The sequence below is a fragment of the Solanum dulcamara genome, chromosome 2 (assembly GCF_947179165.1).
Source record: "Solanum dulcamara chromosome 2, daSolDulc1.2, whole genome shotgun sequence".
Lineage (NCBI taxonomy): Eukaryota > Viridiplantae > Streptophyta > Magnoliopsida > Solanales > Solanaceae > Solanum > Solanum dulcamara.
The window spans coordinates 78,145,163-78,217,251 of NC_077238.1; the positions used below are offsets into that span (position 1 = coordinate 78,145,163).

At 35.5% G+C, this 72,089-nt stretch overlaps 5 protein-coding genes, 1 long non-coding RNA gene and 1 pseudogene across 10 annotated transcripts; 5 read left to right on the plus strand and 2 right to left on the minus strand.

The window, feature by feature from the left end:
• Positions 1-311: 311 nt before the first annotated feature.
• On the plus strand, positions 312-2,596 carry LOC129877736 (expansin-A8-like). Its single transcript, XM_055953265.1, has 3 exons — positions 312-503; positions 1,135-1,441; positions 2,173-2,596. The coding sequence occupies exons 1-3, from the start codon at positions 350-352 to the stop codon at positions 2,474-2,476; spliced, it is 765 nt and encodes a 254-aa protein (XP_055809240.1). The 5' UTR covers positions 312-349; the 3' UTR covers positions 2,477-2,596.
• Positions 2,597-4,886: 2,290 nt separating this feature from the next.
• On the plus strand, positions 4,887-20,378 carry LOC129880851 (uncharacterized). 4 transcript variants are annotated; one of them, XM_055955079.1, is made up of 8 exons: positions 4,887-5,269; positions 15,351-15,399; positions 15,480-15,582; positions 15,670-15,765; positions 15,853-15,927; positions 16,858-16,927; positions 19,080-19,187; positions 20,079-20,378. In XM_055955079.1, exons 1-8 carry the CDS (start codon positions 4,919-4,921, stop codon positions 20,151-20,153), a joined length of 927 nt encoding a protein of 308 aa, XP_055811054.1. In that variant the 5' UTR covers positions 4,887-4,918; the 3' UTR covers positions 20,154-20,378. The 4 variants fall into 4 exon arrangements, with proteins under 4 accessions (XP_055811054.1, XP_055811053.1, XP_055811055.1 ...); XM_055955078.1 differs by lacking the exon at positions 20,079-20,378 and adding an exon at positions 19,349-20,054; XM_055955080.1 differs by lacking the exon at positions 19,080-19,187.
• A 510-nt stretch (positions 20,379-20,888) lies between these two features.
• Positions 20,889-24,893, plus strand: LOC129880852 (superoxide dismutase [Mn], mitochondrial-like; annotated as a pseudogene). The gene is made up of 6 exons (XR_008765505.1): positions 20,889-21,347; positions 22,599-22,645; positions 22,725-22,852; positions 23,019-23,075; positions 24,063-24,140; positions 24,496-24,893. The product of XR_008765505.1 is annotated as a superoxide dismutase [Mn], mitochondrial-like (transcript).
• A 1,844-nt stretch (positions 24,894-26,737) lies between these two features.
• Positions 26,738-27,970, plus strand: LOC129877745 (extensin-2-like). The gene has a single exon (XM_055953276.1). It carries the CDS (start codon positions 26,738-26,740, stop codon positions 27,968-27,970), a length of 1,233 nt encoding a protein of 410 aa, XP_055809251.1.
• A 2,233-nt stretch (positions 27,971-30,203) lies between these two features.
• Positions 30,204-33,783, minus strand: LOC129880853 (CBL-interacting protein kinase 18-like). Its single transcript, XM_055955082.1, has 2 exons — positions 33,676-33,783; positions 30,204-32,037 (listed from the first exon to the last, which is right to left on the minus strand). Exon 2 carries the CDS (start codon positions 31,717-31,719, stop codon positions 30,382-30,384), a length of 1,338 nt encoding a protein of 445 aa, XP_055811057.1. The 5' UTR covers positions 31,720-32,037; positions 33,676-33,783; the 3' UTR covers positions 30,204-30,381.
• A 2,024-nt stretch (positions 33,784-35,807) lies between these two features.
• Positions 35,808-37,789, minus strand: LOC129877755 (uncharacterized). Its single transcript, XR_008763602.1, has 3 exons — positions 37,712-37,789; positions 37,581-37,624; positions 35,808-36,106 (listed from the first exon to the last, which is right to left on the minus strand). It is a non-coding gene; the product is annotated as an uncharacterized LOC129877755 (long non-coding RNA).
• Positions 37,790-69,844: 32,055 nt separating this feature from the next.
• Positions 69,845-70,706, plus strand: LOC129877763 (uncharacterized). Its single transcript, XM_055953293.1, has one exon. The coding sequence runs from the start codon at positions 69,987-69,989 to the stop codon at positions 70,638-70,640; it is 654 nt and encodes a 217-aa protein (XP_055809268.1). The 5' UTR covers positions 69,845-69,986; the 3' UTR covers positions 70,641-70,706.
• Positions 70,707-72,089: the final 1,383 nt, after the last annotated feature.

Genomic DNA, 72,089 nt, shown 5'->3' on the forward strand with positions numbered 1-72,089 from the left:
ACTCTTCGTCTCAAAATATTTATCACACTTTGCTTCTCGAGATTCAAATTACATTATATTTTTTTTCAATATATAATTAATATAAGTATATACGCAATTTATAGCACCTTTTCGACTATTTAAATTTAAAATAGTAAATTAATTTAATTCTATTTATAATTAAAGATTAATTAATTAAATTAATTCTCGAGAAATGAAAAATATTATATATTTGAGATGGAGAAATATATATTATTATTGTATATAACTCAACCCTCAACTATATATAATAGCTAGCTGTTGCCACTTAATTAATTGGTACTCTCTAACATTAATAATTACTTTGAAAACTTCTTCTTCATCAATAATAATGGCATTTTATTATCCTCTCTCAACATATTCCATTTTTTCTCTTCTTCTCATCTTCAAAAGCTTGTGCTTCAATGGGAGTTTTGGTGATAATGGAGGGTGGCAAAGTGCTCATGCTACTCTCTATGGAGGGGGTGATGCATCTGGTACAATGGGTATGTCTAGACTACTTTAATTTAAACATCTAATGATTTGTCATAAGTTTTTATTTTTTAAATTGCGTGTCAAGTCAAATAATGTCACATAAATTAGAACAAAGGAATTACTTATTATGCAATAAAGATTGTAGGCGAAGTGGTAAGTACACCTCTACTCTTAATCAGAACTCGCAGGTCCGAATCCTCAAAATAAAAAAAGCACATCTGATAGGAAGTGGTTTACCTCCAAAGTAGATCTTTTTTTTCAGTCTCTCAACTAAACAATGAGTACTCCTGATTACGAATTTGCAACAATTATTATGGTAGAATAATAAATATTTTTACATTTTTAATCAGACGTATTGCATTCCACTTCTGAATATAAAGTCGTATCTGATAAGAAACACACTTTACTTTTAAAGTGTGAATTTTTGACTCAAATCAGGGTTAGTCGGACTTAAAATTAACCGAGGATTTATTAGAAACAGATAGAGAGGTAGAAGTAAGTTCTACATATTTCCTAGACCTTATTAATGAAAACACACTGAACATGTTATTATTGTGGTGTATAACTAGTGACTCATGACTATCAAAGTATAATACTCAAAAAAGTCTTTTAAAATAGTACTAATGGTTCAAAAAATTGTAGGGGGTGCTTGTGGTTATGGTAATTTGAACAGACAAGGTTATGGTACAAACACTGCAGCATTAAGTACATCCTTATTCAACAATGGCTTGACATGTGGTGCTTGCTACCAGCTTAAATGCAACAATAATGATGCCAAATTGTGCCTTGGAGGAACCATAACTGTCACTGCAACAAATTTTTGTCCTCCAAATCCTAGCAATAATGATGGTTGGTGCAATCCTCCTTTGCAACATTTTGATTTGGCACAGCCTGCCTTTTTGAAAATTGCACAATATAAAGCTGGTATTGTCCCAGTATCTTTTAGAAGGTAAACTTAACTTCCTTATTACTATATGACAGTATTTGACTAACTACAATTTAACTTAAATATATTGAGATGTGCATATCTCACTTTTTATAAGAAGATATGATATAATCTAGTCATACACCATAACCTTGGGACGGAGGAAATAAAATTAAATAATATTCAAATATAAAAATTTAATATTCTCATTGAGACATGCTATAAAGAAAATAATATCACCTTATGATGAAGTGACAATTATATTTGTGCCTAATCTAATAGCTAAGATCGAAAAATCTGTACAGGATATCCTATGTAAAGTCCTTCTCTTTCAATTTTGGTTTAAAATTGGCCATGTATTAGCATATGATATATACATGGGTTTGCGATGTATTCCACTAAAAACCAAGCCATTGGCATTGACCCAGAGAAAGGTGATAAGGATCCAGGAAATGGTGAAGTATGTGAATTGACTCCCTTTATTATTCCATCCGTACGTTTTTGGTAAACGTCCTGGGAATATCATTTTGGTAGGAATTAGGAAACACTCCCCCAATGAGTAGCGTTCTGGTGCGACTTTGAATTAGTTGAACATCAAAAAAGGATATCAAACATCAGATGAAAAACCAAAAAAATATCACATAAGATAGGAGAGAAGTAATACAAATTAAAGACTCTTCTTGCTTAAGGTAGTGCATATAACTATAAGTAATTTCTATTGGTTGATATGTGGATTTTGTTTAATTTTTTGACAGGGTACCCTGCATGAAGAAGGGAGGAATAAGGTTTACAATAAATGGACACTCCTATTACAACTTGGTTTTGGTGACTAATGTTGGTGGTGCTGGGGATGTTCATTCAGTTTCCATTAAAGGTTCTAAAAATGGATGGCAATTAATGTCAAGAAATTGGGGCCAAAATTGGCAAAGCAATTCATATCTCAATGGCCAAAGTCTTTCATTTCAAGTGACCACAAGTGATGGAAGAACTATCACAAGCAACAATGTTGCACCACCTAATTGGCAATTTGGACAAACTTTTGAAGGGGCTCAATTTTAGTTTTCCGCCATCTGAATAGCGCCTATCGTCCACTTTCGATCTTATTTTTAAAAAATAGTCATTATAATGGAGTTTCAAATTTTACAAGCTAAACTCTATGATAATATTATAAACCTGGAGTTTCACCCGTAGAATTTGAAACTTACATAACCGTTATTTTTCTACTATAGAAAAAATGGTTATTTGTGAATTTTATCTCTTTTCACCACTTAAAAAAAGAGCCCACGAAAAAAAGAGAAGGCATCAAGTTTTTACATACTGATAGTGTACAAAATTGTATTGCTCCTATTAAGAAATAAATACTTATAGTGAGTGCGGTTTAGTAACCTAAAAATAAGACAAATAATCTATTGTACTTCTAATAGACTACAAGTTGCATTTATTCTATAAAATTATTTTATATTATCTCTGTATATCATTTAAATCAATATGTACGTGGCACAAAACGAAATACATTTAAGAGAGTTGATATTATGTATCGTTAAATCAATAATTCAGAATAACAATTAAATTTGTATTCAAGAATCAAACACATATTCTCTTAACTTGACTAAAATATTATATTCATGGTGTTAGATGATTTGGTAACAAGAATAATTGAAATAATAAATAAAAAAAAATGAATTACAAACAATAATCAGAAGTGGATCTTATTGAGTTATCTTTGATAATTGTAGGTTGAAAGATTGTGTGTAGTGCATGTGATGAGAATTAGGGCTGTTCAAAATCGTCCGCTATCGATAATCCAACCGCAAAATTGGCTTATTGATATTGGATTATCGGATTAGCGGATGGAGAATGACTTTAAATTTTATAATTAATGGCTTATCGGTGCGGAGGATGGATTACTCAATTTTGTTGTTGGGTAAACCGTTAACCCATTAAGAATTTATTATAGTTTATTATAATTTATAAACCTAAAAATAAACCTTAATAGGTCAAGCCCATTTAGTTAAATAGGCCAAGCCCAAGACATTAGAGTTTAGACAGCAAGTCAGGTCACTATATTACTATTACTATACCCTAATTTTATTTACCTAAACGGTTAAACCTAAATAAGAGTATAAGGTCTCTTATGTCTCTGTCTCATCTTCCATTCTCTCATTCTCTCATCTACTGTCTCCGGTGAAATTTCGCCGTGGAGACAAGCAAGATCACAACGCCACCTCCACCTCTTCTCGTTCCATCCTCCTCTACTCGCAACGTTTCGTTAAGCAAAACTCCGGTGAGCCAACATTGATAGCAGCAATCAACTTTGATTATTTCTGTTAATATTATGTCAGTTATACATTTGGAAATTCTCTGTGAAGTTTTCTACTGATGGGCGAGAACTTGTTGCTGGCAGCAGCGACAGTTCAATATATGTTTATGATTTTGAAGCAAAAAGGCTAAGTCTCCAAATTCCAGCTCATACGGTATTGTAATATTCTTCTAGTGATAGCAGATATGGCTAACAATCCATTTTGGTATCATCTTCATATAATGTTATTTTTCCATGTTTATCTTCTCATGAAATCTAAAAAGAATTTGGATGTTCCACTGAATTAGGTACCTTGAAATAATGTTACTGTCATCAGGTGATTTAAATATTATGTGTGCTATATCTAATTAGATAGGAAAGGGGGTGTGGAGGACACGTATTAGGATAATATGTTAGTAGATAGTGTAGGGTTGTCTTGCTGGGTATGTTGTTGTTGTGCTTCCACAAGAAAAGAAAGATGAGCAGAAAGCTGTGGACACTGCATTGCTCAAGGCCATTGAAGGAATTCATGAATTGAAGGCGTATTTGTCTACAAGGTTTTCATTAAAGTCAGGCATGAAACCATATGAGCTTGTCTTTTAAAGGAAGAACATGAGCTTGTCTGTTGAAACTGATTTTTGGTAGTACTATTTTTCTGTTTTTCTGTTTTCTACGGTTTAAAGGAAGAACATGAGATTGTCTGTTTTCATTTCTGTTTTCATCTCTATATTGAAGCTACATGTTACCAAGATGAGTGTTAAGTTGTGTTTACTCTTCTAATCTTCTTGACTGCCATGGTGGCTAACTGGCTGTAGCTATATATGTATAAACTGTGAGGTTTAAGTGGCGGGTTGTTGACTTGTTGTTAATCTGTTCACATATTGCTTACCTGAAGTAAATGGCAGAAATTTTACATGTTACCACCGATACACCGTCCGATAATTCCTAATTCGATACCAAACCAACCGATATTTTATAAGTTGGCTAACAGATTAGTACTTTTAAAAGTCGATAACCGTTAAGTCAAACCGTTAAGCATAATAATCCATCCGATCCGCCTGATAAGCAACCCTAATGAGAATCTCGTGGATTTAAAAGTATTTTCTTCAATTTCACATAATTTAACGATATTTTTGACCATTAATTTCTTCAAATGTTCCCACTATAGACTCCAAAGTCCAAAGTGGCAATCAAGTAGACAAATGAGTCACAAACTCTGTTCAACGCTCTTTCGAATACGATTTCTCTCTACCCATAATACCATTCGAAACTTCCAAATCTCACGCCTTCAAACTTCCAGATATTTCTACACACTGAACCCTACTACTGCCATTCACACTCTCATCAGGCCTATTTCCGTCATTTCGATCAATCCGCAGTTTATCGCCGTCGGACGAAGCAGACGATCGACTATCGCCGGCGTTTCAACCATGGCCAGCCGCGGTGGAAACGGAGGAGATTCAGTTACGTTTCAGTTAACTCCGTCGAGCTTGTTGAAGATTCAGAAGGGTGATATTACTCGGTGGTTCATAGACCGATCCTCTGACGCTATTGTAAGTATCAAGTGTCTCATTGAGGTGAATCATTTCTAATTTGAATTTTTCAATGTGTATTGCTATCTGTTACTGTGCTTGTTTTGTATTTTGCTGTTTTATTTTCTCTCAATACTGCTGTGGATACTTTCTTTTGAGCCGAGAGTATAGCAGAATCAGCCTCTCTACCTCCACAAAGGTAGGCTTAAGGTCTGCGCACATCCTACTATGATATATACATCCTATTTTGCTGTCTTATTTTCTCACAATCCCGGGGTAAATACTTTTCTTTTGAGTCGAGGTATCCGAAACAACCTCTCTACCCCACATAAGCCGGGCTAAGGTCTGCATACATCCTACTCTCTCCATACGCCACTTATGTTGTGATTTCTAGTTTATATTTAGCTGAATCATTTCTAACTCTAAAATGTTCTAACTAAATTTTTTGATTGATGTTATGAACCCACATATGCTGTCTGATTCAAATCTAAATGAGTATCTTATTAATATTCAATCAAAGTGCAAACTTAGGTGGATTTAGTTTTTCAGCTTTTCAAAATTTTGTTTGATTGTAGAGTTTCTTTGAAAAAGGAACTTCCTTGGTTTCAATTTATGTGAAAGAAATACTTTTGAATTTCGCGATCTTAAACATAATGAAACATAACATTTATGTAGCTATAAGACTTTTGAATCTTGTTGTCTTAAATATATCATAACTAGAGGTGGAGCTAGGATTTTTAGTTTTTGGGTTCCGGAATACAATTCTTTTTGATTATTGGGTTTTGAATAGATTATTTATACACATTAAATGAAATTTTAGAATAATTAAGTTCAACTTGCTGCGTATCAGCTCCGGTATTCTTCAAGTTCATCAATCTATGACAAAATACGATTGCTGCAATCTTTGTTCTTCTTCCTAAGCGTCTTTGAAGGCGCCGGCCATAGTCACCGGTTGCTTTGCTAAATTTCTGGTGATCACTTTTAGATCTCCTCTCACTTCCCGATCATACTGTGGCTAGTCAATCCAGCAAACCTCAATCTGTTTATGATTTCACTGTCAAGAAATTTTTCACCATCCGCTCGATTTGAGAAGGGAGATCTGCAATTTCAGATCTGAAATTTCAAAACTTGTAAGCAAATCTGCAATTTCAACATTACTGTGTGCAAGATTCTTCTTAGAAGGGAAAGATGAAAAAGTTTTTCTGGCGTGAATAGTGTTTTCCGGCGGCAACCAGGTTCATTACAACTTGAGTTGGTACCTCCGGTTTTCATATCTATTCTTTGTTCATACACTTGTAGTTACATTTTGCTGACTTTAGACCTTTGAATGATTTATTAGTTCATACGCGTTTTTGTGGCTTTGGATTGTGATGGTAGACTAGGGTCATGTTCTCGTTTAGGAACGGGGACGGGGACGAGGGTAAGGAGAGGTAAGTGGGTTAAAGGAGCGTCTAGACTGAGAGTAGGTTCTTGGAACATTGGGACGTTAACGGAAAAGTCCATAGAGCTAGTTAAGATTCTAAAGAAGAGGAAGATTAATATAGCTTGTGTCCAAGAGACCAAATGGGTAGGTCCTAAAGCTAAGGAGATAGACGGGTATAAGCTTTGGTTCTCTGGTAGATCTAAATATAGGAATAGGGTAGGCATTTTAGTAGACAGTGATTTAAGGTATCAGGTGGTGGAGGTTAGGAGAGTCACTGGTAGGATGATGTCGATTAAGGTGGTCGTTGAATGAATTACGTTAAACATTATTAATGCTTATGCGCTGCAAGCGGGCTTAGGTGAGAAAGATAAGAGGCATTTTTGGGAGGATCTGGACGAGTTAGTGGGGGGCATATACCGCCTAGTGAGAAGCTTTTCGTGGGAGGAGATTTCAATGGGCACATTGGGTCTATTTCGGGAGGGTATGATGATGTGCATGGAGGCTTTGGCTTCGGGGACAGAAATGGAGGAGGAGTTTCACTTTTGGATTTCACAAGAGCTTTTGGGTTGGTGAAAGCCAATTCAACAACAACAATAACAAGCCTAGTATAATCCCACCATGTGGGGTCTGGGAGGGTAGAGTGTACGCAGACCTAACCCCCACCTAAAAAGGTAGGGCGGCTATTTTCGAAAGACCCTCGGCTTAAGAGAGAAGAACAAGAGAGGAACAACAAGGAAACAAGACAAAGGTCAGATAGAACCAAACATATCGAAAACAATATAAAAATATGAATAATGAGAGCGAGAAAGTCAGGGTAGGACAGACCGGAAAGAGAGGAGCATTAACTACTATAGATAAATAGGATACTAAAGTATACCGGACCAACAAATGTAAGCAGTAATCAAATGCTGAAATCAAATGTTAATAAACAAATGAGCAAAACTACGACTACTATGGTGAAAAGATAAGCCACCTAGCCTACTATCTTAATTCTAGTCCTCCAAAACCTCCTATTTAAGGTCATGTCCTCGGTGATCTGCAACTGTGCCATATCATGTCTAATCACCTCTTCCCAATACTTCTTCGGCCTCCCTTTGCCCCTCCTAAAACCGTCCATAGCCAACCTCTCGCACCTCCGCACTGGAGCATCTGTGTCTCTCCTTTTCACATGCCCAAACCATCTCAGTCTCGCTTCCTGCATCTTGTCCTTCACCGATGCCACTCCCACCTTGTCTCGGATATCTTCATTCCTAATTCTATCCATCCTAGTGTGCCCACACATCCACTGCAGCATTCGCAATTCCGCGACTTTCATCTTCTGAACATGAAGTTTCTTGATTGGCCAACACTCCGCCCCATACAGTAAATTCGGTCTAAACACTACTTTGTAGAACTTGCCTTTGAGTTTTGGTAGAACTTTCTTGTCACACAGCACTCCAGAGGCGAACCTCCATTTCATCCACCCTGCACCAATACGATGTGAAACATCGTCGTCGATATTCCCATCTTTCTGTAAAATAGACCCAAGATACTTGAAGCTTTTTTTCTTTTGAATGGTCTAGGTACCAAGCCTCACTTCTCCGTCAACCTCACGCGGCAGGCCACTGAACCTGCACTCCAAGTATTCTGTCTTGGTCCTACTCAATTTAAATCCTTTAGACTCCAACGTCTGTCTCCAGCCCTCCAGCTTATCGTTAACTCCGTTGCGAGTCTCGTCAATCAAGACTATGTCATCCGCGAACAACATACACCAAGGCACCTCACCTTATATTTGTCTCGTCAATTGATCCATCACCAGGGCAAATAGAAACGGGCTAAGAGCTAATCCCTGGTGCAACCCCATCGTAATAGAAAAGTGCTCCGAGTCTCCTCCTACCGTATATGTCTTTAATCGCTCTAATGTTCGCCTCCAAGCATCTCCATAGGACCTTTTTTGGCACTTTGTCGTAGGCCTTTTCTAGGTCAATGAATATCATGTGTAAGTCCCTCTTTCGCTCCCTATACTGCTCCACCAAATTTCCTTACAATATGAATGGCTTCTGTAGTCGAGCGCCTCGGCATGAATCCAAACTGGTTCTCTGAAATAGACACACTTCTCCTCACTCTCGTTTTCATCACCCTTTCCCACACTTTCATAGTGTGACTTAACAGCTTGATACCTCTATAGTTGTTGCAGGTTTGAATGTCTCCCTTGTTCTTGTACACGGGAATCATTGTACTCCACCTCCATTCTTCCGGCATCTTTGATGTCTTGAAAATGACATTAAACAACGCAGTCAGCCACTCCAATCCTACCCTACCTGCATTCTTCCAAAATTTCCCAAGGATCTCGTCAGGTCTGGTCGCTCTTCCCCTGCACATCCTACGAATAGCTCCCTTAACCTCCTTAACCTTTATACTCCTACAATACCCAAAGTCACGACGCTTATCCAAGTGCTCCAAGTCTCCCAACACAAAGTCTCTGTCCCCTCCTTCGTTCAGGAGTTCGTGAAAGTATGACTGCCATCTCTGTCTAATGCAGGATTCCTGTACCAACACTTGACCATCGTCGTCCTTGATGTACTTCACTTGATCCAAGTCGCGTGCCTTTCTCTCTCTCTCGCCTTGGCGAGCTTAAATAGCTTCTTATCCCCACCTCTGTCCTCTAGTTCTGCATAAAGGCGTTCAAAGGCTGCTGTTTTAGCCGTCGAAACTGCCATCTTATACTTTTCCCTGTTCGTCCACTTCTCTTCATCATCCTTGCTATCTACCAACTTCATATATGCCTGCTTCTTTGCTTCTACCTTTCCCTGGACTTCTCCATTCCACCACCAATTCCCTCGGTGCCCACCACGGCGGCCTCGTGAGACCCCCAATACCTCTCTAGCTGCTTCCCTAATGCGGCTGGCCGTCCTATCCCAAATACTGCTCGCATCCCCCCTACTATCCCACGCCCCCATAGCCATCAGCTTCTCCCCCATCTCTAGGGCACTAGACGGAGTCAAACGACCCCACTTAATCCTCGGTCGGTCATCCACAACCCTCTTCTTCTTCTTCTTTCTTATCTCTAAATCCATGACCAATAGCTTATGTTGGGTTGTAAGATTCTCACTTGGTATGACCTTGTAGTCCTTACAGAGGCTTTTATCCTCTTTTCTAAGGAGCAAAAATTTTATTTGCGTCACTGCCCTCGAGCTACAGAAGGTTACTAAGTGCTCCTCCTTCTTCGGGAAACTCGAGTTGGCCACCATTAATCCAAAAGCTTTTGCGAAATCCAGGAGTGAGGCTTCTCCACCATTCCTGCACCCGAAGCCAAATCCTCCATGCACCTCGTCATAGCCCGTCGAAACAGACCCAATGTGCCAATTGAAATCTCCTCCTATGAATAGCTTCTCAGTAGGCGGTATACTGCCCACCACTTCATCCAAGTCCTCCTAAAAGCGCCTTTTTATCTCCTCGTCCAACCCTACTTGTGGCGCATAGGCACTAATAATGTTCAAGATGAGCCCTCCAACGACTAACTTAATCGTCATCATCCTATCATTGATCCTTCTAACCTCTACCACCTGATCTCTAAGCTCGCTATCTACTAAGATCCCTACCCCATTCCTATACCTCGACTTGCCCGAGAACCAAAGTTTGTACCCGTCCACTTCCTTAGCTTTAGGTCGTACCCATTTAGTCTCTTGGACGCAAGCTATATTAATCTTCCTTTTATTAAGAATCTTAACTAACTCTATGGACTTTCCCGATAAAGTCTCAATATTCCAAGACCCTACTCTCAATTTAGAAGCTCCCTCAGCCCTCTTAGCCCCCTAACCCTGGCCCTCGATCTCAACCGAGAACATGACCCCAGTCTACCATTCGCTCACTAAAGCCAGAATGCAGATATACGCTAGTGAAAGGATAATCTAAGATAAATGAAGGATCAATAGTAGAGCACAAGTTAGCAATAGTCTAATAGCAGTGAGATAGGTAATTAATTAGGCGGAGCAAGCAAAATTTATAAGTCTAAAATACAGAAAATGGGCTTTTGGAGGTACCAACTCCAAGTAAATAAAACCTGTTCACTCGCCGAAAACATTGTTCACCTCCAGAAACTGCCGAAATACCTGTGCAGAAACTGCTCGAAAACCTACTGGTGGGGGATTTCTGATCGCAGGCAAAGAGGAAAGAAAAAAGAAAAAGAAAAAAAACATACAGAAAGAAGGAAAGAAGAGAAGAAGAGGGAGAACAGAAGGGAAAGAGAGAGATCTGGTCGGAAATACTCTTCGCCAGAGATACTGATCGTCGGTGACCGTTTGGGGAGATGGTGGCCTGGGGGTGGAGGGGTGGGAGGTGGGAGGTGGGGTGGGGGCACTTACCATTGGTAGAAGATGAGAGGAGAGAGAAGTAGCGAAAAGTAGGAGACTTGCATTAAATATAATAATAATAATAATTCAAGAAACTAAAAAGCCAATTCGAGTTTTCTAAAGAATGAGGACCACTTGGTAACCTTTCTTAGTTCGGTGGCTAAGATTCAGATAAATTGTTTTACTCCTTAGGAAGGATGATAAAGGTCTGTGCAAAGACTGTAAGGTCATGCCAAGAGACAACCTTACAACACGACATAAGCTCTTGGTGATGGATTTAGGGATCAAGATGACGAGGAAGAAGAGGATCGGGGATGATCGACCTAGGATCAGATGGGGGAGTTTGACTATGACTAGTGCCCTGGAGATGGGAGAGAAATTGAAGGATATGGGGGCCTGAGATAGTAGTGGGGATATGACCAGTATTGTGGGATAGGACGACTAGTTTTATTAGGGTTGTAGCAAGGGAAGTGTTGGGAGTTTCGACAGGTAGTCGTTGTCGGCATTGAGGGGACTGGTGGTGGAATGGAGAAGTGCAAGGAAAGGTGGAAGCAAAGAAGATGGCGTATGTGAAGTTGATAGAAAGCAAGGATGAGGTGGAGAAGTGGACGAACATGGAACTTTATAAGATAGCGAGGAAGGAGGCGAAGTCGATGGTTTCGACGGCAAAAACGGCAGCCTTTGAACGCCTTTATGCTGAACTAGAAGAGAAAGGCGGGGATAGGAAATTGTTCAGGCTAGCCAGGGCGCGGGAGAGAAGGGCACACGATGTGGATCAAGTGAAGTGCATTAAAGACGAGCATGAAAAAGTATTGATAGAGGAGACCCTCATTAAACAGAGATGGCAGTGATACTTCCATAAACTCTTGAATGAAGAAGGGGACAGAGACATTGTGTTGAGAGATTTGGAACATACAAGGAGGCGTCATGATTTTGGGTATTGCAGGAGTATTGAGGTCGAGGAGGTTAAGGGTGCTGTTCGTAGAATGCGCTGAGGAAGAGCGATTGGACCTAACGAGATTCCTGGGGAATTTTGGAAGAGCGAGAGCTTGGTAGGTTTGGAGTGGCTGATTAGGTTATTTAATGTCATCTTTAAGACGACAACGATGCCCGAAGAATGGAGGTCGAGCGTAATGATCTCCCTATACAAAAACAAGGGGGGGATATCCAGAACTGCAACAACTATAGAGGTATCAAGCTTCTAAGTCATATTATGAAAGTGTGGGAAAGAGTGGTGGAGATGAGAGTGAGGAGAGGCGTGTCTATTTCAGAGAACCAGTTCGAATTTATGCTGGGTTGCTCAATTACAGAAGCCATCCATCTTATGAGGAGACTAGTGGAGCAGTATAGGGAGAGGAAGAGGAAGAGGGACTTGCATATGGTTTTCATCGATCTTAAAAAGGCTTACGATAAAGTTCCAAGAGAGATACTATGGAGATGTTTGGAGGCTAAAGATGTACCTGTGGCATACATTAGGGTGATCAAGGACATGCATGAGGGTGCCAAAATCAGGGTACGGACAGTAGGAGGGGACTCAAGAGCACTTCCCAGTTGTGATGGGGTTGCATCAAGGATCAACTCTTAGTCCGTTTTTATTTGCCTTGGTGATGGATGGATTGATGCGACAAATTCTAGGTGAGGTGCCGTGGTGTATGCTTTTCGCGGATGACATAGTCCTGATCGATGAGACTCTTAGCGGAGTTAACGCTAAGCTGGAGGATTAGAGACATACCTTGGAGTCTGAAGGGTTTAAGCTGAGTAGGACCAAGATAAAGTGCAAGTTCAGTGAGACACCTCAGGAGGTTGGCGCGGAAGTTAGGCTTGGTGCCCAGGCCATCCAAAAGAAAAGTAGTTTCAAGTATCTTGAGTTTATCATGCAAGGCAGCGGGGAGATTGGCGATGATGTCACACATCGTATTGGGGCAGGGTGGATGAAATGGAGGCTCGCTTCCGGAGTGCTATGTGACAAGAAGGTGCCACCACAACTTAAGGGCAAGTTCTACAAAGTGGTGGTTAGACCGGCTATGTTATATGGGGCGGAGTGTTGGCCAGTTAAGATCTCTCATGTTCAAAAGATGAAAGTTGCCGAGATGACAATGTTGAGATGGATGTGTGGGCATACCAGGAGCGACAAGATTAGAAATGAGGCTATTTGGGACAAGGTAGGAGTGGCCTCGATGGAAGACAAGATGCGGAAAATGCGACTGAGATGATTTGAGCATGTGAAGAGGAGAGACACAGATGCCTCAGTGCGGAGGTGTGAGAGGTTGGCCATGGATAGTTTCAGAAGAGGTAGGGGTAGACCGAAGAAATATTGGGGAGAGGTGATTAGACAGGACATGACGCAGTTACAACTTACCGAGAACATGACCTTAGATAGGAGGATGTGGAGGATCCACATTAGGGTAGAAGGCTAGTACATAGTCTCGTTATTCTTCCTTATTAGTAGATGCATTAGCGAACTATAATTTCTTGTGCGCTTGTGCGCTGATTTCTGCTATTATCTATTACTTTATGTAGTTTGATTACTCTATTTTATCTGTGTCGCTTACGTTATTTGCTTTCCCATATCGCTTTGAACTTCTTAGCCTTATCTGACCTCTTTTTATGCTTTTATTGAGCCAAGGGTCTTTCGAAAACAGCCGTCCTACCTTGGTAGGAGTAAGGTCTGTGTACACTTTACCCTCCCCAGACCCCACGTTGTGGGATTTCACTGGGTTGTTGTTGTTGTATTAAATGAAATTTTAATGCAAATGAAGGGTTTGAACCTAAGCTACTGGTTCTGCAGAACCTGTTCTGCCCTTGATCATAACATTTGTGTAATTATAATAGCTCGTCAGTGTATTAAATATGGGAATTAAACTATTGAAAGTCTTGGCGGAAGTAGTCTCCCTGACTACATTATAACCCTTGAGAACAATGGTGATCTCTAGGAAGGGTGTTGTTATAAGGCCAACAGTAAAAAGGAGGCAGTGGGTTTGTTAGGTTAGTTAGGTTGTTAGCTAATATTAATAGGGAGCAGTACACCTACATAAGCTTTAGCTTGTAAATCTAGTTGCCTAAATATATTCTTGTACATTTTGTATGGCTGTGAAGAGCTACAATGCTTTCCCTCTTTCTACCTCTGGCATTTTCTCAGTTGACCGTGGCTTCTCAAGCTCTGCTCCTGGGTTCAGTTTACCGAATCCTCGAGTTCCTTCCAATATTTCTTGATCTTGGTAATCTAGAGCAGAATAAATACAGAGAATTCATATAGTCAGTCCAACAATTTTGGGTTTGAGTGATTGATTAAACACTGGGCTGGCTCTATGTTAAAATACGAGACTGAATTTCTGACAGCTTTGAATCTTTTGTTGTATTCGGTTTATAATTCAATGTTGAGGCTGGAATGGTCTCACTTGTTTTGGTACCACTTGTCGTTTTAAGGCATCAAGAAGATGCTTAACAAACATTTGCATGAAAAAGGGAAGTGTCTACTCATGTACAAACGCTAGGCTACAACTAAGGAGGAGACACAATCCAAAGGAGTTCACAGTAGATACAGGGCTTCAATTGAGCGGTACCAGTGGTCTATTGTATTTCTATGTGCCATGTGCTTGTGCCTGGCTTTGAAATGAAATCAAATGCTGCTAAGTTGCCCAAGAGACTTTTTGTCTTGAAATGAGGGTTTTGCTTTGAAGTGTATAATATGTTGTGATGTTTAAGTCTTTGGCCACATTCTTATATGTTTTGTTTTTTAGAGAAATTTAATCTTTCATTGAGAAAAAGTTGAAGATCAGATAGTACCCAAGAGTGTGGCCTAGTGGTCTGTGAAGTGGTTGAGAGCCATGAGGTTTCAGGTTCAAATCCCAACGAAGACAAAAAACACTAGGTGATTCTTCCCATTTGTCCCAACCTTAGTGGACAGAGTTATCTGGTACCTATTGCTAGTTTGAGGTGATAGATAGCCCGTGAAATTAGTCGAGGTGCACGAAAGCTGACCCCGACACCATAGTCATCCAAAAAAAAAGAGTAGAAGATCAGATAATGAAACAAAGCAGGTTGGCTATATCAACAGCTTACCCAACTGAATAATATTAACTTTAACCTTGTACTCAGCTTGACTTCAGATTTACTCGTTTGTGAATATCAGAAGTACTTTGGATTCATTTGTGAACTATAAACAATTTAAGCACAATAAAAGAGGAACGCAGAACCCCTATGTATTTTCAAGAAATAAAATATCCAATGGACCTTCTCTATCAAGGCTGATGATATTTTTAGCTCTGCTTATGATATATTTGATTCTGTCCATCCTTCATGATATTGTGTTTGATTGTAGCATTATCTTTGCACTATTTTTATACAGGTCAATCCTGCGAATGAGAGAATGTTGGGTGGTGGTGGTGCTGATGGAGGTGATTCTCTAATTTACTGCTGAAGTACTGCTTATTTTCCATGATCTATGTAGTCTAATTTCATTTTTTCCCATTTCTAGCCATACATCGAGCTGCTGGTCCAGAATTACGAGATGCATGCTATAAAGTACGAGAGGTACATCCTGGAGTTCGCTGCCCAACAGGAGAAGCAAGGATCACCCCGTATGTGCTCAGTCTTAAATGCTTTAGAACGATAAGTTTTTGTAGTATGTTGACAGTAAACTTACATTGTGGTGGGGAATATTGCAGAGGTTTCAGATTGCCAGCTTCTCATGTAATCCACACTGTTGGACCAGTGTATGATGCTAACCCAAATCCTAAAGCCTCTTTGACAAATGCATATAGGTTTGTGAATGATTGTTTAATATTTCTCGTAAATTGGTTTTGTTGTCATACCTTATTTGATTCTCTTTTCTGTTAAATATACTGCAGAAATAGCCTGCGTGTGGCAAAAGAGAACAACGTTCAGTATATTGCTTTTCCTGCCATATCATGTGGGGTCTTTGGGTGAGTTCACATGGATTAACCATGCATATCAAGTTTGTAGGAACTTGAGCTGATTTAGCTATGCTTGTTATGGTTATTGTCAAAGCTAAATAATCCACCAGCTATTGAGGATGAAAGAAGCATATGTTGGGACTACTAAAGAATAAGAGCCTGTTTGGATTGGCTTATTTTAAGTGCTTTTATGCCGAAATAGCTTTTAAGCACTTTTGGAGTGTTTGAGTAAATTAAAAAAGTGCTTATAAGCACTTGGTTTTAAGCTAAAATGATAAAAATAAGCCACAAGCTAAAACCCAATCCAAACAGGCCCTAAGTTACTGCATTACCTGACATTTCATTACCTAGATAATGGTTGCCTAATTTTTTTTAATGCTCTGTAGGGGGATGACTCCAGTGAAAACTGTTGCTATAGCGAACTTACATTAAGAAATGAATCCAATTGTTATGTTATTATCACAGCTTACTAATTCTGTCTTCTGAATCTTTCTTTTTTCATTTTGCCACTTGAAATTAGCTAACCCCTATTTTTCTTGGCGCATTAAATATGTTGTCAATTCCTTTTTCTGTTTGTTTCTATTGTGTGTCATGCACTAAATTCTGCACAAATATATTTCTATATCCTGATGATTTACGTTGACTGTTGAATGAGAAAATTCGTTTAATAGTCCTCAATTTGAGCATATCACAGAACTAACCTTTAAAATATAACTATGTTTACACCTTTCTTATGCTACCAACTGTTAAATATTGCCACATGGTGCATATGATCATTTGGAACTTCCATTTTGAGAGTATTACCATTGCTAATTTGTTTGCATGTTAGTGAGCTGGGAAATAAGGTTTTGCAGTATGCACCTTTTAGGAGCAATATATAATCTTACCTGCTATGGATGGTTTCCCCTGCTTAATCTTCATTTTTTTTGTACTCAACAGATATCCTTACGGTGAAGCTGCCACTGTCGCTATATCTACTGTCAAAGAATTTGGCAGTGACCTCAAAGAGGTATTATCTGCTTATAATTTTGGTTGCTCAGAACTTGATTGCCAATATAGGTCACATATTTGTTGAGACTATAAAATACTTTATAGTGTTCTTATCTTATGTTGGTGAAATTGTTTGCCTGAAGCAGAAATATTGTTAATGGTAGATGTGGCTCCACAGTTGCTGATAGTATATTGGCATCTTGTTTCTAGTTTTCTCTTTTATTTTTCCTTTTTGCTGATAAATATAGATAGCAAATTACTTGCTTCTAGACTGTACCCAAGAAAGTGATTGTATATAATGAATTGTAAAGGCTCAAGCCCTTCATGGAACAGACAAATCATCTTCACTGCCATACAGTATTCTTTCCGAAAAATATGAAGAAGTTTGAGAATACGCTCGTAATATTTTGGAGTTAATTTTCCCGTGGTCCAACGCTCTGAATCTCTTTCTTTTCTATTAGAAGTTACAAAGGACGCATGGGACAACATTCTCTTAAAGAGTTTCTAGTTCTGGAATGAAGATGGCTATCTTTTCCCAATTGATTTTATAGCCAAACAATGAGACCAGAATTGGCCAACAATAAGCCACTACCTTAAAATGCTACCTGAGATAAATAACAACAACAACCACCCAGTGTAATCCCACAACGTGGGTCTGGGGAGGGTAAAGTGTACGCAGACCTTAAAATGCTACCTGAGATAAACCTGTTTTTTTTTTTGTTGGCGCCCAAGGGTGTGGCCTAGCAGTTCATTGAGAACTCTGAGGTCTCAGTTCAAAACTCAGCGGAGACAAAAAAGCACTAGGTGATTCTTCCCATTTATCCTAGCCTTGGAGGACAGAGTTACCTGATACCTGTTGCTGGTGGGAGGTGGCAAGTATCTCGTGGAATTAGTCGAGGTGTGACAAAGCTGGCCAGGATACCACGGTCATCAACAAAAAAAAGCCTGTGGTTTTCGCCCACGAAAAACTGGCTAGTGAAAAGCCCCCCTTGGTGTCTATTGGAATGTTTCTCTGGAGGATTGAACTTATTGAAATTCATGGAATCTTATCCTGTATGTCCTTCACTGCATAATGCTCCGATTGAGATGAATAATTTATTAACTAATTGAAGTATAATGTTCATAGTGTTACCATTTAAGTGTCACATGGTATGAGTTGTCTCTGGCATCTTCAACGCTATTATGTCCTGTGTACTGGACTTGACAACTTTCTTGCATACTTTTTTATGATTGTACTGGAAATTCTTTCGATTAGCTATGACCTTACATGGAAGTTTTGGAACAGCTTGTGTGCTCTTTTCAACTTGTAATCCCTTAGAACTAGAAGCTGCAGAATCTGCAGGATTGCTTAGCTGGTTAAAGTTTTTCTGTTGGGAACCACTTGGAGTGAGAAGGGAGAAAATGTTTTCTGTGGCTTCAAAAGAGATATCCCCCCAGGATGTGGAATTGAATACCAATAAGCAATATAAAAGAGCCATATCTGACTGTTGAAACACTGCAATTGCTTGAATAACTATTCTAGTTGTTCTTGCCCAGTGTTGAAGTGTGTGACTATCTCATCTAAAAGTTTAAGCTGTTACAGAGATCACACTTTTATTATTTCATTATATTTTCAACACGCCCCCTCATATGTGGGCCTGATTCTTTTTTTTCCATGAGCCAAACACGGGAAATTCTTTTTGATATGGGTGGCGGTGAGATTCGATCTCATGAGCTCTGCCGGCTCTGATACCATGTTGAAGTGTGTGACGATCTTATCTAAAAGCTTAAGCTGTCTGAGAGAACACATTATTATTTAATTATATTCTCAACACTTCGTACTATTACTTTGGTCTTTGATCAAGACATGTCTTTGAAAAAGTTGTTGGAAATCACCTGGTATCATTTTTAGATGAACTTGCTGAGGGACTTTTTGAAGGTGAGCAATTCTTGGTGGGTTGGTCATTTAGACTACCTCTTAGTTTGAAGTCGAGATGTTTTCATTGGAAAATGTCCATTGTACTTTTTCTTCTTGTTCTCTTTTCTGGCACACTTATGTTGTTGTTGAGAAAGGTAACAGTGTCATATATCATCACAAAGGTTATGCATAAACCATAGTAGTACATTTGAAAAGAAACAAAATAATCTCCTTGCTCTTCTTACAAGGGTTCTATGATATTTATGAGATTCAGCATCATCTAGGAGATGATCTTTGCACCATAAGACCAGCATGTTGTCGTGGGTTCCTTCAAAGGATCTGCTGTTTCTCTCCTTCCACACAATCCACCATACTCAAGCAGGTATTCTTCGCCACAATTTTTTCTTCCTAGCAGTACCTCCAGTATTATTCCAGCATGCCAACAGCTCTGTATTCTTTGGCATAACCTACCTGATTCCTTTAATGTTGAGAAGAAGTTGCAAAAAGTTGCCAAATCTGGCCAGTAACTATTTTTTATGACAGAAATCCCACCTGGAGTCTGTCCCTTTGGGCCAACCGCAGCCCATGAAACTGGGGCATGATGGGCCCTCCCTCTATCTTTCTCCTCTTATATAACAAAGTAAGTTCTCTTGGTGCAGGGTTCAAACCATGACGCAAGACATAGTGTCTCAATCTTTCCCAATTTAGCCGAACCCCTAGGGGTCAAATCTGTTCTGTAACTTCAGTGTTGGAAGAGATGATTTATGCTGTCAGAATTTTTATCACACAACAAACATTTAGAACAAAGCTAGAACCCTCTTCCTCAATAAATTTTCTGGAGTCAAGCATGCTTCCTTAGCTACTAGCCAAGAAAAAACATGCCATCTTTTAAGGCATCTTTACTTTCCATATTTCCTTCCTATGTCATCTGAATCCCTGTTGCCCACTGTGATTGAGTGTTGTATATCTGATTTTACAGTGTACATACCTTTTCATATTAATTTGACAACTTTACAATCTACATGTCAAGATGTGGAAAGAGCTGGTTAATATACCCTTTTCACCCCACAAATGATTTTTAATGCTATTCAAATTTGAACTGGTAAGCTCCTTTTGTAAATACAAAGGTGGTACCAAAACCAACTTTATTCTGAAAATAGAATGTATTTGAGCCTATCTTTGGTTGAATAACTATTTTGAGCATCAGTACATTTTTCTTTGCTTAAGATCAGGTCCTTACTGTTAGAGCTAAGAACATTTGTCATAATTGCAGGTACACTTTGTGCTATTTTCAGATGAAATTTATGATGCATGGGTGACAGCCGCGAATGAACAGTTAAAGAATTGATTAGTATGTTTCTGAGTATCTGGAAAATGAAGGTCGCGACAATGGATATGGGTGAAGTGTAACCTATTTGCTAGACTTTGTGAGCTTGTCTGAGATTATTTCTTTATAGTATATATGAGTTACAAATATATTGAATCTTTATGGTTGCTATTATTCGGAAGGTGTATGAGGTATTATTTAAAATACTAATAAAACAAGAAAACATGTTTGCCTTGCGATTGCAAATTGAGGCCTAAGGTACTCCCTCCGTTCTCTTTAGGGGTGATATATACTAAAAAAAATAGCTATTTTCAAATGAATTTTTTAGACACTCTTTTTTTGAAAATTTTACCCTTATTAATATTTTAATGAATCTGTTAAATCTTGTCCTGAAAACTAAATGAGAATATGTGTATCAAGATTACAATAACATAGTCTGTGGGGTCTGAAAAGGGAATATATGTTGACCTTACCTTATTTAAGAGGTTGAAAACTGTTTTTTGATAGACTTTTAAAAAGGAAATACGAATAAATTGAAGTGAAATCATAACAAAATATTCTAAATAGTTACTATAGTAAAATAACATAATATGATAATTGAAGGATGCCATTGCCCATGCACTACTACAATTATTAATATGGACGATTAGCAAGATGACACATTATTATCTACTCATCTTTTATCTTAATTTGAATCCTTCATAACTATCTGATCGTGTGGTCCGAAAACTAAAATTGCATATCTGCCTGGTATTTGCCAAGATTATGTCATTTAAATAAATAAAACCAAATGGGTTCGAACACGTGGTGTTAGAGCAACGATGCAATCTTTTCACCCATTGGACACATATAAAAACACACTGTAGAGTTGTAAGTTCACAAGCGTATCTTCTTCACCAGAGTTTTAAAGACGAACCAAAAGTCCAAAAATGGCTCTTCGAACCCTAATGACCAAAAGGACCTACGCCGGAGTGTTAGGGTTCCGGCAACAATTCCGTTACGTACAGACTTTCTCTCTGCCCGATCTCCCTTAAGATTATGGAACCTTAGAACCTGCCATTACCGGTGAAATTATGCAGCTCCATCACCAGAAACACCATCAGACTTACATAACAAATTACAATAAAGCCCTTGAACAGCTCCACGATGCAATCAACAAGGGTGATTCTTCTACCGTAGCTAAATTGCAGAGTGCTATCAAGTTCAATGGCGGAGGTCCACTTCTCTCTATTTCTTTGTGGTGTTTTTATTCTTTTGTTGCTTGTGTACATACCTGCCGCTATACATCAAAATTTGTTAGAAAATTAAAGATGAATAACATAGAAATTAAGGCTTCGAGGCATGAAAGTTTACTATCTTTCAAGAGTTATTGCAATAGATTTTCTATCAGGATACAATAAAGCCTGAAATTATATATGCAAATTGAATACGTTTTATTACAGATGACTTCATAGTTATATAATCTACGAGATGAGATTAATTTTATTTGTGATATTTTTCATCACTTTAAAATGGTTGCAAATAATGCCACATTAGTATTCTAGGAAAATATTTTGTAGGAAAACACTTTTGGCCATACCAATTGTTTTTGAGATTGTGAATTGCGGATGTTATTCTCCGATGACGGGATTCCGTCAGTAGGTTCCCTAAGATTTCTGTTTTTGTGATGTTTGATTGTTATTGTATCAACTCTGTTTGAGCTTCTCTAATAATAGATTGTCGGCATAATGGAGGATGATTAAGTTAGGTTGACTGGCGGTGTGAGAAGAGACTAACTGTGATGAATTATGTGAATACTGAATCTGAATGGATACAGAGGATTATTATAGCCAACACTTATTAATTTGGGATGTAGATGTAGATGATTGATTGATATTTGATTGGTTGTTGTTTCATCAATTTGCAAGAATTGGATTCACATTGTACTGGAAAATGTGACACAGAATTGAAGTGGGATGGTGAATTATCTGGGTAAAATTGATTGTATTACAATTAAGATTCATTGGTTCATTAACGTCAATTAAAAGAAAATTTGTAGGCATCATCTGCCTTGGGGATTACAAAATCAACTCCAATAAAACCAATGCCGTAAATTGAGTACCTAAATGGTTGTTTTACGTCCAGGAGAATGAGAGAAATGATTGTATATTCCAATAGTTTTGGTTTATTTTATGTACAAACGAAATTGAATCGTCCTAAAAAGAATTATGAGTTTGCAGAAGAGCTCTTTAACGTAAATATCAACTGTTCGGTTGTGATCAGCCTGGACCTTCCTTGGTTTTCACAACCCTGCTTATTTTCGTACTTCCAGTGGTGACCTGTAGTATAATCTTTCATGTCTTGGTGAAGCCATTTCATATGTCATGCTATCACTCGCCAGAAATATATTGCTCTTTCCTTTTGATAAGTAAAAGTATAGTGCTCTCTTATTTTCAAGTTAATTTTCTTGGCTGTATTTTCATGCAGGTCATATTAATCATTCAATTTTCTGGAAGAACATTGCCCCTACTCGCATAAGCTTACTTCCTCAGATACTTTTATCATTCGATTTTGCAGGTGAATAACTTAAAATTGAATTGAATTGAATTGCAGGATGGTGGTGGTGAGCCTCCAAAGGGTTCTTTTCGCTGGGCCATAGACACTCACTTGGGCTCTCTTGAAGCTGTAATACAAAAGATGAATGCAAAAGGTGCGCCGCTTTACAGGGTTCTGGTTGGGTGGTGAGTCTGCTTTTTGTTTCTTCCCTAGGGTTGTTTTTTCTTAACATTGGTTCTTTAATGGCGGCCATCATAATTTTTTTTGATGACTCCGAAAGGAAGGATGACAATCTGATCAAGTTTGTATCATGCCTTCTGTTTCTTTTTTACAATCCTTTTATGTATACAGTGGCTTGGTTTGGACAAAGAACTGAAGCACCTAGTGATTGAAACCACCTCAAATCAGGTGGTTTATGTAAATTCCTTCATAAATGAGCTTCCTCTTTAATTATTGAAGTTGTTCTTGTCTAGTTTATTCGTAATTCCACTTCTGTTGCCACTCAATGATTATGAAGCAACCAACAAAAAGGGAAAGGAAAAGGCACAAGACTGTTAATGACTTCTGCTGTTTCAAGTTTATGAACTGCACTCGTAATTGTCCCGCCTTGTCATTAGGTACTATATGTTCTATATTTTACATCTTGCACTGTTAAAAATAAATTATGTTAGCGTCTATATATGTTATTGTGCAAAGTCCCTAACTGTCTTCATAATGTCTTCTATCCCCTAGAATGCATAAAAAGGAAATGTGCCCCAATGATATTTCAGTCATTTCTTGATCCTCTGTCTAGCTTTCATGAGTGCTCCTCGCTGTTCTTTGTTACTTTCCAGATAACCCAGTGTACGCCAGAAATGTTTAAGACAAGCCCCATATCTGCTAGCTATAATTGCAGTGCAAGAAAGGATGTGATGGTGTTCTTCAACAATTTGAACACAAAGCATCTACTACATATGTCCATATCCCTTGTTTTTAGACTATCTTGAATGAAACACGCTCATTTGATGTTATCCAAGAAAACAGGCACTTTTGCTGGACCTTTACCTTTTTAAATAAATTTTCCATGTGGCTGGACCTCCACTTTTATTGAATCAATCGGTAACTCATAACAGAATCTAATTCCATGAGACCACCAGTTCTCCAAATTTCGGTTTCCTCAGAGATCAGTGAAATTGGGTTAAATTAGTTTATTTATTTGGAATTTTCTTTGATCACATATATATATGTATCAGTAATCTGCACCATGAGGCGTGGGATTGTGCACTGATTAAGTCTTAATGTTTTATATTCTATGTCAATTGTTTACATGATAGGACTGCATTAGAAAGTAAATGTTTCTCGACATGCAGATTGATGCTAGTCAAGGTTGCATTCAAGCTATCTACTTTTCTGCAGGATCCTTTGGTTATTAAAGGACCAAACTTGGTTCCTCTTTTGGGCATTGATGTTTGGGAACATGCATACTACTTGCAGGTATAATTACTAGACTGTTACAGCGCTATAATAGCCTAAACATGATATTATGCCATGAGAACATTCCATGTGATGCAATGAGTTTCTGTAATTTTGTACCTTTCTCAGCTTCTCGGCTAAGATTAAGTGACTTCCCTATGTTTTCCAGTAAATCGTGATTAGTATTGGTACTCATTCCCTATGAATATTTTGCTTCTCCTTCGAGGTTAAAAACTAGATGCTCTTTGGTATTTGATACATTGACTAAAGATGTCTGTTTGCTTGCAAAATTCTTTATATTGGACAGACAAATAATTGCATGTATTCTTGAGATCAAAAGTTATCTAACAGCTTGTTTTTGCTCTTCATAATGCAGTACAAAAATGTGAAACCAGATTACCTAAAGAATATATGGATAGTCATGAACTGGAAATATGCTGCTGAAGTTTACGAGAAAGAATGTCCCTGAACTGAGATCTTTGACGCGATACAGAGGACATGTCCCGTGTCTGTACAAATTTTAACGCGAACTTAGTGCTTACTGTCGTGCGAGTGGTCCTATTTGTATGATATGTAGTAGCTGGTTGATGTACGTACTATGTGGAAACTGAATAAGCTACACTGCAGCTAGTTGTTACCAATTTTCCTGTGCATCCATTTACAGTAGTTTGTTTAAGTACGATAAGTCGATAATTGGTTGTTTACTTTGTTTAAGTACGTTAAGATCTCTTTATAACAATCATCCTCTATAATTATATTTCACTATAACAATTACGTTTTATGTTATAATTATGTTGTTACCAATATAGATGATCAATAATCAAGTGTGTTTGTCACTAAAGTTCATGCAATGATTCACTAACATAATATATGTCTCTATTATAATTACTAAGTTAGCATGTTCATATTTTATTCAAAATTACAATGATTAACATGTATTAATAAAAAATATATATGTCTCTAAGAAGAAAATAATTAAACATTCTCTTCTCTACTTCCTCTTCAATAAGAAAATTAATGGCTGGTACAAAGAAAACAAAATCCAGTTTATTGTTATTCATAGTTTTGTTCTTATGGTTGGTACTTGTTGGACAATCTGTAATGGGCTGGGCCAGCCCAATAACAAGGAGAGGAACAAGGCTCAAGAAACTTGTTGATCAGAGATTTGAAGAAATATTTTCAGAGGATAATAATAATAATAATAATATCAAGGCTAAAGAGGATTATGGTGGAGATGATAATGGATTTGATAATTTCTATAGACAACATGAAGATATTCCAAGCCCTGGTATAGGTAATTGAAATGAAAATATCATATGGTGGTATCAGAATCAATTTGCGCGTATCTTAATTAATTTTATCAGATACCTGTTATTTAATACCGACTTCTTGAAAATACATTCTATTATGAGTATACTTAAATGTTTTGTATTGTTTTATTTCTTTTCCACATGTTGTGTATGGTAAGTTTGGGGATTTTCACATTCAGTTCTTTTGTATCGGATGTTCGGATGTTTCAAAAGGCTTTTCTGTAACCGTAAACATTTGTCATTTCGATTATTTTATTCATAAACTAATTTTTTTCTTTCTAATTTCAATATGGCAACAGAGGAGTACTGTACCTTTTGTGGTTGCCAGAAGAAATAAGAGATTGTCTTACATTTTGTAAATAGATTAGTGTATCTGCTAATAATTCATATTAACCTCTATTTACATCATAGTAGCAGCCGTAAATGCTTCATCTGAGATTTTTTATAATGGGTGTGTTTGGTTTGAAGAGAAATGTTCTCCAAGGAAAATGACTTTATATATATATATATATATATATATATATATGTAAAAAAAATAATTTTTACTTTTTTAAATATTTTTTTTATGTTTGATAAGTAAATTGATAAGGTTGTCTTAAGAGATGCACTCTAGTCGAACATTATGAGAGTGAGAGGGGATAGGGTGGTGGAAACAAGGTGGTGTTGGGGAAGGGGGGAAGCGATGGGGCAAGGTGGAGGTTGCCGATCAGAGGATAATGAAGATACAATCAGTATGAAATGTCATTTATGAAACTTATTTTTCCTACTTACATTAGAGAAATTACTTTTCTGATTTTTAAGATCCTCAATTTTTCAGAAAAAAATATTTTCTAAAATATTTTAACCAAAAATTGGTCTTCCATACCTAACACATCCCTAAATGAAACCTAAAATATAAATTAATTATCTAGATATCCTTTCTCCATTAGGCTACCATGTATAACAATTTTCTTTTGCTTTTTCCCCTCTTTAATGTTTTATTGGTAAATTATAATTATATGATATATCACCACAATTACACAAAGCAGCAAAATTGTCAATTAGCTTAAAGAGATGCTTGTCAAGGGGATTATATTTTTAACCATATTTTTTGTTTGTTGTCATCAAGAAAATGCCTTCCACTAAGCAATCAAAGAACAAGTCTTTAATTTAACTTTTATATTATCTTAGTGGGCTGCCATGAAGCCATTTCACAAATCTATAAAAAAAAAAAATTCCATTTTGCTATATAAAGGTAGAGGTCCTTAACTTTACAAAACAGTCTTGGTTCTTACTTTTCCAAGTATAGAATTGGTTGCAAAAACAAAAATGGGAAGCTTTGGGAAGTTGGGGCAATGGCCTCTACTTGCATTTACTTTGGCAATTTGCTTAGTAGCCAGCACTGCTGTTGCTGATTACTCTTATGGTTACACTTCTTCCTCTCCTTCAAAGTACTACAAGTCGCCTTCTCTGTCAAAACATCAAGTGCCCTCTTCTTACTACAAGAAACCAACAACACCTATTGAACATTATCCATCACACTACTACAAGTCGACTGCTCCATCAAAGTATCATAGCCATTCATATAAACATTCTCCATCACACTATTACAAGTCGCCTGCTCCTTCAAAGTACATCTATAAATCACCCCCTCCACCATACTACAAGCTATCTTCATCTTACTACAAGTCCCCTCCACCTCCACCAAAGTACGTGGAGAAGTCACTAGCCTACTACAAGTCACCCCCTCCACCATACTACAAGCCATCTCCGTCTTACTACAAATCCCCTCCACCTCCACCAAAGTATGTCGAGAAGTCACCAGCCTACTACAAGTCACCCCCTCCACCATACTACAAGCCATCTCCGTCTTACTACAAATCCCCTCCACCTCCACCAAAGTATGTCGAGAAGTCACCAGCCTACTACAAGTCACCCCCTCCACCATACTACAAGCCATCTCCGTCTTACTACAAATCCCCTCCACCTCCACCAAAGTACGTCGAGAAGTCACCGGCTTACTACAAGTCACCCCCTCCACCATACTACAAGCCATCTCCATCTTACTACAAACCCTCTCCACCACCACCAAAGTATATTGAGAAGTCACCAGCCGACTACAAGTCACCACCTCCACCGTACTACAAGCCATCTCCATCATATTATAAATCCCCTCCACCACCGCCAAAATACATCGAGAAATCACCAACCTACTACAAGTCACCCCCTCCACCATACTACAAACCATCTCCATCTAACTACAAATCCCCTCCACCTCCACCAAAGTACATCGAGAAGTCACCAGTCTACTACAAGTCACCCCCTCCACCATACTACAATTCATCTCCATCTAACTACAAATCCCCTCCACCTCCACCCAAGTACATTGAGAAGTCCCCAACCTACTACAAGTTACCCCCTCCACCACACTACAATTCACCACCACCACCAGCAACAAACTACTACAAGCAAACACCCACGTATGCCTCACCTCCACCACCTGCAAAGTACAAGCAATCTCCCACCTATAGTTCACCTCCACCCCCACCAACCTACTACTGATATTAAAGTCACCCTGCCTCCATAATTTTCATTATTCCCTGGGCTTTAAACTTCTTTGCATCATCTTGTTCGAAGGTTTTTCATTTATTTTTCTACCTGAGTTCTAAATTATATGTATTCTTGCAGCAGTCATCAAGCATTAATTGGTGTTTATATTTTTATTTATCATTTAAGTAAGATACTTGAGATTCGACTCATTGTATCAAGATCTTTTTTAATGTAATTTATCGACATATCTACTTCTTCAGTATTATTTGTGCCAAAAATACTTGAATTCTTTCTTTGGCCTACAAAATTTTTAAGTAGTGGGAAGGGTGACCCAAAATCAGAATAGAGATGTACTTTTTAAAAATATCTTAGGAGATTTAACATCGATCTTTAGCTTCTCAAAACTGCCCCTTTTTCAAAAGAAAATTCAATGCTGCCTTAAATATTGATGAAAGATTATCAATTCTATAAGATTCTTTAGAGTATTGTCTGGTAATGTTTTTAATAATAATAAAAAGGCATAATACATAAATATACTCTTTAACTTGGTCTCATTTCACATGTATTCCCTCTAACTTTAGGTGTGCACAAGTAGACACTTAAACATGTATAAAATTGAACAAGCAGACACACATGTTCGACGTGGCACAATACACGTAAGACGCCACTTAAGATACAAAATTGCCATGTAGGATGCATGCTATGTAGGACGAATGTGTCTATTTGTTCAAGTTTTGGATAGTTAAAGTTGTGCACTAGAAAAATTAGAGGTCATAGTTGTCAGTTGAAGCCAAGTTAAGAGTCATATTTATGTATTATGCCTGATAAAAAATAACTACACCTTCCTTACATTCTCATGCCTGATACATTTCTATTGAACTGAAATGTCTATTGGAAATAACATCTCTATCCTACAAAAGTTGGAGTAAAGTCTCCCAGACTCCACTAGTGTGATTACACTGAATTTGTTGTTGATGTTGTAACAATAACTATGCGTGTATCCCAAACAAGTTGGTATGAACAACTTAAGGCCATGATATGAACAACAAAATCTAGCAGGCAAATTCATGCTCAGAACAACCATCATTTTAGTTGTGATACTTGAGATAAAAATAATGCATTGTGTGTCAACATGTTAACAAGTCTTTTCATTTGAAATACACAAATTTAAATTAGAGCAAGCACAATCTTGCCTTGAATCAAGACTTTTTGATCCCTTATTCAGGATTTGGAAGAAAAGGGATTACTCATACAAACATTGTTCAACCAAAAGATAAGGTTGCTTTGAGATGGTTTAGTCGTGTGTAGTCGACCTCTAGAGACGCGATTTGTAGGGGTGAATCCATAGTGAGGAAAGGGGTTAAATCACATGAAAGAAAGTTATCTCATAAAACCCTTAAATTAAGTGCACATCTAGCAAAAAGTAGGGCAAAATGGAAGAAAGAGATCAATATATGAAATATCAATTAGATTGGGACCAAATATATCTTTTAGGAGTCTTTTATTCATGTGAAATGATTTATATATAAGTAGAAAATATAGAGAACTTTTAGTACTTGATTTTTTTTTTGTTTTGTATTGAGATTTAAAGTCGCAACACGATTAGTTTGAATTCATATAGTCAATCCGAAATTGCTTGAAATTGTGATGTATAGTTTTTATTATTGTAAACAAAAAAGTCTTAAGGATCAATAAAAGGGACAATAATTTCATTTGTTTCTCCTCTTTTTTCGTTTTTGTGATAACACCATAACTTTGTGGCACACAACTCACAAAGTTCTCCAAGTTCGGAGAACTCGGTGATCTCGAAGTTTTTCGAAGCCTGGTCAGAGTATGACTGGTTAGGGGGGTTTTGCACTTCTCAAGCTCTTGGAGGACACCAGAATGCCCGCCCCTTGTTTCAGTCAGAATGAGTCCCCGAGACCCCCGAAAGAAAGATAGTCTTTTTTTTCCGATTCTGCGCATTGGAACTGAGTTCTCCAAGTTCGAAGGTGTTTTCATCACTTCTGTCTTATGCAAAGACATGAATGAATCCTTATTTGAAGCACTATTACTACAAGTCACCGTCACTTCAAAATATTACAAGTCACTTGCTCCCTCGAAATTCAAGAAGCCGCAAACACCAATAAAATATTATAAATCATCGATTTACTACAAGTCTCCTTTGCAATAGAAAGCCAGAAAAATGTCGATTACTCATGAATTAAAGCAATACAAGCAGATCAAAGGAACTTGGAAATTTAACAAAACAAGTTCGTCTCTATTAAGCTTAGATGGGGTGGCCTAAAACAGGCTGATACATAGTAAATTGACAATTACAACTAGAACCAAACAGACAAGTTGAACGTTAAATACTGATACGAAAGTGAGATCAACTTCAGCGTAAATGTCAGGAGATCAGAAGCTCTTTTTAGAGTCCTCTACTAACGATTAATAGGCTGCTCGCCTTGCCAAGCCCAAACAATTTCCTCCAGAGCAGGTCTTATAACTTGTTTCAGTATCTTTTGGTACTCTACCTTATCACCATACGACTTTTTCAGCTCAACCAAGTGGAAGGACGGAGTAATTTCAAATATTTCAGCATCGATAGACAGAGTCCCATATCTACCCTCACCCGATCCTTCTAATCTCATAAATCCAGCTTCTTTCTTCATTACTTCCAGCTTTAGATTCCTGCCAACTTCCTCAAGTTTGGACATGATAGAAGAGGCAGGCTTCGCTGAAATGAATTGCAAGTCTTCCTTCTGATTCTTTGTTATGAATAAACCAGACAAGTCGAATCCACTTGAAAGAGAGATTATATCAAATGCATTTAGATTTTTCGGTTTTGGCAACTCTTGCTTTGACACGGAGGGAGAGATACTGTTATGTGTACAATCTTGAATAATAGCGATGGCGTCTAGGCTAAACTTTTCCTTTTCTTCTACTTTGGTTACCACATTTCTGGAATCCAAACCTTTCTTGAACCAAGAGCTTCCCTTTATCTTTGCTATGGAAATCCTCGTACTAGGGTTTGGATCAAGGATCCTAGAAAGTAATCTCTGCACTTCTGGTGGGAACCAATTAGGGCATTTGAACTCAGCCTGCCTTATCTTCCTATACATCTCCATAAGATTTGAGTCTTGGAATGGAAGATAACCGGCCAACAAAACAAATAAGATCACCCCACAAGACCAGATATCAGCTTTGGCGCCATCATATCCTTTTCTACTAATCACCTCAGGTGCAACGTAAGCTGGGGTTCCACATGTTGTGTGGAGTAAGCCATCCTGCCTTTTTGACTCAGCCAAGGCGCTTAATCCAAAGTCTGATACCTTAAGATTTCCATCCTCATCTAGAAGCACATTTTCTGGTTTCAGATCACGGTGATAAACATCTCGGCTGTGGCAACAATCAACGGCGTTAATCAATTGCTGAAAGTACTTCCTAGCTAATTTTTCCTTGAGCCTCCCCTTTGTCAACTTTTTGAAAAGTTCACCACCTTTGGCATGTTCAATGACTAAATAAATCTTAGATTTAGTTGCCATGACCTCATATAGCTGTAGAACATTTGGGTGTTCGACCAATGCCATAACTGATATCTCTCTCTTAGTCTGTTCGATCAGTCCGGCCTTGAGAACCTTCTCTTTGTCAATTACCTTCACGGCTACACTCTGTCCTGTTTCAATATTTCTTCCGAAATAAACCTTAGCAAAGTTGCCTTGACCTAATAATCTCCCCAAATCATATTTTTGCATCAGTACATTTCCTTTCTTCTCCATTTGAACCAACAATTCTAGTAACCACTAAACTTACGTTCTCCTGCTGATACGATACTCGTTTTTAACAGGCAGGAGAGGCCTTGTTGCAGAGCTCAACCGGCTCCAACAAGACTGTGCTTCAGCATGTTGGAATGTTTAAGGTGTTCATCTGGCACGAGAAGTTAAGTGTGCTGTGAGATGCATAATTGAGATCACTAAGGATGAAGAAGACTAATTCCAATGCACATGGAAATTCAGAAGCCTCCAATAGGTAATCGCTGTTGTACAGCTCCATCCTTCCGCATCCCAATTATGTTGCCTTCATAAATGTCACAATCACTGAACGTCAACAGAAAAAAGGGAGAGAGAGTCAGGAAATACCAATGTAAGCTTAAGAATCATTGCCTTACGAAAAAATCGATGACTATGAAAAATGATGTGCGAATGAAACGTAAAAGATACAGGGGAAAAGGAGAAAAGCAAAAGAAAAGTATCTCAAGATGAATATCGGTTTGGCTTGGGATGTGTTTGGAAGCCCCTTTTTTATCTTATAACACTCTCTACCTCAAGAATACAACTACAACAAAGAAGGTTCCAGATTTATGATTTCTTCGGTAGAAACTATGAAATCAAACTAAAGGGGCATCATGTTCCATCACATTGGACAAATTAACAAACCAAGGTCAGAAATGTAGCTAGATTTAGATGATTAATTTTCCGGATCTACAGAAGAGTTAGATTTTTCAAATTATCCTGGACAGGCATACTAATTACTAATATGTATACGTCAAGCAATGAAAAGAAAACGAAATATAATCACCCTTTTTTTCTTTCACCAAACAAAACAAAAGATGCAGAAAATGCATAAAATATGAGCTAACGAGACATGAAATATACTTCTCAGATCAAATTGAGAATTGTCATAGGCACATTCAGACAAAGAAATGTTTCTTGGAAACACCCTACCTCCTGTGACGGAGTAGAAAGATGGGGGTTCGGAAAAATCCATTAGCTTTTGCTTAAACCCTATATTTGTATTAGGAAATCCATTAAAGATGCATAAATCAAATTTAGAATCCATTTTCTTAAACTTCAAATTCTGGATCTTCCTTTACCGACCACAAATATAGACCCTTGTCACCCAACCCAACCCAATACCCCAGAGAAAGGCAAAGGGTAATCCAGTGCACTAAGCTTCCGCTATGCCGGGGTTAATGGAAGGGCCGGACCACAAATATCTATTGCACACAGCTTTACCATGTAATTCTGAAAGAGGCTTTTTCCACTGCTCAACCCATGACCTTCCAATCACATGGAGACAACTTTACCAATTACCCTAAGCCTCCCCTTCACCCCCAAAGAAAGACATTCAATAATACATGTTAAGGTAAGAGAAACATCATATGCCAAGATTACAAAATCTCCTGCATCCAACAGCCAACATTGATGTATCCATGCAAATATACCCAAGACAAAATATTCATATAAAAAATACAAATACCTTAACAATCTTCAAACATTCATGACAATAAGCAACAACTAATTCATTAGAAATATATACAAAATGAACCAAAACTAACACGCAAATTACCATGGGTGAATCTAACCAATAAGTTACAGAATCAACAGAACTCAGTAATTTTGGCTCAACTCTATATCCCGTCCTAAAATTAACAACTCATATATATTTATCCATTTGGGCATGAATATTTTCCACTTTTTTCCAAAATTATATCACGGATCATGTTTGGACATACAATTGTTACCATTTACCAGAATTCGAAAAACTACAAATATTTATTTTCACTCCAAATTGTATTCATATCCAAACAGTTACAAATATCATTTTCAACTTTTTAAACTGTACCTACTTTTCATTTCAAATTTCACAATATTTTATGTCGAAACATCTGCTTAAAATTTTGACTCCGTCTGCGTAAATTAATCAATCCAAATAGAAAAGGAGGAGGGAAATACCTGTTGGATAATCAAACAGCTTCCGAAGCAGAGAAAGAAAGAAAGAAAGAAAAAGAGAACATTTGAGATTTATAATCTGATTTTTTTTTTCTTTTTGTGCAGAAAAAAAGACTTTTAAAACCGATTTTTTTGTGTATTAGGTGAAGCCTTCTAACAATCGGCCAAACACTGAGCTAATATGTGACACGTGGTGGGTGTCTCGGCAAACGAGCACATTTGTTTTCAGAAAATAAAAACAAGTATAACTTATCTAAATCATATCGTATAAAAGATTAATTGCCATATTTCCCTAATCCTTTTTCAAAAAAATTTCTTTAAAATATGGTAATTCAAATAAATTAATTCAGTAATCCGAATATATTAATTTAGTAATCTGGATACTTTAATTAGAATTTTATTTATTAGTAGATAATATTAAAAGCATGATATATTAAATATAGAGATAATTTATGAATCAAAAATAATGTATTCGAATAAAAAAAAGTTTTTGAATTTTTTTGAAATAGATGGAAATAATGAAAAGTATTGGTAAATACTCCCAAAGAGCATCTAGTAGTAGTTTATTCCTTTGGACCATCATCACAGTTCACAAAAACAATAATATATTCCTCATAATTGTGTCTGGAAAATTATTCTGAGAATAAAAGTCTTATCTTGACAGAAATATTGGAAGCATCTCGGATACATAATGTTAAAATGAGGTGTAATTTATTTTAGATATTTTGTATTTAAATTAATTTGTAGGGATACATAAACAAATCCCGCTTGCCTCCCTTCTATCTCCTTATTTCATATCTGATAGCAAAAAAATATGTATTTAAGTATATCTGACTTGATAATCTGATATGAAATTATCAATCAGTAAGACAGTACCTAATTAATTCAAATTATAGAAAAATTTAATACATATGGTAGGAATATTTACGTAGGTAGGTAGTTTTTTCTTAAAAAACAGAAAACAAATTGTCTTAAAGTTTACAAGTTAGGCAGGTTTGGGCCTAAGTTTAGTTGTCTATTTATTTTTGTTCGAAATCATGGACCATTTGTTATTTTAATTTGCAATTTTTTGAGAGGTGATACTTGTCATCTAAACTTAATAATGCTAGTTATCAATTGATGAAGTAAGCTATTGGTTTATCTTTTTCTTTGTTTGGTGTTGGTCTAACTCCGATCCATCATACATATTGTACTTTATTTAATTTATTGAGTTTGAAAATTTTTTGAAAAATAAAGTAATTTTGTTAATTTAAGAAGGTTTGGGTTGAATTTGGAATTTGTGTTGAGAGAGTTTGTATTAGAATATTGTATCAAATTTAGAGTTGATTTAGAAAAGAAAAAAAAAACATATGGTGAAATTTTCTATAAACTTCTAATGAAACACTTGAAATTGTGAACAACTTATTTTAATATTACGACATAATACTATAATAGTACCAAACTCCTATTGATTCATCAAGAGTTATGGAAAATTAGCGCATCGATGATGATTTAATTTTTATCATTCCTTCTACAAATATCAACACCGCTTTCTAAAATTTTTGCATACGCCGCTGTCTGCCAAGACATTTTTGTACTAAACTCTGGATGATGAGAGTTTACAATAAATCCACCCATAAAAAAATGTTGATGATCCACCAAGACATTTTGGTACTAAAAACTTGGTGAGTCGCCGTAAGTTTTGATAAGTCCATGCATATGAAATTCTTGATGATCCGCCATATTTAGATCTATTGTCACAAATTCATTTTTTTTTTTAGCAATGGTGTTCGGATTAATTTTATGGGATATTTGCTATCTTCTACTAACAATAGGTACCACGTTATTCTTTCCACCAAAACTAAAATAAATGAGAAAAAAAATCACCTCATATATATTTTGATCTATTCAAATTACAACACCATTTAACCTAAAAACTTTGTTTTTCTTACTGCATTCAACAAGAAGATATTATATGTAGTATTATGTTCTATATGTGAGGTTCGAGGTACGAAGATAAAACTAATTAGCAACTACTAATTTTCTATGTACATTCGGATATAAATTCTAATTATATATATATATATATATATATATATAAAGATATCATAGAAAAACCACAAGTCCTAATATAATGCCAAAATTACAACAACCAGTTCAACATTAAAAACCCATTTGTATTATTAGTTTAAATATAATATTTATTTTAATTGTTACTTAATCAAAACAAACATATTATTTAAACTAACTATACAATACAATACAACACAACGGATAACCGCCATCAAATTTTGAGATAGTGACAATAGCCAATTCTATGTGACTTGCCTCCACATAACCTGATTCCTGACAATGCTCCATCACTCCAAAGGTTGTGGACAATTATGAAAGTTTCCTATTTAGTCCTCGAAATACTTCTCCGCTCATCCATATGGCGCGATGGAAAATTCTGTTGCTAAATAATAAAATTTCGTCACCAATTTTATGATAAATTAGCTACCAAAATTTCTATTTATAGACATAATTTCTAGTTTTTCATTTTAAATTTTTTGGGTAGTGTATTATTGTGGTGTGCTAGGAAGTAAGAACTAAGTATCTAAGTATCTATTTTGTTTAATTTATTTTAAACAGTTTATATGTTTTATTTTTCAGTTTATAAGATGTTTTAGATAAGCTAAGTCAAACATGCCCAATGATCAGTCAAACACTCAAAAAGCTGAAAAACAACTTATAAGCAACTTATAAGTCAATTCAAACGGGCTCTAAATAGGCTAGCTTTGGATATAAGAATTGCAGAATTTTAAAAAAAAAGTAGTATTTGTTTTTGTTTTGAAAATTATATATGGAAATTAGTTTTGTGTTTGGATATACTCCCTCCATCCCATATTAGATGGGCATCTTCAATTTTATACGGTGATTAAGAAATTATTAATATATTGAAATAATTTATTATTTTGCTCTTTATTTATATCAATGCAATATACATAGAGTATATAAATAGCTAGTATTGAGAATTGTTTACATTCAAAAGGCCATATTAATTGTAGGGGGGAAATAGAAAAAAATTAATTAATTCTATCTTGATATAGTAAGTAATCAAGTAATATGAGACAAACATTTTTAGTAAGATGCCCATCTAATATGGGACGGAGGGAGTAAATATTAATTTGAACTGTTTTTGAATTATTAGAGTTAAAATTTGTGAAAAATTTCAGAATCCAACAACAAACATTTCTTTAGTCTTGATATTTCATGCTGATAATTTGAGTTCTTGACATGTATATATATATATATACACAAATTTTCCTCTTGTGATGGATGGGAGACATAAAATATTCTCCTTCCTTTTACTGGATTTCCATCAAAATAAATCTTTCTTAGTTTTTATGGTTCTAATTTAGAATAGAAGATTTTATTTATTTTGAGAATACACCTACATCAGGTAAAATATCTTAAAGGACAATATTTTTTTACACAAACTTTAAAGAATGCTCTATAAATTTCGTGATCACTATATATTTTTCGTAAAGTTTACCAACGTGCTTTTCGTTGGTTCAATATTTATTATATAAACTTAAAAATAGAAAATAACTCTATGAGTTTGGATAAATTCCTTTCCACCCTTGCTACTCACATAGAATTCATAAATCTATTAACAATTAGACAATCATGTCAAATAGTATGAGAGCATAGCAATTTGAAATGGAAAAGCGTTAGAGCAAAACCATGAAATTCACCAACAACGATTATTCTTTTATCCTTAATCAGGTATTTAAGTATATAAAAAATCCAATTAAAAATGCTTTTTTTAAACTAAGTTTTATATGATGAGAATCTAAATTGTTCAGATTGATCTTAATATAAGTATCCGATATCGAATAAAAAAAGAAAGAAGAAGATAACATGAAATTCCAATATTTGATAAATACCTTCAAGCTCATTATCATCCATGTCGTGTCTTCACAAAGTACTCCTTAACAACATCAAAATTAATCAGTACCAATAAACAAAACATGTAATAAGAATACATGCATTCTATTCAAGAATAAACAGGTGTTACCGTTTGTCTTAGAATTGCTTAGCTCTTAATTAAGGAGTACTTAGAATATTGGGTAAACTTAATTGATTAGTTTGTTCTTATATATAATTTATAATTCTACTTGGTTAACTTGGTGGTAGGTAGACACGTGGAGTCTCAATAATGCATGTAATAAGTGACTTTTTGAAAATACCTCACTCAAAAGCAATTTTTGGATATGGTACAGAAGTCTAATAAATTGCCACGTAAATGGATTAGAAAGGAGGATAATAATGATGGTGGTTTTTCACTGGGGTAAATGCTCGATCCATTTTATTTTATATGACACTATTTGATTTAGTTTAATATTTTAAAATAAAAAAAAAGATATTTGAAATTTGTGATTTAAAATAATCTTTAGATATCTGTGTGATTGTATATCATTTTGTTAAGTATAAAAGGAAAATTTTAAAATTAATTATTTCTAATTAGAGTAAGGTAACATTCTATTTTTGAACGAACAAAAAAGAAAAGAATGTCACATAAATTGGGACAAAAAAATAATAAAAAAGGGTTTTCAACGGATGTCCTATCAAAATATGACTTATCTTTATAAGAAATTCCGACAAACGATTCGTTTAGTAAGTTTTATATATGAAACTTTTGAAAAAAAGGAAAGGAGTTTAAGAAAGTGAGAAAAGCGAATTATAATATTATTCACTCATTATTTTGAAAAATATTTTCCAAAAGATCGAAAACACCCTAAGTAAGTCTAATATTTATTAACCTAAAAAACAATTAAATAACTTACTTTATATATATTATATTGACGTGAGAGTGAAAGTTTATGCAAGATTTGGTTTCTCTTTTAGCAAGATTTAGGTCGAATAATTTTGGTAGTACTATGAAGTCTTATGGGGCCTATAATAATTCAGGAGGCATTGAAAATGACATAAGTATATATACTATGAATAAGAGGTAAAAGTATTAAACTTTATTAGTGCTAACACAATTGATTCATTAATTTTTAAATATTTAAATTTTGGAGTCTGAGCAAATAGATAAAAGTGACGCTATTTCTGAAATTTGCTTTTTAATTTTTGTCTTTTAGCACTCGAATTTATGTTTAGTGGGACATAATTTCTTTAAAAATTGATGCCATGTCCCGGCTAATTTATGGGATATTATAATACAAAAATATAAATTTATATTCCGTAAAAAAATATTTGTTATGAGGGGCATAAATTAAAGGGAAAATAACACTTATACCCTCAAAAGAAAAAATATTTACCCTTAAATGCTCCATTATTTTCATACCTCATTTTTATTTTAAAATAATATAAAATATATTTTAAAATCTACACGCTGACGTCAGCTACATGATACCGATAGGGTATCAATATATCGACGTAGTATCATAGATGATTAAGCTCATTCCTATATGATACAAATATGGTATTTAATATACCGACGAGTATCACAAAGAGTATATTTACTAATTTAAAGTTTAATAAATAAGATTATAATTTTAATAATTTTCTCTTAATTATTTTATTTTTACTTCTTAAAAAAAGAGCTCAATCCTATATGATACCAATAAGGTATCAATATACCGACGAAGTATCATAGAAAATTAAGCTCAATCCTAAATGATACCGATATGGTATCACAATATACCAATAGAGTATCATGTAGGATTATTTCATAGCATTGACGATGACGTCAACATAACTTCATGCGCGAAATTAAAAGGGAGAAAGTGGGGGATAAGAGGGTAAATAGTTTGGATCATGAGTCTATTAAAGATAAATAATTTGAATAGATAATTTTATAATTGGGTATATTTTTGTGTAATTTTTCCTAAATTAAAGCCACTGTCAAATCAATGCAAAAGTGAAAATGACCTCAAATTTAGACAAGGCCGATCAATAATCAATATATAAAGCAAATACTACATTGTATAATCGTCAATCAAAATAGTAGCCAATAAATATATAATTTTTGTATATTATTGTATGATATACATACACTATTTCTTAAATATAAAATAGTGAATATATCTTTTGATAGATTTGCTAGCAAATGTTATTATTAGGGCTGTACAGGACAAACCGATAAACCGCACCAAACCGACAAACCGAACCAAACCGGAAAAAAAACCCGACTAGTGGTTTGGTTTGACTTGGTTTGGTGTTTGAAAAAAAAACCCGACCATTATAGGGTTGGTTTGGTTTTAACTAAAAAAAGTCAAACCGAACCCAAACCGACCCGATTATAGATATACTACTTTTAAATTATGTTATACATAAAAATATTTATTAAAATATAATTTATAAATATTTTTTAAATTTTTTTCATAATTTTTGTTCTCTTTCTTACATTTAGATTTGGACTTGAGTAGCCCATCTAAATAATATACAAAAAAAACTTATTTTATAAAGTTATATTATAAAGTTAAAACTTCAAATAGTGTTGTGCCTCTATCTTATATGTTGATATTTTGTACTAGAACTCTTTTTAAGAAGCACTGCTCTGTGCTTTTTATTAGATACTATGAGAAACCCAAAAAAATCCGAAAAAACCCAAAAAACCCGAGAAACCCGAAAAACCCGAAAAACCCGAAAAAACCCGAAAAACCCGAGAAAAATTGATATCGAAAAACCCGACTTTTATTGGTTTGGTTTGGTTTATAGATTTAATAACCCGATACAAATGGTTTGGTTTGGTTTGTAAAAAATCCGAACCAACCCGGTATATGTACACCCCTAGTTATTATTATGATCGGCCGGCCAACTATATAATTTGCGCTCATATATAAAAGTAACATTAATTATGTATAGGATGTGTATACCATATGATGTATACTCCCATGTCCTAATTTATATGGAGTATAGAGGTGGCAAAAATCAACTTATAAAATCATGATCCATCCACCCAACCTGTTTAGATTTGGGCTAATTAATATTTCAGTAACCGGACCTATGTTGAACCGTTTAATTCAATCCATTTTAAAACTGAACCCATAAGAAATTTTGTCTATATATTTTTTAAAAAGATATTTTTTTATTGATATCTTTTATAGAGTCGTTAGATAATTTTTAAAGCACTCAAACAAATTATATGAGAATAAACTTTGAATTTAAAACCTAATAAAAATCGATTGGGCTCATTTCAACCCAAACAACTTTATCCGAGTAATGTTTAAGTGGGTCAATAATCCAATCATTTATTAACTGAACTCATTTTGACATGTACAAATCCAGCCCAACAAGCCTATTTGGCACCCCTAGTTGCACAATTGAAATTTCAAAATTCAACTTTTAAACTTTGTGATGTGAAACAAGAAGATGAAAATAAAATAGAAATTGAAAGATAGATAAAAGAGAGATAGACACAATTAAATTCAAACAATTAAAATATGTAATGGTAAAACTAATCAAAAGACCACTTAATTGGAAAGTAGAAGCACCTAATCTATCAAGAAAATAGTATCATTCCTTACAAATCTTAGGGCATGCTGTTAAAATTCAACAAGGGTTTTCAAGCCCTCACAAGAGGCACACTTTTACATCTCAAAAATTGTGCCTCATGTCCTTTGTTGAATTTCAACATCTCGCCCTAGGATTTGCAAGTAAGGATACTACCTTCTCGAGGATTCTAATAGATTTCATTTCCCAATTAAATGGTGTTTTGGTTAGTTTCACCATTACATCTTTTACTTGTTTGAATTTAATTGTATATATGTCTCTTTTATCTATCTTTCAATTTTTATTTTATTTTCATCTTCTTGTTTCACATCACTTCGACCATAATACTTGCATAGAAGATTTAAGATTTTTTAAATAAAATTTATATGTTGGAAAACTAAGTAAAAAGTTGTAACGACCTGCTTCCGTCGTTAGGGATAGGTCAATAGGAAAGAATTTCGGGCTAGAAAATTTTGGGTAGTAACTTCAAAAAATTTGAGCCTAAGTCAAACTTGAATGAATTCTGAGTCAGGTACAGTCTAGGGTGATCACGTGAATAATGGGAGGTCAAATCTATAATTTGATTGGACAGACTGATAGCCAAGATGATACGAAGCATTTACGGCTTTGCGAAATCGTATTCGAACGAGTAAAACACTTGAAATCGAATTTGGCGTGAAAGGCATAATTTTAATGCATCTTTGAAAGGGGTGTGTTGAGAAATGGGGCTTGGAGCACAAACTCCAAGCTCATTGTTTTTGCATATCCCGCAAGAGCGAGATCTGTCCCGCTAGAGCAGGATAGCCGCGACTTAAATTGTGAAAAAGATCAAAAATGGTCTTTTCTACGAGAAGTAGTTTCTAAAACCCCAAGAGGCAACCTAAGGCGATTTTCATTGATTTTCCATGGATTTCCATGATTAAGGTAAGGTTTTTACTCCCTAGATTCATACTTTGATTCTTAGAAACTAGAAGTATGGGTGATAATCATTGGGGGAAGGTTTGAACTGAAAATTTATGGTGGGAAATAGCCCTAGGGTAAGATTAGGATCGTAGGTTTGGCCTAGAGAATGAAATCGTGTTATATTTCTTGATAATTAGGCCATTGTATTGATCCTTACTATGTATTTAATATTTCTAGACCAAGAACGAGAAAAAGGAACTCGAAAAGAAAAAGCTATTGCGTTGTAAGGTTCTAAAAGCTTGAATTTTAGGTAACTGGTGGTCTAATTTCCCGTATGTGCTTTATATACTTGTTAAGTTTCTTCATGATATGCATGTGTCTATATGAATAAGGAAATATGCTAGATTATGTGTGAAATGATCACTTGCTGGCTTGTTATTGTGATAAACTTGTTCTTGGTGGTATAAACATTGTAAACATTGAATATTCTTGTGAATGTGATATCTTGGGATCGGGTGTCACGTTCTGACACATAATTTGGATCAGGTGTCACATTCTGACACGTATTTGGATCGGGTGTCACGTTCCGACACATACTTAGATTGAGAGTCACCTTCCGACACAAAGTGATTGTTTGTAGGTCCCTTGAGAGGACCCTTGTGTGAAATTATAGCATGTGGAAGATATTGAGTTGTGATATTGAGATGTTGTTGACTTATTCTCTATATGTATATGCCTATTGTGTTGAATTTACTTGTCTATGATCTGCTTACTGGCTAACCGCGTGATTCTACCAGTACACTATTATTTTTATGTACTGATACTACTCTTGTTCTTCCTTTTTGTTGAGTACATGACATATTCAGCTGACTGCGAAGAGACCTCGGTTAGAAGATTAAGCCTGTTTGAGTTCTAGGGTGAGCTGTTTGTTTCAAGTTTCCATGGACTCTTCCATGTTCTAGTCCCTTTTCCAGGACTAAGACTTTAGTCACTGTTTTATTATTATATTTTCTTGTGGGAGTATTTCCCTTTTCTTTTCAGACATTGTTAGAGTTTTGATACGGACGACTTTCAGTTCCTAGGGGTGTTTAATTCCACATCTTTAAGCTTGTGTACATAATGCGATTATTATTGTTGGGCTGTTAGAATGGTTCTTCCATTGGAATAAGTATTGTAGGTGCCAATCACGGGAGGTTGAAGTCGTAACAAAGTTGGTATCAGAGCCTTGGTTCATTAATCTCATCGTACCAAAATGAGTCTAGTAGAGTCGTATGAAATGGTACGGAGACGTCTGTACTTTTCTTCGAGAGGCTACATGATTTTAGAAAAAGTTTCATTGTCTTCCTTATTTTGTGCTATAACTTAATTCCAATTGATATCTGATAATCCAAATTGGTATCTAATCATTTTCACTCTCTTTTCCGCAGATGGTTAACACACATTACAATCTTGTTAGGCCAATAGCTTCAGTTGAGCCGGAAGAAGAGCCAACCATTTAAGGGCGTGGCAGAGGAAAATAAAGGAGAGGTAGACGAGGCAGGGGCAGAGGGAGGGCAACACCTGCCTGAGTAAAGGTACCTTTTGAGGAGGTGCTGGCAGGAGAGGCCCCTCCGGCTCCCCAGAATAAATTTAAGGGAGAGGTAGAAGCTGAAGAGGGTGCCCAAACTGAGGCTGCTAATATTCCCCCTCTAGACCCAATTTTAGCCCAATAAATCATGGCCTTTCTGAGTGGCTTAGTTGGAATGGGCGTCATCTCCACTATTCTAACAACACCAACTCCTATTATCCGTTCGATTGATGTTGCAGTTCAGCCAACAAATAAAGTAGTAGGCACAAATGCATTATTCGGGCCCCTAATGGGTCCTATGATGATTGGTACTGAGCATGACATAATCACTAAGTTCCTCAAGCTCAAACCTCTAGTTTCCCAGAGTACTAAAAATGAAGATGCCTACGAGTTTATCTGGATTTCTATGAGAGGCTACACAAGCTGGGCATAATATATTAGCATGGAGTAGAGTTTGTGACTTTTTAGTTGCAAGGAGAGGCCAAGAAGTGGTGGAGGGCCTACATGGAATGTCGTTCACCTGTGTTTCCCCCACTCACTTGGGCTCAGTTCCATGCTCTATTTTTAGAGAAGTATGTGCCCCGCACCCCGAGGGACAGGAAGAAGGATGAGTTTATGGCCCTTGAGCAGGGAAGGTTATCAATGGCTGCTTATGAGGCCAAATTTCATGCACTGTCTAGGTACGCTAACTAGCTGGTCACTACTGAGGAGAAGAGGATCAGGTTATTTGTAAAGGGGTTGGACTTCGAGTTGCAGGTACTTTCTGTTCATATAATTTCGTTTGGTAGGAGTTTCAATGAAGTCATAGACTTTGTTAAGAAAGTTGAAGGTGTGAGGAAAGATGAGCTAGCCAAGGCTTTGGCTAAAAGGCCCAAGAGTGCAGGTAACTTCCAAGAATCCTATTCCAGAGGGTCAGTCAGCACTGTCCGCTTCTACTGATAGTTTTTCAAGTACTTCACAGCAACATCAGGCCCATGCAGGTCATGGAGCATCATTCCCAGGTAGTCGCCTATCTTTTAATTGCAGTTGTTTTAATTGTGAAGAGACGGGCCATATACAAAGGGAGTGCCCTCACCCCCGCGGGACAGTTTCAGCACCCTAGTAGGCCTGAGTAGTGGGTCCTAACAGTTGGAGGGAACAGTGGTAGAAGATATCCACAAGGTGGGTGATGAGGAAATCTGAGAGGCCATGGAGGCCGAGGCAGCAGTAGTGCAGGTTAAGGAGCAGTTCACCTAGGTAGTGAGGTGGCCCATCAGGATGATCGGGCATATTTTTATGCATTTTTGGGCAAAACCGAGGCAGAGGCGTCTGACGCAATTATCACATGTACTATTCTTGTCTATGATCGGATGGCTACTATTTTATTTAATCCGAGTTCCACTTATTCCTATGTGTATGTAAGATATGCTTTAGATTTTGATGCATTATGTGATATATTGGATGCCCCTGTTCATGTTTCTACCCCTGTTTGAGAGTCAGTCATAGTCACCCATATATATCGTTGTTGTTCTATTGTGTTTATAGAATACCAGACTTGGGTTGACTTAGTAATCCTAGACATGACGGATTTTGATGTGATCTTAGGCATGACTTGGTTGTCTTCCTTCTTTGCCGTACTTAATTGCAATGCAAAGACTGTGGATCTAGAGATCCTAGAGAGGGAAATGCTAGAGTGGGAAGGGGTGTACAAGCCTAAGCTAGCTAAGGTCATATCCTTTCTTCAGGCTAGAAAAATGGTGGGGCAGGGTTGTTTGGCCTATTTGGCCTATGTCCGGAATGTGGAAGTAGAGTCTCCTTCTATTGAGTCTATTTTAGTAGTGTGTGAATTTTTAGAGGTTTTACCTTCAGACTTGCCTGGTATGACTCCTGATCGAGAATAGACTTCTGCATTAATTTAGAGCCGGATACTCGTCCAATTTTTATTCCTCCCTATCGTATTGCTCCGGCAAAGTTGAGAGAGCTTAAGGCTCAAATTCAGGAGTGTCACGATCCAACCCCATGGGCCGCGACTGGGGTCCTACCTAGACCTCCATATACCTAGCTAAAAAATGTAGTCACACCGGACTACGACCAACGTGATAACACATATAAGAACCCCAATGGGTCATAGCATTTTCATATACACATAGCCTTTCATTTGCCTTCTGAGGAGTTACATTAATCCTCACAACTTATCATTCAGGCAACATAACATGTGAGCCAATGAGGCTATCGTAACATGTGGGGTCGTCCCATTATATACATATGCGCGAGCCGACAAGGCTTCCATGACTAAGGGAATGTCCCAAACAAAAATCATACAGATAAGATCGAGCACACACACATATACAACACACTCTTATGTCTACAGACCTCTAAGAGCAGTGACGAAGCATATGGCAGGACAAGGCCCCCGCCGTACCTTTAAATAAATGAAAGTAAATATATACACCATGGATCAATACCAAAAATAAGGCTCTGATACAAATGAGGTTCTTCCAAGTTGGTTGAGTGGAATCCTAAGCTAGCGGACTCCCAAAACCTGTATCTGTATCTACGGGCATGAAACGCAACCCTCCAAGGAAAAGAGGGGTCATTATGACATATGTATTGAGTATATGAAGCAAACATATCGTAAATAAGTTCATATTTGAGTTAGAAATTCAGGAGATAAGTATGAGATTCTAGAAGCCACTGTACCTGTACTTTATAAAGTAAAATCATGTATGCTCAAATCATATATTATATCCGACCTGTTAAGGAATTGGTGAATTTATCACATACCTGTAGGATCATTATAAGGCTCGGCACCATCATCAACTTATCACATCATATTATTGTTTATATGCATATATACCCGACCCTTTAGTGAGGGACTTGATGAAGAATTCAGTGATATTGAGCACGAATCTATAGCCAGCTCGGGACTCAAAGAAAGAGGTGTTACAGTATACACGAGCAGATTAGTGATAAACCATACATAATTTAAATCATTATTTGAGACTCAATGAAGTCCTCTAGTGAAGCATCACTTGGAGCTCAGGGTAGGAAGTATCTGACGTACCCTCTAGATGTCACTAAAGACCATGTTAAAAGGAGCCTCAGGAATCATAGACATATGTTTCTATGGTATGAAATATTTTATAGAAGTCCAAGCATTGGTTATCTCAGAGCCTTTTTAAAAGGAAAAGCTTTTTGAATCAATCACTATCCAATCATATAGAAGACTTGAGGAGTAGGAGCTTAACTACCTTAAGAGTCTTAACATCTAGAAGTGCACAAGAGTCCTGAAGTCATATTCAACTTAGGAATGAATTTACCCCCAAGCTCACATGATCCATTGCTTACATCTGAGACATACCAAAAGAAGAGAAGGATAACTTTACATACCTATTATGGGTTAACCATATCCAGACTTGCTTCGCTACTCCTTTAACCTATTTAACACGAAAGTAATTCTAAGTTTAGTGACCTTCAACTTTTCATCTTGTAATTCTACCACCAATTACCCATAGGAACCAATCCCTTAGCCATTTCCTTAGACTAGTTAATTGCTAGTTCCGAAGTTAGCGGAAATCGGGTAGCATCTCCCCTATAAATTTCCCTATCCAAACTTCCATTTTAACCTCCAAACCTTATCATCCACATTAACAATAACAACCAGCATCTATACAACATTGAATTATGACAATACGATGCAATACAAGTGTCACGCCCCGAGAGGGTAACCTAGGCGTGACCGGCACTCAGAAACCATCTCTGGCCTCTGAGAGAACCACTTGGTCTCATCACTTATTCATTCATCAGCGGAAGACTTAATAAGAATACTTATATGGGCTCTCCATTAACAACATCTAATGAAAGAAGAAATTTTTTTTTAGAAGAAGTAGTTTCAAAGGAGAACTACTCCAATTACATCATTAAACTCTGTCTATGAAGCTTATAATACTCTTAGATGGTGCCAATGACATATCCATGGCTACCTTAAAAGAAACATAATACTCAACAATAATTAAAGGATAAAGAGTTCCTCCGAATATAAGAAGGACTCACCAAATAGCTGAAAAATAATGATCTTCAACGAAGCGCCTATTGAGGATCTCTAACACCTGTATCTGCATCATAAAACGATGCAGGTCGAATAACGTCAGTACGTGGAATGTACGAGTATGTAAAATGACAGGAAGGTAAGGACAAATATCAAGAAACTTCTCTCAAGAAAACTCAGCTCAGAACTCAACATCATCTCAACATCAATATTTAATGCAAGTTTAAAATATAATAATAAAAATAATAGTAATAAGCAATACTTACTCAATTGGGAGTTTCTCTAACCGACAACCATCACTTATGCAAATGTTGTATGCAAAATTGTCTAAGTGCGAATTTTGGCTGCCTTCAATTACCTTTTTAGGCCATGTTGTTTCAAAAGAAAGGGTAATGGTGGACCCATAAAAGATTGAGGCAGTTAAGAATTGGGCTAGGCCTAGTTCTGTGACAGAGGTTAGAATTTTTGTAGAGTTACTATCGTTGGTTTATGAAAAACTTTGCTTCTATTGCTACTCACTTGACAGGTTGACAAAGTCAGCATACTTCATTCCGATTAGAGTGGATTACAATGCACAACAGTTGGCTAGAATTTATGTGTAAGAGATAGTAAGGCTGCATGGGGTGCCCCTTTCTATCATCTCTGACCGTAGTACGCAGTTCACTTTCAAATTTTGGGGTAAGTTGCATGATAAGTTGGGTACTCAACTCACTTTCAGCATAAATTTCCATCCACATACAGACGGACAGTAAGAAACGACTATCCAAGTACTGGAAGATATGTTGAGGGTATGTGTGATAGATTTTGGGGGATATTGGGACAAGTTCTTGCCCTTGTGTGAGTTCTCCTACAATAATATCTACCACGCTAGTTTGATATGGAACCATTCGAAGCCTTGTATGGGAGGGGATACATGTCTCCCATAGGGTGGTTTGAAGATGGGGAAGTGGAGCCATTGGGGGTTGACTTAGTGAGGGATATTCAAGATAAGGTAAGAAGCATCCAAGCTAAGCTTCTAGCGGCTAAAATCTTTAGAAGGAGTGTGCTGATTGCAAAGTGGAGGATATAACATTCGACGCTTGTGAGCAAGCACTTCTAAAAGTGTCACCTATCAAAGGGGTGATGAAATTTGTCAAGAAGGGCAAACTCAATCCTCGTTACATTGGCCCTTTTGAAATTATTGATTGGGTAGGGCCAGTGGCGTACAGGCTGACCTTACCACCAATTTTATCTGGAGTACACTTAGTTTTCCTTGTGTCTATGTTGAAAAAGTACCATGGGAATAGGGACTACATTATTAAATGAGACTCGGTATTATTAGACAAGAAACTTTGATATGAGGAAGAGCCAGTCATAATTCTTGATCGTGACGTCCAAAAATTGAGGACTAAGGAGATCAATATGGTTAAATTGCAATTGAAACATCGTTCTGTAGAGGAAGATACTTAGGAGACTGAGAAAGACATGCGAAACAAGTATCCTCAACTGTTCGGCTAAACAGGAACTACTCTATTTTTACTTTTGCCCTATTTTTTCTAGTTAGTCACTCTGGGACAAGTGATGGGTAAATTGGTACCTATTATAATAAACTACTGCCATCATTAGAGATAGGCCAATTGAGAAGGATTTCGCGCCAGAAAACTTCAGGTAGTAACTTCAAAAATTTGAGCCTAGGCCAAACTTGGATGAATTCTGAGTCAAGTGAAGTCTAGAGTGATCACGTGAATAATATTAGGTCAAATATATAATTTGATTGGACAGGATGATAACTAAGATGATACAGAGCATTTACGGCTTCGCAAAATCATATTCGGGTGAGTAAAACACTAGAAATCGAATTTGGCGTAAATGGTATAATTTCAATGCATCTTCGGAAGGGGTTTGTTGAGAAATAGGGGCTTAGAGCAATTACTACGAGCTCAGTATTTCTGCATATCCCACCAAAGCGGGATTATTCCTGCCAGAGCGTGGACGCCAGCGTGGGATCTATCCCACTAGAGCATGACCGTCGCGAGTTAAATCGTGAAAAAGATCAGAAATGGTGTTTTGTACAAGAAGCAGTTTCTAAAACTCCAAGAGGCGATCTAAGGTGATTTTCATTAATTTTCTATGGATTTCCACGCTTAAGGTAAGGTTTTTACTCCCTATATTCATACTTTGATTCTTAGAAATTAGAAGTATGAGTGATAATCATTGGGGAGGGTTTGAACAGAAAATCTATGATGGAAAATAGCACTAGGATAAGATTAGGATCATGGGTTTGGCCTTGGAAATGAAATTGTGTTATATTTCTTGATAATTGGGTCATTGTATTGATCCTTAATATGTATTTAGCGTTTTTAGACCAAGAACGAGAAGAACGAACTCGAAAAGAAAAGGCTATTGCGTTGTAAGGTTCTAAAAGCTTGAATTTGAGGTAACTGATGGTCTAGTTTCCCGTATGTGTTTCATATACTTGTTAAATTGCTTCATGATATGCATGTGTATATATGAATAGGGAAACATGCTAGATTATGTGTGAAATGATCACTTGCTGGCCTGTCATTGTGATGAACCTGTTCTTGGTGATATAAATGTTGTAAATATTGAATGTTTTTGTGATTGTGATATCTTGGTATCAGGTGTCATATTTTGATACATAATTTAGATCGGGTGTCACGTTCTGACATGTATTTAGATTGAGCATCACGTTACGACACATACTTGGATCGAGTGTCACCTTCCGACACAAAGTTGATTGTTCGTAGGTCCCTTAAGAGGACCCTTGAAATTATAGCATGTGGAAGACATTGAGTTTTGATATTGAGATGTTGTTGACTTGTTCTATATATGTATATTCCTATTGTGTTGAATTTACTTGTCTATGATCCGATTACTGCCGAACCGTGTGATCCTATCAGTACACCATTATTTTTGTGTACTGATTCTACTTTTGCTCTACCTTTTTGTTGTGTACAAAACATATTCAACCGACTGCGAAAAGACCTCGATTAGAAGATTAAGCTTGTTAGAGTTTTGATATGGATGACTTTCAGTTCCTAGGGGTGTTTAATTCCGCATCTTTAAGCTTATGTACATATTGCGATTATTGTTGTTGGGCTGTTAGAATGGTTCTCCCACTGAAATAAGTGTTGTGGGTTCCAGTCATGGCAGGTTGGGGTTATGACAAAATTATAATAGATCACAACAATTAAAAAAATTAGAATATTTAAAAGAGTGGGTGTTCATGGTTCGATTTGGATTGTAACGACCCTCCAGGTCATTTTCCTAATACTGCTTCCGTTACGTTGTTTAGAGCATTTCTATCGCGACTCCAGGTCATTTATGACCTGCTAGCGCCGATAGCATGGCAGCCTGGTCGTTGTTTGGATTTTAGACACGTTTTCCTGTTTCAGAGCTTTTATAACTTGAAAAGTTGGCTTTGGTCATAACTTTAGAAAAACGACCCCAGAACGTAATTCAGATGGTTCCATTATGGCCAAATTAGGCTAGAAGCATGGTCGATGTTATATCGGAAAAACACGATTTAAAATTAATTTCAACTTTTTTAGAGAAAAAATCAATTTTAGAAAAGAGAGTCGCCACTTAATTTTTACGAAAAATCAAGAAACCTTAATTATAAAAACTCTAACAGATTTAAGTCTTAAAATTAGAGAAAATGGGTAAGGATTCAAATTTCCACTTTGAGAAGGTATTAACATTCAAAGTAGCCGCTAATGCGCGGTTATCTGACGATTTGAAAAATTATTTGACTAACTTTTGAAAATATTAATTTAAAAAGAAATGAAAACTTTAAAATTATTTTTAAAAAAATGATCAAACTTAAACGTTGAAAATAATATACAAGTATAAAAAAAAGTAAAAGGTTACTAAATGACTAAATAAGGTAGAAAATCATTTAAATAGTAAATTAAAATGAATTGGTTTATTTTTAGGGACATCTAATTAAGTTAAAATAAATTAAAATTAATATTTAAACAAGAATAAATAACATAAGTAAATAAATTATTACAAACTCAATCAATATAAATTAATAATAAATAACACATGAAAATATGATCCGACACTTAGTTTTCGTACGCCTAAAATTAGTTGTTGGGACGTCTGTGTTTTGGGCCTTAAGTCTAATTTCATTGAGTCTGAAACGTCAAATTTGGTGGGTGGCATACCTTGTTTGCGCGCACGGGATTTTGAACGAATTTAAATTACCCCGTTGGAGCATTTGAACTTGGAGAGAAACTCAGCTTTTGCTGATATCTGGTGCAGCACCATTTACTCTACGTGATTGTGAGCCCTAGGCCGCGTTCGCAAAGGTCCATGATTTTGGTCTCTACGATCGCACAGCCCTGGCCGCCTTCGCGGAGGCTTGAGCCTCTGGCCTCCGCGATCGTGGGTCTAGCGACTCATTCGCGAAGGTCAATTTCCTTGGCCTCCGCATTCGCGGAGCACTGTAGTCGCGTTTGCAAAGGCCATTGGCCTGGTCATTTAATGAAGTTCAAAGGCGAAAGTCATCTTATCTCTCCAACTTTAAACATTGATATCTCCATCATCTTGAGGGCAAATTTAGCGATTCAAAGTGCCAATTTCAAGGGAATTACGTGAGGAACCTAGCGGTGAGATCGGAAATACAAGGAGAAGATTCGTATGAGGTAAGAATTTGATTTTAGTCACTACTATTGTGATTTTTGGAGTTGTATTTTGTGGAAGTTGTGAAGGTTGTAACTTGATCAAATTTAGTTCGTTTTGAGTGATTTTTGAGGCTAGACTGTAGTTTTTTTCACAAGGATCATTGTGGTGTAATTTTTTGGGGTTGAAACGATCTCATTTTTCCAGAATTTGATGATAAAAAAACTTCTATTTTTTGACCTTTTAATCAAATTTTGTGAATTATGATTGCATGCTCGTCCCACGTAGTTTTCCACCCCAAAATTGTGTTATAATATTGATTTTTAATCATGGGGGTGATATTTAGAATCTTTTTTGGGGGGGATCAAATTAGAAATTCCAGATGCAGGTCCCATATTTTCCATTTTAGATCTCAAAATTGTTGTGTCTTCAAAAATTATGAAATTAGTGTCTAAACAACCGTAACGATGTTGTGATTCTCTTTTTGGCAGTGTGGCAGCGTACGAGGCCATTCGGAAGGGGAAATTTCTGGCACAGTAATTTAGGGCTCGCGTGTTCATCCTATAGGTAGGCTACGACTTTCTCTTTTTTAGATTGAGTCAGAATATGTGAAATCATGTTGAGATTGATTGAATTTGGGTTGGGTAGCTTATCTGTATATCTTAGGTGTTAGAAATTATGTTTTAGGCTTCTATTTGACATTTCGGGTAATTAAAAGTATATGATCTCTCTGATGAATGTTAGTACTTTAAGTGAAGACGATTTCTTATATTTGGCATTGTAGAGCATGTTGACCTTAGTATAGGATGTTGGAGCTTGCTTTAGATTTCTGGCGTCGCTCTGGAGGACTTAGATCCTTATAGAATGGTGTAGCGGGCTAGTGCATGATAGTTTGGCCTTAGTTAGGTGATATCCTTACTCTTAAGAACACCCTCTTCCATAACTCGGCATAGTTATAACTTTCGAGATGCGTCGGCAATACTAGACTTCGTGATTATTTTAATTCGGCTCTGGTTTAAGTTTTGGCGACATATCAATTGACATATTGGGGAGGATATTCTCGGTACTGTTGTTGTCTAGTTAGAAAGGAGAATATTCGACACCGTGAGATAAATTATCTACGAGCATCCGGATACCTAGCTCCGGCCTCCAATTTGAATTATCCAGGAGCATGCGGTTACCCATCCCCGACCTCTACCGGCTTGCTAGTATGACGAGCACCTGAGTACCCATCCCTGACCTCGATCATATTAATGTGTTACGAAGAGCATCCGGATACCCAGCCCCGGCCTCGATCGCATAGATGTATTATGACAAGCATTCGGGTTCCAGTCCTGGCCTAAGCCACGTTGGACATTCGGGCGAGCATCTGGGTCCCATTCCCGGCCTCGACCCCTAAGTCACCTCTAGTTCATTGACTCTTGGAGATTGTGGTTTGGAAATGCTACAGTTCTTCGATTTCTGACATCACAGATTCTTGGTTTTCAGCCTTGATAGTTGTAGCTACTCTGTGTACTCAGCGGGCTTGTGGGGATTCATCCAAATTTTTATTTAACTTGCACACGAGATTCCCGGCTGGGCTTATGAGGGCCCAATTAGGTATAGTTAGTTGTAGTTCTCATGGATAGTACTCTTTTCACTTTAGATACTTGTAATGATTCCTAGTTAGGCATATTCCTCTTTTTCATATTGTTTTTACCTTTTCTTCTTAGTCGGCCTATGATGCCTACTGGATACCTGTTATCTTGGTACTCATGCTACACTCTTCATCTATTTTCGTGATGTAGGACTGAGCACCAGCTACCGACGTGGATTAATCGAGCCTGTTACAGTCAACTTCAGAGACTAGGGTGAGCACTTGGTGTTTTGGATCATTTCTGTCTCCTTCAATATGGATGACCCATCTTTTGCCTTTTGAGACTAGTCAATTGTTATATATATTTTTGGTCCATTTTCGGGACTTGTACTCGTCTTTTATTTTATAGCAGTTCTATACTTGTGACTTCCAGGTTCTGAGAGAGATCTTTAGTTGTTTATATCATGTTTTGGTTTGTTTCCACTTATTCATTCTGCTTAATTTTATAATTTATCACTTTTGTTTAGTTTCTGCCCTCAAATCCATTACTTGATGTTTTGGATTTATGGGTTGGCTTACCTATTGGTGGGTTATATTAGGTGCCATCATGACCTCAGGAATCGGATCGTGACAGATTGGTTATTGGTTAAAATCAAAACCAAACCAATTTAATTAATTTTCAAATTACTAAAACCAAACCAATTTAATCGGTTTTCAATTAATTGGTTATTGTTGGTTTGGTTCGGTTTTTTTGATTTTTTTCATTTGAAAATAATAATTTTGTTGAAGGCATCCGCATCTCGATAGACACAAACACCTAGTACATGAACAATCCACAGGAAAGTTATTGTGGATTCAATTAAGCAATTAAGAAATACTAGAGTTATTGTTACACGAAAAAGTGATTAAGTTAAGCAATACTAAAGTCATTATACATCAAAGATCAAAAGATAAAATCATTAAAGAAAAAGAATAACTTCAAGCTCAACAATTGTGGAACTACTTGGGGGAGGGTACAAGAAAATTATATACCAAAATTTAAGTGTTGGACTTGAGAAAATGGTAAAGTTATAGACTTAACTTAATTAAAATTTAATAAAACATTTATATTTTATTTATGAATAACATATAAATAATTATGAAATTTATATACATATAATTTCTTGGTTCGGTTTGGTTATTTCTGCGGTTTATTTTTAGTAAAATCAAAATTAAACCAAATAGAATCAGTTTTCAAAATTTAAAATCAAATCTAACCAAACCAAACGAAATATCATTTTTTTAATCGATTTGGTGCGGATTGTGATTCGGTTTGATTTTTTAACGATAACCATTAACTACCTTATTTAAAAGGTATATACAGATATTTCGATCAAAGAAAAACTTGGTAGACTCTCGAAATTTCAATCATAACACATAAATTGAGACGGAGGGAGTAACACTGCTTACTGAGAAGATAATTACGCTTAGCATTTTGACTTATTGTTCATCGACTTTTAAATTCAGTAAACCCAAGGCACCTATCAATTGGTTGGATATCAAATTAGGCAATTATCATGTGGTTACCAATCGATGCATTTGACTAAATCTAAGAGAATAAAAATTAAAATTAAATCAGAACATGCCATTCAATATTTATCTAACGAAATTAAAATCATAACTTTCAATTCTTTTTCACAATTGTGATTTTAAAAAAATCAAGAAATGAATACTAAAATTAAATCTACTATCTTTAGATGAGGAAGACGTAAATTAGTTTCCAACATAAAAAGCTTAAAACTTTTAACAAATCCCTCGCTAAATCATTTCGAATAATTCAAGAAATTACCAAAAATTAACAAACAATATAAAAATTAGAACATTAAGTGAAAATAGAAAAAAAAATGTAATTATCTCAAAAAAAATAGCGGTCCATCAAAAATTAAGCTAATCATTGATCACTCGAATTATGAAGCTTGAGATAAACAAAAGCTTGAGTAAAATTACTTACATGATGAACCTTAGAGATAGAAGAAGAACGTTGCTGTTGACGAAGAGATTAAGGGAAGAATGCTATTTCGCTTCGATCAGTTATATAGAGAGCGCCCCCTGTGCTTTAGGGTTAAGAAGTGACGGGGAGTGGCTCGTTATTTTCTAAGTTAAGAAGTGAACAAAATACTAAATAGGGTTTACAATATATACTGTATATACCTAGGGGTAAAAATATAATTAGGATAATTCTGAACGGGTTAATGGTTTACCCGATAAGGAAATTAACTAATCTGCCTCCACACCTATAAGCCATTAATTATAAAATTTAAGTTCTATTCACCAACTGTGTCACAACCCCGATCCATCATGACTGACATCCACACTAATCCTCCGATGGGAGAACTATTTTTTTACAGCCTAAGCTAACAACATTTGTGAGAAATAAAAATTAAAGAATTTCAAAAGTAGGTTTAATCAAGAAGTAAATACTGAGTTCCCATAAAATCAGAAACCATTGGTTAACAAACTTAAATAATGCAGAAACAGCCTAGGAACTGAAAGTCGTCGTATCAAAACTCTAAAACTAACAAGTTTAGAAAGAGAGTACAACTCCCAACAAAAAATCTTTGACTAATAAATCAATGTCTGAACATCTAAGTCCCGGAAGAAGGACTTGAATAAAAGAGAGTTCACGGCAGAATAAAAAAATAGCTCACCCTTGGACTCGAACACAATCACTCTTCTAGACGAGGTCACTCCACAGTCAGCTGAATATGCCCTGTACTAAACAAAGACGGAGCAAGTGTAGTATCAGTACACAAAATCAACAATGTACTGATAGGATTATGCGGCTAGCCAGTAAGCGAGTCATATACAAGTAAACCCAACATAGTAAACACATATATATAGAATAACTTAATCATTTTTACCTCAATCAGTACTTAACAAGATCATAGTTTATCAATCCCAATATCATGCAATTTCACATAAGAGGTCTGTAACACCCCTCAAAAATTTTCCCCTAAGATTCGGGCCTTCCTTGTACACGTGTGAGGCCCGTCGTATTTAGTTCAAAGTATATGCTCGAGTTGAGATGAGTCCCTAAGAAACTAAAGAGCGTTGGAGGTGATGTGGGGTCATAGAGGACCCGTAAGATCGAGCTAAGTCCAAAAGATCCGTCGTGGCTAAGTTTAGGATGAGTTCGTATAAGGGTCGACTTTTAACGACCCTATCTTTTGAAGGACGTTAATCTGGGTAGCCCACGACCTATCAAATTAAAGGTCGTCGAGTCTTCTTTCCAAAGCCACCAAGAACGTAAATTTTGGAGTTCGAAGTCAAAAGATATGACGATCCTAAGATGAACTAGCACGACAGGAATTTCATTTTTGGCCTGGGTTGCAATTGCTGGGGAAATGACCTTGGCGCTGTAAGGGCGCGACGCGCCACTATCGCGCCAGAAACATGCCTCAGTAGTTTGGTCCTTGGCGCGACACGCCACTAAAAGTTGTGCAGGGTTTTTCAGGCCAAATTTCCAGAACCCAGAAGATATGGCCTTGGCGCTGTAAGGGCGCAACGCGCCACTATCGCGCCAGAAACATGCCTCAGTAGTTTGGTCTCTGGCGCGGCGCGCCACTACAAGGTGTGCAGGTTTTAGGCGTATTCAGCCTGGTGCTACAATGGCGCGACGCGCCACTATCGCGCCAGGTGCATTTTTAGCTTATTTTCAGAACTTTTGAGGAAGGGCAATTTGGGAACTTACCCAAATTATATATATGTTACCCTTGGTCTTTTGGGAACACATTTTGTAGCCTCACTCTCTTTCTAAAAAGCCCTAGGAGCTTCTCTCTCTCTCTCTTCTTCTTCTTCTTCATTTCCAACAAAAAAAGTCTAAGAGCTTCAAGATTTGAGTCCTCCATTGAAGACCCAACACCAAGGTTTTCTTCAAGTCTTCCCTAAGGTATGTAAGGCTATCCAAAACATGGGCTAAGTCCACCCATGTTCCCTACTCTTGCTTTGAGGTTAGATATCTATGAAAATGTAGTTTCTTGGTATGATTCATGTTTGAATGAGTTTTGTCCCCTATTTATTTAATGTCATATGTGTTGATGTTGTTGAGCTAAGAAATTTCTAAAACCTTCATGTTAGTATGAGTTGATGGAGATGACTTGTTATTATGTTTTGTTGATCTCTTTATTCAAGTGATTATGTTGCTTAAGTCATTTTTCCTTAAATATGTTATTCTACTTAAATTGTTGAACTAAAGTCATAGAGTTGTGATGGGTCTTGAGGAGATGTCATAAATGCTTACCTAAATGAGGCTTGATTGAGTTAATTGGAGGATAGAATTGACGAGTAGACAAGGTCCTAAATGAGACTTGCCATTATGACTTAAACTGAGTTAAGAATGAGGATAGAGTTGATGAGTGGGAAATGTTCCACATGAAACTAGCCGTGAGGGCTTGTTTGAGATGATTGGAGGAAGTCTTATGAGCATGGAGTCATGGGAGGAGTATCGAGCACCGAAGCGGGTAAGAGTATAGTCCATACTCGAACCCTAGAAACTACGCCGCCAACGTAGGTAGGGATGGAACCGTTAAAGTCAGATGCTTCCCATGGGATGGAACCGTTAAAGTCGGATGTTTTCCATTTTACTGTCCTGAAATGATAGGACTTGACTAATCGATGGTATCCATGATTAGGGAGGCGTTCATGCCCTGACAAGGTATGGACGGATGTGGCAACAACGTCTGATTGTTGTACTATCACCGGCTCATAGGTGATGGTTGTCGGTTAAGAGAAACTCCCATTTAGGCCTTGATAGTGCTCCGAGTCAGCTGAGTTAAGTGGCTTATGAGTTAGTCCTGTCTAAACTATTCTTGTTGGGCTTAGGACATTTGAGTGAGTTGTCATGTATATGTGTATGAGTTGAGATCCTGAGTTGATATTGATGTTTTCTTAATGTGGTTTCATCCGGCCATTTTACATACTCGTACATTCCATGTACTGACGCTATTTGGCCTGCATCATTTCATGATGCAGAGACAAGTACTAGAGATCATCAACCGACGCTCCGTTGAAGATCCACATACACTTCTAGCTAGTTGGTGAGTCCTCCTAGTTCCCGGAGGATATTGAGCCTTCTTGTACAGTTTCGTTTTCATTTCTTTTATTTTGATTGTTGGTAGACATGGACTTGTCATTGGCACCTTTTAGACTTGGATAGAGGCTTCATAGACTGGAGTGTGGGGAGGTTGAACGGTTAATTCGAGGAGTCTTATTATATTTGTTGTTGAGTTGATGAATGCTTGGCCTTCGGCCCTCATATTGCGAATAGTATTTCATTAATTGAGTTTCCACTAAGAGAATGTGATTGAATGAATGTGTGACTGGACCAGGTGGTTCGCTCGGAGGTTAAAAATGGCATTCGAGTGCCGGTTACGTCTAGGGTACCCTCCCGAGGCGTGACAAGGCCTCTCATGGGACTTGCAAAACTTAACTTGTGTCGGAACATGACACTCGATCTAAGGTTTGTGTCAAAACGTGACACCCAATCCGAATATGTATCGAAATGTGACACCCGATCTGATTTATATGTCAAAACGTGACATCCGATGTCACGACCTAGCCCCGTGACTAGTGTCCAAATTGGACCCTCGTATACACACATATTATCTATAGTCAATCGGCAATTAAGCATGATAAAAGATTTATATGGGTAGCACGTTGTCTCAAACTGTTACTTATATATATACTAAAATCACCTATTTCTTGGGGAGTCTTAATTGTCAAAAATAAGATAACATAATATGTAAGCCGACAAGGCTTCCATTCTGAATGTAAACGTCCAAAAACATAAGTCATACTAGTACACCGGACAACATCTATATACAACTCACTCATATGTCTACAGACCTCTAAGAGAATTAACAATAGCATATGACGGGACAGGGCCCCGTCGTACCCCTAAATACACAAATATATACATTATAAGGATTAGTACCCAAAGTTTGGGCTCCGAGACAATGGAGCACTTCAAACTCGTTGAGTAGAATCCTAAGTTGGCGGCTCTCCAAAATGAGTATTTGTACCTGCAGGCATGAAATGCAGCCCCCCGAACAAAAGGGGGTCAGTACGAACTATGTACTGAGTATATAAAGCATAAAATACCGTAAAGGAGATCACATCTGAAATAAAGATTCAGGAGTCAAGTATCATAATCAATAAATCACTGTACCTGTGTCTTATAAAATGAAGACATGCATATCATCATATATCGTACCTAGCCCGTTATGGGACTCGGTGTCACAATTATATCAATATATCGTCATATGTATATATATACCATACCCGGCCCTCTAGCAAGGGACTCGGTGAATAGAGTAGTGTACACTGATACCGTACCCGGCCCATTATGGGACTCGGTGCCATAATCATATCGTCATATCATCATAATATCATATTATCATATCACGTACCCGGCCCTCTAGGAAGGGACTCGGTGAATAATGTAGTGGAATCCATACATGATAACATACCCGGCCTATCGTAGGACTCGGTGAATAATACCATAACAATATGCACGAATAAGGTATCATTAGCAACCTTGCGAAATTTGATCATTATCGGAGACTTAATAGAATAAGCAAAATAGTCCATCATTTGAAAACCAAGACAATAGTCATTATGAATCACATCAATTATGGATTATACTAAAATATGAATTATACCACAACATGAGTTATACCAACTAGGATGGCTGGAATCATACACATGAGTCAAGACATAACAATATAAATTTTGAAAATCAAGAACGGTAGCCATCCGAGTATATCTACGAATACGAGTTTCTTTGGAATTTAAGCATACGTCATTCGTTCGTTTCATATGGATCATGCCAAAAGAAGAAGATGTTAACTTTACATACCTTTAGCGTTTATACGTATATGTTGTCCAATATTGTCTCAACCTATATTAAAACGTTAAGCACTATGATTAAACTATGGACAAGAATAAAACGTAGTCTATCGTTAGTAGGTTATTTCTAAAAAAAATTGGACAGCACCTCCCCTATACCGCTCACTTTTCCCACTTTCAAACCAGCCATATAATCATCAACCAACATCAACAATCCAAAATATTGACACAAAATAAGATTTATTATTCATGTTACCAAAGCAGTAAATTCGGAAAGTCAAGTACCTCACGTTGTATCTAAATTTTGAAAATGAAAACGGCAAAACTGGACTTTATAACCTTCATGAAACATTTATATCTCTGTCTTAAGTTTCCAATGCAAAAGAAATCAACTCAAAATTCATTTTCTACAAAGAGATATCATCAAAATACGAACAGCTATACATGAAGGAATTTTCAATCCAGAATCTAGACAGAATTTGTCTTATGATTCATGCTCAGTTTTCGACATAATAACAGCAGATATAGACTAAGACATAAACATAAGAGTTGTAGGTACGTGTATTAGCTTTCCAAAACATGTTTAATATCTAAAATCGAAGGTCTACACAATGAGATATTCCAGAATTACTACCAGCTACTCAATTCCAAAAACGGGTTTGAACATTCACAATCTTCATACACCTTTTTCCTCCAAATTCAAGAACAACAACTCATCAACAACATCAAAACAATATCAACCATTATTATACATCATCACTAAGATAATTCCATCTATTTAATCTACCTAAAACAACCCTTTAACCCATAACTCTCAACAAATCACCAAACTAGTTTATAACACTATTTTCTCCGTTCTAATCCGTTAAAACTCTAACTAAACTTGTTAACAATGAAAAGGAGACTTTAATATTACCTTAAATTTGCAGCACCACATAAAATCTTCTCCTTATTGGCTGATTTCTAGCTCAAATTGAAGCCAACGCGACGTACAACAATTTTCTCTTCATGAGCTTCAGATTTCGGGACTTGAATTTTGGTCGGATTTGGGATTTCTCTCAAGAACTCCCTTTCTCTCTCTCTCTCTGGAAATTTCCAGAATTATGTTGGTCTAAAGTTTGAAGGAATAGTTACAAAAAATCAGATCTAATTTCGTAGGTATTGGGCCTGACCCGAATTAGAATTGGGTTGGGCCGAATTCACTATTTAGTTTGGCCTGTCAGGCTTAAAACGTCTATATCTTATTACTCCGATATCACATTTCGTCCCACGACCTATGGTTGGAAAGATATTTCAATTATCTACAACTTTCATGTTGAGAGTTTTCCCAAATTCTCAAATTATAAAGAGGTTATGGCCTCCCGAAGTCAGCTTACCCGAAACGTGACTTTAAGAAAAACATATTTGATGGCTTCTATTTTGATTTGGCTTAAGGGTCCTTCTTGAGATGTATTTTACTACACATAAATTATTCATATAACTTGGCATCTACAACGAATCATGTCATTTTAAAATTCAAAATTAAAAGTCCTTGAATTTATAATCGTTAGATTACGAATAATCCAAAATGCAAAAATACGGAATGTAACATCCGACCCCAACATACAAACAACCACAATTATATTTAGTATTCAACATTATGTTACCAAGAACATGTTCATCATAAAATAGGTCAATAATTGATCATTTCATATATTCGATGATGTACTTCCCTATTCATATACACACATGCATACTATGAAACAATTTAACAAGTACATGAAACACATACGGGAAATAAAAATTACCACCTACTTCGAACTCGAGCTTCAACAACTCTAAAGTGCAAGAGCTTTCCCTTTTCAGGTTCGTTTTGGTTGTTCTTGATCTAAAATAAGTCATATATATACAAATGATCAATACAATGGCTTAATTCACATGAATTATAACATAATTCCCTTCCTATACCAAAACTCATAATCCTAAAACCTAGGGCTAATTTCTACCATTACCCACAAGCCCAAAACCCTCCCACAATGACTACCCATCCTAATTTATGGATTTTAGGAATCGAATGATGAGTTTAGGGAGTAGAATTCTTACCTTAAGAGTGAAAATTCATGAAAAAATGATAAAAATTGCCCTAGGTCTCCTTCTGACGTTTTAGGAACAATCTTTGCAAAATAAAATTATTTTTGGGATTTTTTTCTGTCCTTAAGTCGCGACTGTCCTGCTCTGGCAGAACAATTCCCACTCTGTCGGGTTGCACGAAAATAGAGAGTTCGGAACTTGAGCTCCAAACCCCCATTTAATAACACAACCCCTCCCCAAGATGTATTAAATTATACCTTTCACGCCAAGTCCAATTTTGAGAGTTTTACTTGCCCGAATGCGATTTTGCGAAGCCGTAAATGATCTGCATCATATTGGCTATCAGCTTACCCAATAAAATTAGAGATTCGATCCCCCACCATACACAAGGTCACCCTAAACCTCACCTAACTCAAAATTCATCCAAGTCTAAACTAGGCTAAATTTTTTCGAAGTTACTACCTGAAATTTTCTGTCCCAAAATGCTTCCCCATTGGTCTATCCATAACGACGGAGACAGATCGTTACAAGCTGTTAATCAAATAATTCAATATCAATAAGTCAATTTTACAATTGGGTTACCAATAACAGTTCAATTTTTTAATATCCCTGAGAGAGAGAAATATATATTATTATTATTATTATTATTATTATTATTATTATTATTATTTTAATGGACAATTATACAATATAAAAATACCTAAAGAGAAGGTCTTCCCATTATTGAATCCATTGAAGACCCTTAAAGTGGTTGGACGTCTTCAAAATACTTTATGTTCTATATTAGTTGCCCCTATTTTTCTTTTCGAGAGTATTTAATTTGACTATTTTTTGAAACTAAATTAAATTAAATTAATTTGATATTTTAAAATTTTAATTTAAATATTTAAAAAGTAAACGAAAATATAAGTTACAGTTCTTCTTATATCAATATAATAAAAAGTATTTATCTTTAAATATTTATCAAAATTCATAGTTTAACTTTTAAAAAGTGAAACATGCATTTTGGACAAATGGAGTAAGAGGTTTTCTTTATGAACTTGCTTATATTTAGCCAATCTTCATATATATTAAGAGTTGGCATAGTTTGGGCCAACTCAAAATTCAAATTCAAATTTTTTGGATATTCGAATTGAATTTTTGGATTATGGATTGTCTTTTTAAAAGTCTGAATATATTGGTAGCCATATAAAATTGACACAAACTTTCATATAGACCCTCCAACGAGCCTTTTTTTATTTTAGACGCCTCATGTCATATCTCTCCCATTGAGGTGAATATGACATTGAAGATCATAAAAAGGAGGAATATGACTATGAAGATAATTGTTTGGGTATGGTGGAAAAGACAATCAACATGGAGAAATTTTATAGAGAAGATGATTGTGTGGGTGGGTGTGGTGCAAAAGACAATGAAAATGGAGGAATATGATGAAGAAGATGATTGTGTGGGAGGTGAGTGGGATAGGGAGTTTGCAACACATTTTTATTCTTGATTTGTCAAAATACTTTTTATAATTATTTGAATAAAAACGACCGCATGTCATTTTTTTATTGGTCATTTTGTCATGTGTTTTTATGCTAAAAAAAATATGATATGATTTTAAATGAGTTGCATGATGAAACTGGCCATTTTAATTCATGTAGACACATTAGCTTAACACGCACTTGGGGTCAACCGCTAATTGTCAAAAAAGTGTTAAAATGACATGGCAAAACCTGATATAAAGTATGTAAAATGAATAAGATTTAGTGAAGTTTTTAAGTGAAAATTAGTGTCAACTTTAGGTGGCTATTGATGGGTTCAACATTTTTAAAATTTATGAATTTTGGATTGGATATCAGATTTAGAAGGCGTTTGGAGATGTGATTTTATCACGTAATTTAAAATCAACATTTTAACATGCGATTTCATCTGATGATTTCAAATCACGAGATAAAATCTCAAATTCTCCAAAAAGCTTGATTTGAAAATTTCATATCATGATTTCACATTTTTCAAATACAAAAATTTACTCACAAGTTTATATTTTGTTAGAAAATATACCATTTTATATCAACATATTTTTTTGCCAAAATACTAAATGAGTGATGAAATATTTACGGAATATGAACACGATGATATAATTACTAATGAGTGACCATTACACTACAACTTATGTTCAATAATAAATGTGGTATTTTTTTTAGAATAACTTTGTGATAGTATATTATACTTTTGTTATGAACTTTTGTTTAGTTGGTAAAATTGTCTACATAATTGAGGAAATTTTGATAGTTTTCACAACTTATGAGCTTTTATGTAATTATGAGTAAAAAATACAACTTAAAAATTCAAATTGGATATCCAAACAAAACTAAAACTTCAACTTCATCTCATATAATTATATCTCACATAGCCAATAGGCCCTTAGTACTATGAAATTTTGGATATTTGAAAATTTAATCTTTTATGTCTTATATTCACCTTTATCCATATCATACATGCTAAATCCTAATAAATTCGTTTTTCAAAGATCCAATAGATTAGTACCCTACGATTTTGGTCATTATAGTCTTAAGATCATTATGAAATTACACGGTATGGGAGGGAAGCTGGTAGCCTCAATCCTTGTTTATTATAGAAACTTTTACTTTTCAAAAAACAAACTATTAGGGGAATTAGCATTGTTAATTGTTATGAGTTTTGATCAGTCTTAAAGGCTTAAAAGTCCAAATCAAAAATCAAAAATATCTAAACTGATTATTACATAATCAAACTTAAAAAATTCAATTCAATCCAAGCTTATTTGAATTGAATTTAAATTATAATTTTTTTCAATCCAAAAAATAAAAATTTAAACCAAAATTTTCATATCCAATTTGAACGACACAAACGCCCACCTTCCAAGTAGTATGTTAATACGTCCTCATGAACCCTGGTAATTCAAAAAGCATATAACACGTTGAGCAACATTTTTTAAAAAATATTCTTATATTTTGCATATATAATTAATGTATTTGGTTTTAGATTCTTCTAATTGATGTGTGATTTCTAACTAATTCATTTGAAAGTCTCAATGTCTTTTTGGGCTCCTAAGCTTTACAATTATTTAGTCGGCCACGAGAAGTTGAATACTCAAGTTTTTTTTATGGGTTTGTTTAGTTCGAAAGAAATTTTCTTTTTTAAAAAAAAATAAATATTTGCTAGTATTTGATAAGCAAATTAAAAAGTTATTGTTCTAAGAATATTTATACATATATATATATATATATATAATCTAGAGAAATATCATGGAGTAGCGGAGAGTGAGGAGCTGGATGGAAAAGGGTAGGGGTTGGGTATGAGGGCGGTGAGTATACTTTTTCTGATTTTTAGACAACTTATTTTTTTAGAGAAAATATTTTTCAGAATATTTTAAAAACATGAAAAACTAAAAGAAAAATTTCTGGCCAGCCATGTTAAAGTAGTGGATAATTTTCTATTAATGGTAATTTTATTTCTTATTAGTTAGATGGCTCTCCTTTTGTTCTTTTTCCTTTTCTTGGAAAAACAATTCGTGAAAATGAAAATCTATAATCTTACCTTTGTTTTAATGGAAATGTGTAAGTCATTGTATTGAAATTAAGTAAACACATGGTACATTAAACTTTAAGTTCATGTTTCTAGCAAGTCTTGGTAATTATTCAGTCTATTTCATCATTAAAAAAAAAGGAAAAAAAAAAGAAAGACTTCAGTGTAATTTCACGAGTATGGAGAAAGTAGAGTATACACAAACCTTATTTCTACCTCGTACAGGTAGATAGACTATTTTCCAAAGATCATCGACTCAATTACAGCAAATCGAAGTAGTTATGAAAAAAGTAAATACGACAATGATGAAAATAAAACAACTAATAAAGAAAACTGTACAAAGCATTCAGGAAAAAAAAAAGAACAATAACTTGACAATGAAATAATGTGGTAGCCGAAACACAATATATAGAAAACGGATAGTAACAAATATCAAAAGCAAAAAATAACAGGAATAAAGTTAATACTACGATAGACTCGGTGCTCCAGACTCCCACAAATTTAATTCCACCAAAAAGCCAGACAACGTTTAACTATCTTCTACCCTAATTTACAACCTTCATACTCTCTCCTTACTATAGAGTTCATAGGAAAAAAAGAAGCAAAAATTAGGAATTCGAATTAATATCTTACGAAAAATTAGAGGTTCTAATTATGTTCTTTATATCATAAAGTTTAGGTACAACTAATTATGTTCTTTATATTGTACAAATACGTATGCTTATCAATTGTTTATAAAAGTTCTTTGTTTCCATTGATGAGGAAGCTCTAACAACAACTTGTTATGTAGCACGTGAAATTGAATACTGAGGCCATGTTAATAGAAGTAGATTCAAAATTTTAAGCTAATGAATTTTGAATCATAATTCTTTTTCCCCCTACTTGATTCATGGCACAATATTACTTATATGTATTAATTAGATTTTTAAATATAAATATAAGATTTTGAGCTGAAAATATTAAATTTTGCCGAACTCTCATTACCTTTATTGTGACTCTGCCCTTGGTTATGGGGTGGGGTGGATTTATAGCCTGTTTTTTGGTGCACATGAATCTATGTTTTTTTATTTTAAATTAGTTATTTTATGTATATAATTTTTAAAATTGATCTAATATTATATGAAATGGTGCATTTGGTTGAATAATACTTATTTATCTAGAGGAATACGAATCAATTTTCATACGTCTTTCTCTTAATAATACATCACGTTATAAAAATTCTAGATTTGTCTCTACATAATTGCATGTCAAAGCTTTGAATACTCTCAACAAAGAAGGGGCAAGGATCGAGGATCGAGTGGTAATTAAAGAAAGTAGGTGGTAAAAAATCTCTATATAACTGAAGTATAATCTCCATCTCGAATTCGAATTTTGAATAAGAATGAAAAAGATATTGTAATTCAAAAATATTTTTTTTGATGCAAATTCAAAGTTGATATAATCCTAAAACACGTATCCAAACAAAATTGTAACTAATTTCATGGTTGCTAAGGGTGTAGTAATTAAGAGAACCATTTTCTCGGAAAACAACTTCTTATATAATTTTCAGTATAGAAATTTTATTTTTGAAATGCCTTCTCGATGTCTGATAGGAAATGAATGGTGAATGTGAAGAGATTGTTCATATTATATAAAAGAATTATATTAAAAAATAGTTACGTTGCAATTCATGTTCAATTTTAATTTTTTTTGTTGAATTAAAGCTCGACCAATGAAGAATATATTTTTAAAAAGACTTTTGTCAACATATTATATTTTGTTGTGAACTATGATTTGGTAAGATTTAATTTTAATAATTGAGGAAGTTTTGATAGTTTCAAATTATGAGATTATCTTCTTCTTCTTCTTTGTTTTTTTTTTAAAAAAAAAGTAAAATTTTTGTGATCCAAATTGCATGCATAAATAATTTTAACTTCAAATCAATCTAATTCAAAATTATATCCAAATAATCAGTATATTTCATGCAAATAGACAAGATAGTGATTTAGAGATGTACTGACTCCCTTCGTTTCAATTTATTTTGTTTTTCTTTTTTTTTGGTGTGTTTCAAAAAATATTTCTTTCCTTTTTTGATAATTTTTTTACTCTAACTTTTTAATCTGATGTGTTTAAGACCCCAAAATTTAAGAGCATTTTGATATATTTTATATATTCTTAATTCAGGATCATAAGATTCATTTTTTTTTTTTACTATTTTAAACTTCATGCTAAAATTAAAACTAAACAAATAAATTAAAATGTACAGAGTGCTATTGTTGAGATTGATTTGCCTAAATCTCCCACTTTGGATTCTCTCATTTCTGATTGTGAGAAAGAAAAAGGGAAAGTGCATGTGATCATTGGAGACAAATACATGTCCTACACATCAGTTAATCTATACAACTCTTTGCTAAATAAATAACAGTCGTTTGATAAGAATAAAGGACAGCTGTGTGTAGAAAATAGAGGGATCACTGGAGCTCTGATTAGTTTGTTGTAGCGTAGGCTAGTGATATTAGAACATCTGTAGAGAATTTTATTTCTTTTCTCATTTATTTTATTCATACATGGTTGTATAAATAAATTTCCAATTTCCAATCTTCATTCATTTTTTCAATTTCTGTTCTTAGGCTAAATTGTCTCAGTCTTTCTTTTCATTCAATCTTCTTTAGCTATCATGGACTGTTTACTGTCACCTAAGAATCCCTGTCGAACATAAAACTAATTTATAAAGTTCACTTGCATGAGAAAATATAATTGTTTTATTTATAATTTATTTATTTATAGTGTACAATTACGTATGTGCTTATCTTAGTTCTGTAAGTTCCTTGACGATGAAGTTCTAACTTCTAACAACTTGGTATGGCTAATTTTTTTTAAAAAAAATTTCATCTTTGACTGGTTGTATTGCCTCCCACTACTAAAAATAACAGGTATCAGCAATAAACAAATTTTATAATACAATTAGAAAAATTCGTTACTAATCCTATTTGCAATCAGCGCAAATTATCAAAAAATTGTTAGCTACGAATTACTTCACAACAGATTAATGATGAAGTTCGTAGCTAATTTTAATTTTTTTTTATAGTGCATACCCCTACTCTCCGACCAAATCCCTCTCCTCAATCAACCTGACGTATGTATACCCTTACTAGTATTGAGTTAGTCAACTATGAATATATAAAAACTTTTTTTTCTACCTTCAAATCATCAATATATAAAACTAAATTCATTTAACTAAGATGCTTTACTAGTTATAGCTACTGGCCAACTGTATTAAATTTCATTTAACTAAAAAGTTCATGACATACTAACTAATTAACACATAACAAAATGAACTATGCCATACTTAAATTAGTAGTTTAAAAATTAAATATTAAATAAATCAATGTCACATAATTTGTTGAAATATTATGTTCAATCTATCTCTTTTATAAACATCACAATTTTTCTTTGACTCAATCAATTCAATTAATACCCTTCTAAACCTTCTTAATATATTTCCATCAAGTTGACCACAATATGGCATACTACTAAAAATCTCTCTTAATTTTCCTTCTCCTCTAATTCATCCAAGAAACATAGAGAGGGATATATAGGGCTGGATTTATCAATCGAAGTAGAAGATAGTATACCTTACTATTCTCGATCATTTTTTTATCCAAATGGTGACTAGTGATGATGCTCACAATAATCGTCGTCCACAATATTTACAAGATTTTCTTCTAATTAAAGATGATGACAAATTCTTTTCAAGACTTTTGTCTAAGGAAAATTCCAATAAAGGTGAGTCTTCTTTTAGGTTTTATTACTATGGAGGATCTTCTTCATCTAGTTCAGTTCCATTTCATTGGGAATCTGAACCAGGTACCCCTAAACATAAATTTGCAAATTCAACCTTATTCAATCCTCCACTTACTCCTCCACCTTCTTATAATAATAATAATAATCAATCCATTAATGCACATTTAAATTCTTTGCAAAAACTACGATCAACTAAATCTAAGTTTTATCGCTCAATTTTTTCCAAGAGAATCACTTCTTCGCAATCAATTGCTAACCTATCTCCTTCCTCCTCTCGTTCGTCATCATTCTCTGTGTCTTCCATGCCATTATTCACGTATAGTTCCAACTTAACGAACATTAAGAGTAATGCCCACGTGGCAATTGCTAATTCGCCAACTTCTACACATAGGTGCTTTGGTTCGAGACATGAGAATAAACCCAAGCGCTTTCGAGTTAGCTACTATTATATGAGGAAAACAAAGAAACTATTATTGTCCTTTGTTGGAATTCTTGCTTCAAGGAATATAAAGTGATAGACTGTTAGTTTCATGAATGGTCATTCAATTTTTATTTTATTGTACTAAAGTTACTAAACTATTTTTTATAATAAAAAAGTCATTCAGAAGTATTATAAAAGTCACTATACTATCTTTTGTAACCAAAACATCGCTCAATTTTGTGTAAGTATCACAAAAAGGTATTAGGAGGAAACATAAGACATTTTATATGATACTTAGGCAAATTAGCTAAATGACTTTCATTACAAAAAAATGTTTAGTAACTCCTAATGAAACTTATTAGGCAAAATTGAGTGATATGTTCGAATAATTTTCTTGTTACAGAAAAAAGTTTAATAACTTCTATGGTAATAAAAATAAAATTGAATGACCATCCATGAAATACTCCAACGGTTGAAGCAAACTGAATAACATCGCCTTCATAGGAAAAAAAATCTGAATTTTAGAATATGTTGATTCAGAGACGTGATTATTTTCATAAATGTACGCAATTTTATTTTTCTTTATGTATTCAAATAGTTCGAGCCAGAAGCAGTGAGCTCATAATTTGAATTCCTATGATGTTCATCAGATTTGAATAGTTTTAATTTGAATTGATGGTGTGAAGTGAGAAGTGTTTTTTTTTTCTAATTTCCTAGCTCTAAGTTTATGTTGATTAATATTCCAGGGAACAAATTAAATATGTCAAGATATTTTTCCCTTTTCTTTTTATTGTTGTAATTGTAATGGGTACTGTCCAAGATAAATTTGATAATATATCTTTGTCTGGTTCTCAGTTTTTACAATTTTTCATTTTATTTTTCCATTTATTTTCTTTACTTGAACTTTGAATTTTTGATTTTTATTTTAAAAAATCCATGGATGAGAAGTACCACCACAGTTTAGAATTAATACTATTCTTTCATTTTTATTTATTAATTAATCCTGTAGTCCAATATAATAAAAGAAGAGTTTGTATAAATTTGTAGGTAGAAAATTAGTACACAACGAACCCATCGATTAAAAAAAGTTGGTAAATTAATACATTATTGTTCTTATAGGCGAGTAAAGGATTTAAGTCATGTACACTGACATGATAAAATTTATTTACATTTCACTGTAATTTATTATAAAAAGTTGATTAGTTCCTATTGTAGTCAATTAATCTAATGATAGAGCACAAAATTTAAACGCGTGAGCAAATGACACTTTTTCTTTTTTGGTTACCAAAAGATTTGCACACTACAAACCAAAAAACACTACAAAATCCATCATTAATTCATCGTTAAATTATTCATAACTAATATAATTTTTTAATAATTCTTTGTTAAATAGTTATTAGCAAGGTAATTTAGTTTTTATTGTTAAAAATCATACGTCTCAAAGTTGGCATTTTCCACACTTACACATACCAAACACACACACAAGACCCTGGATTGCTATGGGCCAAGACCAAAAGATCGTGTCCCACTTACCTTCCACGAT

Coding starts and splice junctions, on each gene's coding strand:
- LOC129877736 (XM_055953265.1), top strand. CDS start 350: ATGGCATTTTATTATCCTCTCTCAACATATTCCATTTTTTCTCTTCTT. Junction 504..1,134: donor TGATGCATCTGGTACAATGG/GTATGTCTAGAC, acceptor AAAAAATTGTAG/GGGGTGCTTGTGGTTATGGT. Junction 1,442..2,172: donor GTCCCAGTATCTTTTAGAAG/GTAAACTTAACT, acceptor ATTTTTTGACAG/GGTACCCTGCATGAAGAAGG.
- LOC129880851 (XM_055955078.1), top strand. CDS start 4,919: ATGAGTCACAAACTCTGTTCAACGCTCTTTCGAATACGATTTCTCTCT. Junction 15,583..15,669: donor GGAGAAGCAAGGATCACCCC/GTATGTGCTCAG, acceptor GGAATATTGCAG/AGGTTTCAGATTGCCAGCTT. Junction 16,928..19,079: donor TTGGCAGTGACCTCAAAGAG/GTATTATCTGCT, acceptor TATGAGATTCAG/CATCATCTAGGAGATGATCT.
- LOC129877745 (XM_055953276.1), top strand. CDS start 26,738: ATGGGAAGCTTTGGGAAGTTGGGGCAATGGCCTCTACTTGCATTTACT.
- LOC129880853 (XM_055955082.1), bottom strand. CDS start 31,719: ATGGAGAAGAAAGGAAATGTACTGATGCAAAAATATGATTTGGGGAGA.
- LOC129877763 (XM_055953293.1), top strand. CDS start 69,987: ATGGTGACTAGTGATGATGCTCACAATAATCGTCGTCCACAATATTTA.